Source organism: Vipera ursinii (assembly GCF_947247035.1).
Source record: "Vipera ursinii genome assembly, chromosome: 2".
NCBI lineage: Eukaryota > Metazoa > Chordata > Lepidosauria > Squamata > Viperidae > Vipera > Vipera ursinii.
Window position 1 is genome coordinate 24,562,449 of NC_139513.1, and position 71,068 is coordinate 24,633,516.

The window sequence follows — 71,068 nt, forward strand, 5'->3', positions numbered from 1 at the left end:
TTGTTTAATGACTGCACGATTAACCTAACAACTGCAGTGATTTGTTTAACAACCATGGGGGGAAAGTCATAAAATTGGGCATCAACACCTGCTTTTTAATTGAAATTCTAGTCCCAATTGGGATTGTAAGTAGAGAATTATCTGTATATTGGATTAAGGCTGAATTAGACCGATGACTGTTCCTCAGTGCTGACTTAAAAATGTTCACCAGGCATAAAATATGCTGCACCCCATCAGCCTTGTGGAGGAGGGACGGCTGTCCAAAAGTCAATTGAGGACAGTCACAGTAGCACAACATACTTTTTTCTCTCCCCCAAGATATTGTAAATTTAAAAACAAGTTTTATCCTATCAATCACACGGAAAATAACTTTATTATATATATATCAATAGTTTTTAGTTTACATATATTCTAGTTGTTTTAACATGCAATCTTTTAGTCAATCAATGACCTAATAGATTTTTCAGTTTTAATTTCCTCTAACATTTAGATTTAATGTTTGATATTTATATTCCCAAGATTTTTAATATACTCCCAATTCATCTATCACCATTCCTCACAAAATCTAATATTCAAAATACACATCTTGTCTATTTAACTTCTCATCCTCTATGTCAACAAATTAAGAATACAATATCCTTCCTTTTTGCTAGTTTTTTTTTAAAAAAATAAGTAATCAAAATTTCTTTTTATTTCAGTATTTAATACTTCCTCTCTCCTCTTTGTATCTGCTCTCTTGCTTAAACTAACAACTTTTGTTTTCAATGTTCCATATAGACCTGTTTATTACTTTCATCAATAAGTTTTTAGCTTATCTGCATCCTATTCATCTTTACATGACCTTTATGCACAACTCAATATTCAAATTTAGCTATTAATGACCAAAAAACTTTCTTTATCTCAGTTCATAACAATGTCTTGTGTTCAACATGCACATCTTATCTATTTTAAATATATTCTGTTTTAGATTTTGATAAGATGATTGAAACTCCATTCTTCAGTCTTATTCTAGCTTTTTTCCTTTGCCAAATCGTCTTCCATGTCCTTGTTTTTGGTTCATTAAACCAATCTCCTTGTAACGTCATATATATTAATTGATGTTGGCAAAACCATCCGGTCACCATTTTTTTGAGAGGACTTGTAGATCTAGTGGGTCGTCTCTTTATTCTTCCATATCAACGTAGTTGTTCAGAATTGTTTATCTTCTCATCCAACTGTTCTTCTTCTAGATCCTCTACTTCCTTCTGATTTGTATAGGAAACCTTTTCCTTTTTCCAAGTTGTTGGTATCTTTTCTGGATTTTCAAATGTCAGTATTTGTTGAATAGTTGATTCTTCTGTCATGGTATTTAAATGTTTCATTTTTTCTATTGTATTTTGTATAGATGATTCTTTAGTTGTGGTCAAAGTTTGGGCTTTCATATCTGGGCTGTTTTCTTGTCCCTTTCCATAGCCTCTTAGTTTTTCATTGACTGTGATAAGAGTTTGAATTATTGTTTTCAACATAGAATTTGTTGATCTTCATCCATAAGGAAATTTTGTTCCTGGTCTTCTTCCATATTAGTATTTTAGACTAAAGTCTTTACAATTAGAAAATCCAAAAGAAAGAAAAAGTTTTTTTTCCTGTGTAAGAAACACAAAGCCATGCTGACTCAGGAATTCTGGGAGTTGAAGTCCATGAGTCATAAAAGAGCTGAGGTTGCCTACCCCTGCCCTAGAGAATAACAGATTAAAATACCAAATTTGACCACATGGTGTTTCCTCTACCTTTTAAAATTTCCCTTTGAATCCCAAAGTTATTTTAATCTCTTCAGTTTTTCTTCTTTTTTTTATAAGGAAAAACCCAAATTTTTCAACAGACGTAGATAATGAAAAATTAAAAATTAAAAAGTCTTTCAGTCCACAAGCTTTGAGAAATAAAATTCTAATTGGGATTCAGTTACTCTTTCAATGTTGTTGGTTGCCGCTCTTTCTGGAGGAAAAGCTGAAATCCCCCTTCCCTCACCACAGGGGGGAAAATGCTTAGCAGCTTAAGGAGGTACAGAAAATAATTAGGGTGTAAAAGAGGTAGATCTCACCCAGTCTCTTCTGTGCTGCTTTAAAAGTTACCTGGTGGAAAATGTGACTTCGGCTGTTTGCAGCCTAGGGCCGAGCAGTAATGGCCGGTCCTTTCGTCCACTGGTTTGGAGGGATCGCCAGGTCTAACGGGACAGTTGCAGTTCTCCTGTGATCCAATGAGCGCCCCTCCTTGCTGGTCGCCTTTTCGGGGTGACTTTTGGCGCTTTTCAGGGGCCCCCAGCGATGCGAAACTGGACGGGGGAGAGAGAGCAAGTCTCCCAGCTGTCCATGGCTGCTGCACGGCAAACCGGAAGTCCCCTATATAGTGATCTTCTTTTCACTCTCTTATTGATGTTTCATAGCAAAGTTGTTTGGAAGGAGAAAACAGCCAATCTGACACAGATGTGAAGCATTTTTTATATAATATAGAAGCTAATACAGTGGATGTGTTGCTTCTGCTGGGGTATTGCTACAATAATTTGTACATAATTCCATCTAGAATAGTGGACACTGAAATGATTTTTTCTTCTTAGCTAGACAAGAAGAGGAAAAAAAGAGCATTAGAAAGTGGGTAGAATCTTGAGGATTTATTTCACAGCACCCGAGACCCTGCTGAAGCTGATTATTGCGACTTTTTTTCCTGCAGACTCTGGTACCAATATTTAAGGAGATAAAAATATTTCCTTTATACCAGCTTTCAATAATAGTATCAGTTACTAATGTCTGCAGATGTAATTACCATATGCAATCACACTAAAATGATAACGGGAGAGGGCATAACAAAAATGGAGAACTTAGCCTATGTATCCATTGTTTATATCAGAGGTACATTTGTTTGTGTGGTGTTTTTTTTAATGAAAGCTGAGAAAGCCAGGCAAAATTACTCATGTGCTTGTGACCTCCCGTTTGGACTACTGTAACGCTCTCTACATGGGGCTTCAACATGGGGAAGACCACACGGAGGCTTCAACTGGTGCAGAATGCGGCCGCGCGAGTTGTAATGGGGGTTTCCCGATACTCCCATGTAACACCTCTACTCCGCGAGCTGCATTGGCTTCCGGTTGCCCTCCGGGTGAAATTCAAGGTGCTGGTCATTACCTATAAAGCCCTACATGGCCTGGGTCCGGGTTATTTGAGGGAACACCTGCTGCCGGCATCAAATGCCCTTCACTCAGTGCGCTCCCACAGGGAGGGTCTGCTCAGGGTTCCACCGGTGAGAGATTGCCGGCGGGTGACACCCAGGGATAGGGCCTTCTCAGTGGGAGCGCCTGCCCTCTGGAACCAGCTGCCGGTGGAGCTGAGAACTGCCCCCGACCTCCGATCATTCCGCCGGGGCCTGAAGACCTGGCTCTTTGAGCTCTCGGGCCCAGGCTGAGGAGAAATTTTTAAGTGGGGTTTTAATTGTGTACAGGGTCAATTTAATATTTTTTAATTCGGTTTTAACTTTTGTATGTTGGATTTTTTAATTCCCTGTAAACCGCCCTGAGTCCTCAGGGAAAGGGCGGTATATAAATGCAACTAAATAAAAATACAGGTGGAAACCCTTGAGATGGACTTACTGTCTCCTACTAGTGCCCTTTTATCAGGCTGCTGAGATGATGAGAAACACATTTTGCTCTCTGGGCTACACTCAGAAGCATCATCGGCTGTTCGGTCTTCCAATTTCCTCTTTTTTGCTGGAAAATAAATTGTATTAAGAGAGCTGGAATCTTCCTTCTTCCTGCCAAATGGTAGAATGTCTCGTGGAAACAAAAACAAAATCCAAGAGTACACAGGGGCATGGGATCAATATATCTATATAAGATATATACTGTAATGTACCAAGCCAAAAGGTCTCAAAAGGCTAGAACAGACACGTCAAACTCGCGACGTCACGTGATGTCGTGCGACGTATTGGAGCTTTTTCTCCATTGCCGGCAATGGGGTGGGTGTGGTTTCATCATGACGCGTCTGGTCTGCGGGCCGGCAGTTTGACACCCCTGGGCTAGAGAATTCCTAGAATCCTGGCACTCAGACAAATCCGCAATCAATAGGCACATAGAGACACACAACATCCACATACCATTCAAAAGAGACAGTCAAAAAACCAAAAAGGAAACAAAAAGAGCAAAACACCACCCTGCAAGCAATGAACACCCAGCTGACCAAGATTAACACTCTACCAACAAACAGGAAGTAAATAGCCCAATGAAGAAAGTACCAAGTCAGACAAGCAAGCTAACAGTAAACATCAGCCTAATCAAGGAACTACTCTTTCCACTAACACTGACAAGGTAAGAACCTAGTATATAAGTAGACAGTAATCTCTATTCCCTTCTAGCAATGTAATATATCTAGATCTATATATATTTGTATACGTATGTATGAAATGTTTGTCTATGTCTGTCTGTCTGTCTGTCTGTCTGTCTGTGTCTGTCTGTCTTATCTATCTATCTATCTATCTATCTATCTATCTATCTATCTATCTATCTATCTATCTCCCTTTTTACAACCCAGTAATCCAGGGGTGTCAAACTCAATTTCATTGAGGGCCGCATCAGCATTGCGGTTGCCCTCAGGGGGCCGGGTGGGTATGGCCAGGGTGGGCGTGGCCTACTGGGTGGGTGTGGCTAGAGTGCGTATGGCCTACTGGGTGGGCGTGGCCAGCTCTACATTGTTCGCATCAAGGGTGCCTATGGGGGCCTGGGCAGGAGTGGGACAGATCTGAGGGTCTCTGGGCCAGGGTCAAGGCAGTGGGGGCCGTTCCCTCACTGTTTCCAGGATGGCTTCGCGGGCCACATGAAACCACTTCACGGGCCGGATCCGGCCCCCGGGCCTTGTGTTTGACATGTCTGCAGTAATCCCTTAATTCAGGGTAGAGTCAGGGCGACTGAATGGAGCTGAGCATTTATTGGTCGGATGCCCTTCCTGATGCCATGTGGAGTTTGCATTCTTTCTCTACACTCTCTTCCATCTCTGTCCAATGCAGTTCCTTACCTTCTCCCCCTTCCATTAATCCAGTTACAAATCTAACTATATAGGCATGACTTCCTTTAATTCTGGTTATATCCTTTTCCACACATTGCTGCTCTTCATGCATCTGATAGAGAATGCTATTCTTTGTTTTGATATGTAAATTTGGTTTGCTTGCTAGGGTACCTCTGTGTCTACTCTATAGTACATGCAAACATACATTTTTACTGGCATTCATGGTTTTTATTAAGCTACTCACAAAAACCAAGCCAGCCTGTCCTTCTGATATACAGGTAGTCCTTGACTTACAGCTGTAGTGAAGCCTGCCCACTGTAGTTGTAAGTCATGATGGTTGTAAACCAGGTCACTACATGACCAGACTCATTTTAATATCTTTATGGTGTTATTAAGCAAATGCTCTGGTCATAAGGAAACTGCCACAGTCATTAAGTGACCACTGTGGTCATTAAGCAAATCTATTGTTCACTTGGGAGGTTGTTATTAGTTCCTCCCCAATATAGAACTGTAGTAGAGGGAAAAACTTACCACCACTCTTAGTTTCTTTTCCATAATTTGCTGGAAACTTACAAGGATCTCTCTGTAGTTCAGAAGATAGAGTAGCTACAGAAAAAAATAATCAGTTATGATTTTGCAAAAAAAGTTCTGACATCACAACAATATTAGCTAGGAGACGGGCAGTGCAGTGCTCCTCATCTGAAGGCAAAAATATGCTTTGGAGCACATAAGGGTCACACCTGCAACACCACTTTGCACACATTTCTTCCCCAGGTTATACACCAGCTACAAAAAGTCAATTCCAATCCTGAGAAAAGATGGACTGTGTGTTTTAGTGAGAAACATTAAAACATTTGTAATGTATTGGGCCTTGTTTTACCAAGTGTACCATGTGGGTTTGAATGCTGGAAGGTTGCTTAAGCAAGGAGCTGGCAAATGGCTGCCAGCTCCTCAGACAACCCGTCTCTGGAGCTCCCATTGGCTGCCTATAGGGCGGCAATAGGTTGCTTTAAACCTATTGGCCACCACCTAGAGGCCAGGGTATAAATAGCTGCATTTACAGCCCTGTTTCTCAGTTCAGTTCCTGTTCTCAATGAAAGCATGTTCCTGCCTGAACTCACTTCCCTTGTCTCTTCACTCAAGCAAAGAACCCAGTACACAACAACATTACTGAATTTATATTCTACCTTTGTTATTTTTATAAATAATTCAAGGTGGCTAACATACCTAATACTCTAACTCATATTTTCTCCACAACCCAGTGCAGGAGGCATACTGGCCCAAAGTCAACCAGTCAGCTTTCATACCTAAGGCGGGACTAGAACTCAGTTTCCTGGTTTCTAGCCTGGTGCCCTAACTACTGGACCTTAATAGTCATTATTGGCTGGGTTTTCATGCGTTAAACTACATTGTGGCTTAAAACAATGCATAAACCCAGACAACATTTTCTGCTCCAGTTGAATTGTATTTGTATTGTATTTCTCCAATTGTATTGCTTGAATTGCTGTTATTCACCTTCTCTGTTTCCCATTTTCTGTCTTGCCCTAGCTGCTGTTTTAATGTAGTGCTTCAGGCTGCTTTGAAAGTTCTCATGAGAGGAAGGCAGGACTCACATCTTTCCAAAAATAAATGCTATCTTCAGAAACAGGAACTAGAATATAGCAAAACAAATCAATACTTTTAGAAGCATGAACGTAAGCTTCCTTTCTGTTCCAACTGCATGGAAGGTATCTCTCAATTTAAAAACTTGTTCCTAAATGTATATTTAAATATTATCAGCTAAGCTCGTACCTTTGAATTCCCACAAAGTACGTGTGACAACTTCGTTTTGTCTTGTTTGATAAGCAAGCCATTTTTCCACTTCAGGAAGACCATCTAACTCTTGACATTTCTTTTGCCTAAAATAGGAAGGAAACATTTATATCCAGATCAGGTGGATGATTTTAAGCTGAAAGAGGCCTATATAGACCATTTCTATCATTTTTGCCCTAAAATATATCAGGAAGTCATAAAGTATCAAGGGGTCAACTTGCTGCTTGGTCAAAGATATTATGGAATATTTGGAGAGAGCTGAATGCTAAGTCAGGCCAAAGTACAGATGAGGAGCTGGGTTTTAGGGAAAGTTTAGCAGGCTACACAATTTTTGCCCATGGATTTACGCTCTAGTTTTCATTTAATTTCCCCATCTCAAAATGGTAGCCATCAATGTTGTGCATGCTTGATCACAGGGGCCTTTGTGAACTGTGAAAAGGAGAGTTGTAGACTGCAATCGTTCAGCTGCTTGTGTTAACCATCTCACAACAGAATAAGAGAATATCAGAGTTGGAAGGGACCTTGGAGATCTTCTAGTCCAACCTCCTGCTCAGGCAGGAAACCCTATAACATTTCAGACAAATGATTGACCAGTCTCTTCTTAAAAATTTCCAGTGTTAGAGCATTCACCGGTTCTGGAGGCAGGTTTTTTTTAAAAAAACAATCCCATTTATATCCCGCCCTTCTCCGAAGACTCAGGGTGGCTTACAATGTAAAGCACAAATCAATGTGCTTAGCAATAGCCTTCATTCTATGTATATGCCTGCTTATTAAGGCTTTCACACACACACCCAAGCGGCATTATCACAAAGTCAGCTTATTGCCCCCAACAATCTGGGTCCTCATTTTACCTACCTCGGAAGGATGGAAGGCTGAGTCAACCTTGAGCCTGGTGGGACTCGAACCTGCACTAATTGCAGGCAGCTGGTGTTGCTTAAGGAGGCATTAGCCCACTGCTCCACTGATTAATTGTTCTAATTGTCAGGAAATTTCTCCTTAGTTCTAGGTTGCTTCTCTCCTTGATTAGTTTCAACAACAGGAGAGCAGCTTCTATCTTATTATACTTAAGAAGGAATGGAGCTTTTAAATGAGCTGATGGCACCACTGTTTTCCTCATCACGTTTCATTTTAGTTACTATTTTATGCATGTCTTAGATAATCCAGCACAAATCAGAAGATTTAAAAAGTCACATACCTCACTGATGCAGCCTGCATCTCCTGGGAAAGGAAGATAAGAAGTATTTTAGCATTATGTAATACAGAGTCTACAACAAAATCTCGCCATGTGATTTGGAGCCTCTAGTTCTCTTCCAAGACATTCCATTTTCCCGCAGGACTTGGGTTATTTCTCTTTTAACAGACCTTCAGCACACTGTGGGTTACTGAGCCTGCAAAGTCTCCTTTGAGTTTTTTTTCTCACCTTCCTCTAAGCCAGAGTTTTCAAATTTGACAGATGGATGGACCTCAACTCTTCAATGCTTGCTCGGGGATTATAAAAGTTGAAGCCCACCCACCTTAAAATTGCCAAGGCTGAGAAACACTGCCACTACCTTTTCTGATACTTTTTCTATTATGTGAATGATGCCATTTCAAAGACCAGTGTCTATTTTCATCAGCACACAGCACATTAACTGTCTGGTTTTAGAATAAGTCGTAACAGTGTCAGTCATAATTTTAAAACCACAACCATAAGTCAAAACAATGTGTGAATCCAGCCTTGCCTTAGAAATATGGGAGAGGAAACTGACTTTTTTCTATCATATGAAGATGATGATGATGTTATCTATTTAGTCACGTCTGACTCTTGGCGATTCTACGGGCCAGGTCTCTCTACTTCTTCAGATCTTGTACTACTTCTTTGAGTTGTTCCGGACATATATCACTTTATAAGCCTCTCTCACAGGTATCCCACATGGGAAACAATGACTTTGTTAAACTATTTTTATCTAACTTAGGCTCCCCCAAGTCACCCTCCTGGTCATGCTGCTAGGAATATGCAAAACCCAATAAATCTAGTGGGACCAGTTTGGGAAAGAGAGATCTACCATAAAACAAGGATTGTCTGTTTCTTGGTTCTCTACATTTCAAGAACTATCCTAGAGCTATTCTCCCACCACATCTTTGGTCATTTACCCCAGAAGAAAATAATGTCAACTTTCTAACCTGTAAAAACTCAAGCTCTGGTGTTGGCCATCTTTCTTCTGCCACAGTGATCAGGTTATCCAGGCAAGAAATTTCCTCTGAAATTGTGGCAGTACGAACTTCCCGTTCCTTAACTGCTGTCTGGAGTGACTTCCAACGGTCCAGCAGTATTTGCTTCTGTTCCTCAACAAATTGATAAATCCGCTGAAAGGCCAACGACATTTTCTGCATCTCAGCACTGATTGTATTCTGCAATACATTCCAGCAGGGGAACATGGGTTACTGCTCTGAAAGACAGATTGAGGACAAATTCCCCTCTGCTAGTAGATAAATTGAAGAACCTACCAGGGCTTCTTTGTTCCTCGCTGCATTCATTGCATGAAATTGAAGAAGTTTTTCTCTTTTTTTCTTCAAAGATATTAGTTGGTCCTGGAATTCTTGCTAAATAAAGAACAGTATTTTGACTTAGTATACCTTGTGGCCTCAGATGCCTACAAAAGGAATCTTTTAACAAGCCCCTTACCCTCCCTATGTGGAGCATCTTAATCCAGCTAATTATTCTTGAGCCAAGTCTTCCATTCAGCACCTTTAAGATTAACCCAGTCACTCATGCACTATATCTGCACTCCAGACTTAATCACCCTCAATGTTCAACTTTCAAAAATAATATGGAAACTATAAACTTGTTAAGACATATATCATGACCTTTAACTATGAATAGTCAAGCCTGAAGTTCAGCTCTTGAAATCCATCAGTTTGGATTACCCAATACCTGGGAGATTATTGAAGACCAAAAGCAACTACGGGAAAATTTGGTCTACATTATAGAATCCCCAAGATCATTTGAAGAAACTTTTTCGCAGCAAAAATGATAATAAACCAAAAAAGGGCCTGCTGTAGATCACAAGCACAGGCTTTATTTGCTTGCTTTGGTTTTTTTGAAGATTGTTTACACATAGCATTAAACAGACCCCCCCGCTAATTTTTTAAGTGTCCCATGTGTGAAAAAAACACAGCACAATGTCTTCATCATTGAGTCCCAAGGAGCTCACAGCATCTGGAGCTAAAGTAGATGCCCTGGGTGACAGATGTGGAAGCTGGCCGAGATTGCTGAAGAGCCTGGGCCTTTACTTCAGTCCCAGTTCTGCTGCCGCCTTCAAGAAGTACCACTGTGCAGGGTGACCAAAAGTGCAAGGAAAGATAAGTGGGTGGGGGGAGGGAATTGGTGCATCACTGTGGTCATAAGTGCAGGTGGACTGCCAAGCACCCGAAGTATGATCACATAGGTAAAGGTTCCCCTGCACATGCATGCTAGTCGTTCCCGACTCTAGGGGCCAGAGCTCATCTCCGTTTCAAAGCTGAAGAGCCAGCGCTTGTCCGAGGACGTCTCCATGGTCATGTGGCCGGCATGACTAGATGCCAAAGGCGCACGGAACGCTGTTACCTTCCCACCGGAGTGGTCCCTATTTTTCTACTTGCGTTTTTACCTGCTTTCGAACTGCTAGGTTGGCAGAAGCTGGGACGAGTAACAGGCGCTCACTCTGCTACGCGGCACTCGGGATTCGACCCGCCAAACTGCTGACCATCTGATCGACAAGCTCAGCGTCCTAACCCACTGAGCCACCGCGTCCCTTACATAACCATTACTAATTGCCAACCAAACAGCTTCTATTTTTTTCCCCAATCTGCAGAAAGCCATGAAGCTAGTATACCAAACATGTCAGACAAGAAATGAAGAATGCATGAAAAAGTGGCCTACATTTTAGCTCTCACAGCAAGTAATATGCCACCTAACATTGTGTGATCTTACCTCCACAGGAAACACTGCATGGTCCTTGTGCTCTTTTGATTTGTCACACACCACGCAGATTGCCATTTGATAATTTTTACAGAAAAGTTTCAGTGGTTCCTGGTGCCTCTGGCATATCCTCTCTTTTCTCTTTTCTTTTTCTTTGGTTTTTTCGTCCAGCTTTGGGACAATTCTGGCAATGTTTCCCAGTTCTTGGTTGGGCTTTAGGATTCTTTTCCGGCTGATTGCTCCACACTGAGAACAGTGGAAATACTTTCTGTTAATGGAAACCCAATATTCAGTAATGCAAGCTTGGCAGAAGGTGTGCCCACAGTGTATGGAGACTGGATCATGGAAACTGTCCAAGCAAATGGAGCAGATCAGTTCTTCTTTAAGTCTTCTTATCAATTCCTCTGTGGACATGATGACTGTCTGTGCTAAACACTGTTTCTGTCTGCTGCTGTTGCTAGATATCCCTCTGGGGAAACAGTGCTATGTTCTCACTGCTTTCACTAAAAAAATAAAAGATTCTTTTGTCCTCAAGATTTCCACAAACAAGAACAACATTAACAAAACTTCTGAATTAACCTGACTGCAGAATACATCAGAACTTCACATGGGGAAAAAAAGAGAGAGAAAAGTAGTTAAAAAAGTTAAAATCTGCCATGGACAGTGCAAGCCATGTATTATGGGCTCAAACAACAACCCAAAAAGAAATAATTGAACAGAAATAGCAGGAAGTGCTGGAAAAGGTGTTTCATGTATCAGAAATCACGGTGGGTCCTCCCTATTCTATAAGAGGTTTTGTTGGGGCTGATTGGCAGAACTCCAGATTCCTGGCTAAAGAGGAAATGTGAAAGGATTTAAGCCACTCCTCTAGTAATAACTCCTTTAAGTAAATATTTAGCAAAACTAGAAGCAAATAGACACATCAGAATACTTTCAATATTCTGTTTATGGTTATGCTTCAAGATAAAGTTGGGCAGAGCTTGCTAAAGCTGTGCTTCAACATTTAGTGGCTACAGCACAGCAACTTGGGTCTATTTTAAAACACAGTCTTTTTGTAATTAATTTCTAACTAATCACATTAATAATTTTGTATATTCATGAGGCTTGACTATAAATACACTGCTTTGTGTGTATTTTGCCAATGGAGTATTTGCTTGAATATATCGATGTGCTTGATCTGGCTTTGCAAAGCCTTTATTTATTTATATATTTTTATAAATAACTCAAGGCAGCAAACATACCTTATCACTCTTTCCTCCTATTTTCCCCACAACACTGTGAGGTAGACTGGCCTGAGAGGAAGAGAGTAACTTACTGGCTCAAAATCACCCAATCTATTGTCAAGCCTAGGGCTGGAGTAGAACTCAGTCTCCTGATTCTAGGCCAGCATGTTAACCACTATTCAAGTGTTGGAAGACTGAAGAACTGTAGAACTGAACCCCAACATGGGAAGGGAGAGAAAACCTGTAAGTTGCAAATGGGATGGAACAGAATTCTCCCCCACCACCACCACCACAGATTTTTCTCCAACTATAGACCTCATCATGTCCCCCTATTGGCAATGCTGAGAGCAGTCTCCCCCAGTTGCCCGTCACCTCTGAGGAAGGAATGAAGGAACCTAGAATTAAGGGGAAAAAATTCCTAATAGAATAATTAATCAGTGGAACGGCTTGCCTTCACTTGTAGGTGCTCCATCACTGGAGGCTTCTAGGAACAGACTGGACAGCCAATTGTCCGGAATGGCATAGGGCAGGGGTCTTCAAACTTGGCCCTTTTATGACTTGTGGACTTCAACTCCCAGAATTCCTCAGCCAGCAAAGCTGGCTGAGGAATTCTGGGAGTTGAAGTCCACAAGTCATAAAAGGGCCAAGTTTGAAGACCCCTGGCATAGGGTTTCCTGCTTGTGCAGGGGGGGGTGGACTAGAAGACCTCCAAGGTCCCTTCCAACTCTTATTATTCTGTTCTGTTCTGTTCTAAATGCAATTTGCCAGTCTCTTCACCACCCCATCCCCATTTTCCAGCAGGCAGCCGGGATGGAGGACGGGAACGCGCAGCCGCCTAACTTGAGTAGCCGGCTTGACGTCGACCAAGCTCTTCCTCCGGGGGCTCGAACAGAGGGGTCAGCCCACCCCAGACCTCTGCAGCGCGGCTGCTTCATTGGCGCTGCGAGCCCCTCGCATCGGCCGTGCGGAACTGAGGCGGGTGCAGCGACAGTTTCCGCAAAGAGATGCTTTGCAGGCTTCGGGCCTTGTTCCAGACGCGCCTGACTGAACTCAAGGGGGGGCAACTGCAGCAGCTTGCGCCTTCGGCCACCTGGTGTCCCTCCCGTCCCAAATCCACCCCGATTTTGGAAATCAGGGTAAATAGACGGACTGACCAAGCCAGCCCCCCCCCCCTTCGGCGGCAGCACAGAGAAGGTGACGTTTCTCCGGCGGGCGGAGCGCGCAGATCAGAGAGCCATTCTTTCCATAGTTCTTGTTCATCTGCTAGCTAGACTCTACCGGTACAGTTGATCCGGGGACAAGGAGGGGGAAACCACTCGGTGGCCATGGAGAACCCGGTGGAAAGCCTGCACAAGGAAGCCACTTGCTCCGTGTGCCTGGAGTATTTCCGGGACCCGGTTTCCATCCCTTGCGGCCACAGTTTTTGCCGCGCCTGCATCACCCAGTGCTGGAAGGACCAGAGCACCAACTTCTCCTGCCCGCAATGCCGGGAAATTGCCCTGCATAGGAATTTGAGACCCAACCGAGAGCTGGGAAACGTGGTGGAAATCACCAGGCGGCTGAGCTTGCACGCCTTGCAAGGGGCCGCCGGGCAAGAAGGAGAGGAGGGGAGGCCGCTGTGCGAAAAGCATCAGGAGGCGCTGAAGCTCTTTTGCAGCGAGGAAGAAAGCCTCATTTGTTGTATCTGCAGAGAGGCGCGAGCCCACCGGAGCCACACGGTCTTCCCCATCGAAGAAGCCGCCCAGGACTACAAGGTACCAGGAGGCGCGCGCACGCGCGCCCTCTGCCCCGCACAAGGTTTGCGCGCGCTTGGTCTCCTTCCGGGCATCTCCAGGTCAGGTTGAAAGTCCCTGGAGGCTGGAGGAGAGCAAAATCTTCCTCTGAACCCTGTCCCTATTTCTCCTGCCTGCATCCTGCCTCGATCTTTTGAGCAGGTGTGGAAGCCTGGGAACAACTCTTGGAATATTTTAACAGCTAGGTTTGCCACCTCCAGTGAAAAATACGGATCCCTTTGGTAGTTACAGATAAAAAAAAAATTACAGGTAGTGTTCTGTACCAGCCTGCTACCGGCCCTGCAGAAAAGGCAGGGACAACCCCTTTTACAAGAAGGCAAGAGGCTGGAATTACGCCTGCCAAATTTATTGCTACAAAAACAAACGGAACAAGACAAACCAAGAAACAGGAGCTTTAAGAAACAGGAACTATCCAAGCGGTTGCCTTCAGCAAACCAGCCCTCCCAGACATTCCCCTTAAATACAGTTCAGGGCGTGGCCTCTCTCTGCCTCCTTCCGAGGTGCCCCATTGCCTTCCTCTGTTTACTCCTGATTGACTGCCTCCTGCGTCGGGCGTCCTTGAACAGGGCCAGATGTGGGTCATCTTCATCCACACTGTCAGGCTCACACAGCTGGGTCTCCGTCGTGACCAAGTGGGAGGGGCCCGGCTGAGGGCTCTGTGGAGCCTTAAGGCCATCATCAGCAAGCTCTTCAACACCCCCTGCTTTTTCAGATAACCCCACCTTTTTGCCCTTGCCATTTCTTTCAAGATGCTTCTCGAAGTTTTAGAAATCTTTCCCATGCTCAACCACCTAATTCCTGATGTGATGCAGAATCACAACCCCATCACGAGTGATTATCTGGCGGTCTCTGAGCCACCCATTAACCAAGTTCTACTTTGCATAACATTTTCAGCCAGGTATTGCTAATCTGAGGAGGAAAGGGGACAATTGATTATAACTAAATAATTTAAAACTCAGCTTCTCTTTCTTTAGAAAGAAATTGAATGCCGTCTGCAGAAACTGAAGGAAGAACTAGAGAAACTTCTTCGACTAAAAATGGCTGGAGAGGTTAGACATCAGGAATCTCTGGTTAGTATATAGACTTTGTTGTCAAGATTTCAGGGGCTTGCTGGATGCTTAAATTCTCCCCTCCCCCCTCCCCAAATGCTCTTTCTCTACTCTGCTTCTCCCACCCCAGAAGTTTGCTGTTCTGTTTATGTAACACCAGGTTTCGTTTCCCTTGAATTCTTTATATTTTGGAAACAGTGCAGTTTGATGGAAGCACACTAATTCCCACAATGGAAGAATAACAATAACAGAGTTGGAAGGGACCTTGGAGGCCTTCTAGTCCAACCCCTTGCTCAAGCAGGAAACTCTACTATTTTAGACAAATGGTTGTCCAATCTCTTCTTAAAAACCTCCAGCGTTGGAGTACCCAGAACTTCTGAGTGGATCGAAAGAGCGGATGGAAAAGGTGGCAGAGTTAGCAAATATGATAAAATTGACTTTTTAATTAAAGGAAATAATTTATCTAGTTTTCTTTCTACTCAGAAACCACTTTTGGACTTTTTTTGCTTGAAACTGTAAAACAGTAAAACTTTGATTTTAGGTTTTGATGATTAGAATGATTTTGTAATTAAAGAAATGGCTTGAAATACCGTGAAATATAAAGCAAAAGTTTGAAGTTACATATTTTTGTAATCTCCTGCACCAAAGGAAATTGGAAGTCGTTGTCATTTGCTTCTCTCTGCACTTTTTCCCTTTCCCTCCGTTTTTTTTAACTTTTCTTTCTTCTATATTTTAGCTTACAATGAAACTTAAGAAAACATTTTAAAAGAAAACAGTACAATCAGGGCTTTTTTTGTCATAGAACGCTCAGAATGGAGTTCCGGCACCTTTTTTGGATGGAACCTTGTAGGGTAGGCAAGGCAGGTTGTATGACATGTGTGAGTTCCGGCACCTTTTTCTTTTACAAAAAAAGCACTGAGTACAATTCTTGGAGTTTTGGGCTGTCTCTCATCCTGACTGTGACCTGGCCTGACCAGCTGCTTTGCCCATCTTGACAAGCCGGGTTCAAGGCCCAATAACTCAGATCCTTGCCTCTTATTTTAGGAAATTGCATCCGGGCATCCAGTGACTGCTTATCTTCTGAAAGCCTTTCCCTGCCCTTTTCTCATATGCATCTCTCTATCATACTACAGAATCAAACAGACACCGAGAGGCAAAAGGTGGTGATGGAATTTGAACAAATGCACCACTTTATGGATGAACAAGAGAAGCTTCTGCTGGCCCAGCTGAAGGAGATGGAAAGGGAGATTGTCAAGCATCAGAAAATATATGACACGAAGGTTTCTGATGAAATTGTTGCTCTTACTATCCTGATTGATGAGATAGAAGAGAAGCTGGAGCAGCCAGACAGTGAATTCCTTCAGGTGAGAGGGGTGGCTTCAGAGGGGAACCTTGAAAAGAAGGTGTGCCAGACACATTGTGAGGAAGCCTTACATAGCTGCCCTGTGTGATGGGATGGACCGGGGTAGGCAACCATGGCTCTTTTATGACTCATGGACTTCAACTCCCTGCTGACTCAGGAATTCTGGGAGTTGAAGTCCATGAGTCATAAAAGAGCCGAGGTTGCCTACCCCTGGGATGGACCCTCTTCACTGGAGGTGTTAAAAGAGGCAGGATGGCCATCTGTCAGAGACACTGTAATTGCAGATTCCTGCACTGGGATTGGGGTTTGACTAGATCAGGGGTAGGCAACCTTGGCTCTTTTATGACTCATGGACTTCAACTCCCAGAATTCCTGAGCCAGCCCTGGATCTGGGAGTTGAAGTCCACAAGTCATAAAAGAGCCAAGGTTGCCAACCCCTGGACTAGATGATCTCAAGCTCCCTTTCAATCTATATATTCTGTGATTCTGTTATATAAAGGAGTAAATAGAGAATTCCACTTGAAGGAATGGTTTTGGATATAGGTTATGATTCGATTTGAAGAGGTTATTTCTCAGTTCCTACAGAAAAGTCCACAAAGAGGAATACTTTTGGAAATAAAAAAAAATCTATATTCTAAAAGCACAGACAGAAATAGGCACCTGCGTGACTATCCCGTCTCCTGCCTAACCCACCCAAATCCCTAAGCAACAGAAGTAGAATTTCTTTCTATCTTGATTACCATTTTGTATGCATTGTTTTTTTACCCCTAATCCTCATAAAGCAATTTTTACAAAAAAAATAATCTGCTAATAACCTGAAACCAAAAGCTTTTAATTCTTTGTGTTTGTTTATTATTAGTATATCTGTATTCTTGGAGAGAATTCATTGCTAGTATTTCAGATCAAAAATGGAATTGGGGATTGTTTTGATTTCAAAAATTCCCCTATCTTTACTTAACAATCAATGTCAGTCCATTGCAGATACTCTCTGGCGAAATCTGTTTTTGTGCTGCAGTGGTTTGCATGCACGCTGCTTGGACATTTAAATGTGTAACATCAATAATGTCGAATGAAAAAAGTTAGAACGTGACTGTTGTTGAGACTAACATTTGATTTTTCACCTCATCCTTCCTGACCCGCAAAGCAATATAATGTTTTGTATTGATGTGTTGTTGTATGCATTTAACATTTCATGCCATCTGAGAACATACTATAGAAATAGCGAACAATATTGTTAGATGTATTTTTTGCTAAAATTTGCTCTACAAGTTCCCCCCCCCCCATGATCACCAACCTTAGAACTGTGTATTATCCTATGCTTTCATTCCGATTCATTCATTTTTCCACCGGGGTCCTTTTCCTTATAATGATTAGAGGACAACCTAAAAGCAGTCGCATCAATTTCTCAAATATACTTTCTCTGTTCTTCAGATATAGTGGCTCTAATGAGAATCAACTGTTATATTCATTGTCATGCAGAGTTCCTGTCTTTCTCTCCCCTCCCACACTTCTCTTTCTCTAGGATATCAGAAGCACATTGTGCAGGTATGTGGCTTCACACACACAACTAGAGGCACATTTTCCTCAAAGGTGCCCTTGCTTTTTGGGGGGGCAGATAGTTTGCCTTTGAAAGCTTTTGGCTTCTGCATTAGACGTTGACCTATGCCAGGGCTCTTCAAACTTGGCCCTTTTATGACTTGTAGACTTCAACTCCCAGAATTCATCAGCCAGGCACGCTGGCTGATGAATTCTGGGAGTTGAAGTCCACAAGTCATAAAAGCCAAGTTTGAAGAGCCCTGACCTATACAAAGGCTTTTCTTTACAAGCATGATCGTAGGCATGGTCCTTGACCAGCAGAAATCTAGCCTGGCCAAAATATATATATATATTCTGCCTCAGTGATGTGGTTGGTGGCTGTTTCTGCCTTTAAAGAGTTTTCATGTGGGAAAGTAGTTGGTGAATTGTCCTGGTTTTATTTCCCCTCCCATGGAGCATCCTTAGCCAGCAGGAAAATCAGCCACCATATTCTTAACATGTGATGCGTGGGCTTGGACAGATTCCTGGGATAGAAGTTTTAGCTGCTTTTCAAGCTTCCTGAGTGATATAGGCCATTGCAGTAGATTTTCTCTGCCTATGTATCCTATCACTTTCAGCTATTTCTGGTAGGGCACTAAACCAGTGCCTCCAAAATGGTCTTTCTGATAGGTTGCACATGCACTGCAGGGGAGTGAATTTCCATTTTGCCGTAAACTCCTCCCCTTCCTACATGACCTTATACCCAGGCTATTGCTTGGATAATGGCTTAGCTGTCTTCTAGAAGAGCTCTAGATCCATATTCAAAAGTAACCCCCTAACAGGTCACAGGGCAAACAAAGGGATGTGGGGAACATCAAGAGAGCAGCCTCTCGCTTTGATCTATGCCGTGTGCTGTGCATGCAGCCTGTCTGTCTGTCAGGCAAAGCAGTAAGAAGTGCACAGGGAAGGGAGGTTGGTACCGGATTGTGGCCAGCAGCCCCTGTGTCTGTGACCTGTCGCTCAAGCTGAAGGCAGAAGTCTTTGACAATTTCACCCCACCAGTGTCCCAAGTTAATAAGTGCCACAAAGTGCAGCAAGAGACTGTGTACCATCAGCCCTCTGAAGTAGGCCATGGAACTCTCCCTGCCACACATAGAACAAAACCTGCGTGCAATCCCTTATCAGCAGAAGTAGCAGAAAACCTATAACACGTTCATTTGGAACAAAACCAGCGACAAACAGCTGGTAGAAACCCTTTCCCTTTAAATTAACCAATAGGCTAGTCCTGTGGTGGCGAACCTATGGCACGCGTGCCACAGGTGGCATGCAGAGCCCTCTCTGTGGGCATGGGCACCATCACCTGAGTCCTAGGCCTTCAGCTGGGTTGTAAAACCCTTTTTGCTTTAGGGCTCCGCCATCATGTGCAAAAAAAACCCAGGTTCAATCAATCAATTTCAACTTCTCGCGGGAAAAAAAGATCTTGCAAAGTTGGAATTGATTGATTGAACTTTTTAGTTCCACCCAGTCTGCCATTATCACCACAGCCACACCCACCCAATTGCCACAACCACCCAATTGGCCACAACCGCCCAGTGGGCCATGCCCACCCGGCACCCGACGATACATAAGTGGGTTTTGGGTTGCAGTTTGGGCACTGGGTCTCTAAAAGGTTCGCCATCACTGGGCTAGTCCATTTTTTTAAACACAACTTTAGTACTCTTGCAAAAATAAGTAGTCTTTAAAACGGTCTAGAACTTTTCCAGGGAAACACAGTATTATAATGTAAGAAGTCTCTGTAAAGCCCAGTCAGGCAGTAAGGGAGCAGATACCTCTGTGGCTTCTGCCATCTTCTACACTGTGGCCCAAAGGTCCATGAAGAGCAGTGATGAGAAGTGAGAAGGTATCTCTGCAGCAGACTAGAATGGCCAAGAGGAGCTAGGCAGATACCAGTTCATGAGTCTACCATCACCAACGTTGGACGCTGTTGCTATAGCAAGTCTTATATTGGAAAGAGGAAAACTAAAATGGGAACAGTTAGATAGGATATCAGCTGCCTTCACGGTGGACTGAGATGAGATGGAAGGCAGCATTGTTAGGATATGTTCTGAAAAACGGGTTAGCAAAGCATCTTGCTGCAGAGACACAAAGATTTATTTATTTATTTATTTATTTGTTTGTTTTTATAAACCGCCCTTCTCCCGAGGGACTCGGGGCGGTGTACAGAATAAGGTAGGCATACAGAATGAACAATAGTGAAAACAAACAATAGTAAAATACAAAAAGATGGGTCCTTCTTGTCAGTTCTGACTACTGTAACTAGGTAGAGATTCTGTTGATCAGCCATAAGTGTTTTAAGAGCAGAGTCTAGAGCAGGGGTAGGCAACCTTGGCTCTTTTATGACTCGTGGACTTCAACTCCCAGAATTCCTGAGCCAGCATGGCTGGTTAAGGAATTCTGGGAGTTGAAGTCCACAAGTCATAAAAGAGCCAAGGTTGCCTACCCCTGGTCTAGAATAACCTGGGGGTTTGAGCTTTCAAAGCACGAGTTCTGTCTCTGGAGTCGCCACTTTAGAATTTGCTATTTTGCTTCTTTTCCGGGGTTCACCCAGGTCTGCTAACTCCATTGAAGGAAGCTTTTCTTACAGTAATATGGGGGAAAAACATAATCAGAAACTGGGAGGTAGATAACCAGGATGGCATTTCAGAGAATTCTTGTCAAACATTTCTACAGTAGTTGCTATACAGTACTCAGGCATAGCTGGGCAAATTTTGGAAAGAGGAAAGATTTGCTGGTCATTTTGAGAGCATGTCCACACAGTTCTAATCAATGTCCTAACAATCCTAATTAAGACTACAATTCTACTTCATACTAATAGCAGTGTATATGCCGCCATTTGGACGGAAAGTAAAAATAGGTGAAAAGTAGGACACGCAGGAAACAAGGAAGGACCGCGTGTTGTCCACGTATTCACGAATAAATTTTCTAGGTACAAAATGATGCATTGAGCCATGAAGAAATGATACAATGCCACAGATGAAAGAGACATGAAAAAGGGCACGTTATAGATAAGATAAGATAAGATAATCTTTATTGTCATTTTTTTACTGTGGGCACAATGGCACACATCAAAAATGAAATTTAGTTGCCCGCTCTCAAAGTGAAACACATACATGACACATACCTAAACATACTATACACAACATATGTATATATACATAACGAATATGTTATGTAGATTAACTAAGAAAAACACCAATTCTACCCACAGCAACTATAAACGTCATTTCGATGGATAATCAGAAAGAAGAGTCTCTATTGTTTGGAATATTTTTTTTCCTTTAAGTGCTAGCAATACAGAGACAAAGTCGGCCTCTTTGAAAACATAGTACTGTCATTCTACTTTGTGCAAAAATATAGAAGGAACAGTATAGCATGAGATAGGAAGTTACTAGTTGAAAGACATAGAAATAATTTACTGCTCCTCTTTATGGTGCAATGGTTAAAATGCCAGTCTAGAAACCAGGAGACTGAGAGTTCTAGTCCCGCCGTAGGCATGAAAGTCAGCTGGATGACTTTGGACCAGTCTTTCTTTCTCAGCTCAATCCCCCTCATAGGGATTTTTTTGTGGGGAAAATAAGGAAAAAAGTACTGGGCATGTTCATTGCCTTGAGTTACTTATAAAGTAATAAAGATGGGGTAAAAATCAAGTAAATGAGTAAAGTAAGTAAACAAACAAATAAATAAGCTACAGCCCACACTGGGCAAAGATATGGCACTTTCTTAGGCCTTGGGTGACAGCTCATACTTGCAAACAAACTACTATTGTGCCTGAAGCATTTTTTTCACAGGCAAATAGAAACAGCAGGAAAATGGCATCAACTTGGGGACTGGATCCAAACATCTATTTTGCACCCATATTTATATCAATAGCACCATCACTAGCCATTAATGACCCCACCCACCCCAAAATCAGACCCAGTCACATTATGCCTCAACTTACTATCGCAACAACTTATGACTATAATTCAAGGCTTAATTATGGTTGTAACTTGAGGACGGAGAAGGAGAGTGCAAAACTTGGGTTGAAACTTAACATTAAGAAAACCAAGATCATGGCATCTGGCCCTCTCAATTCCTGGCAAATAGATGGGGAAGAAATGGAGGTAGTGACAGATTTTATTTTCCTGGGCTCCAAGATCACCGCAGATGGGGACTGTAGCCAAGAAATTAAAAGACGCTTGCTCCTGGGGAGGAAAGCCATGGCAAATCTAGACAGCACACTAAAAAGCAGAGACATCACCCTGTCAACAAAAGTGCGTATAGTCAAGGCTATGGTTTTCCCAGTTGCAATGTATGGCAGTGAAAGTTGGACCATAAGAAAGGCTGAGCGCCAAAGAATTGAGGCCTTTGAACTATGGTGCTGGAGAAGACTCCTGCGAGTCCCTTGGACTGCAAGGCGATCAAACCGGTCAGTCCTAGAGGAGATCAATCCTGACTGCTCTTTAGAAGGCCAGATCCTGAAGCTAAAACTCAAATACTTTGGCCACCTAATGAGAAGGAAGGACTCACTGGAGAAGAGCCTCATGCTGGGAAAGATCGAGGGCAATAGAAGAAGGGGACGACAGAGAATGAGGTGGCTGGATGGAGTCACTGAAGCAGTAGGCGTGAGCTTAAATGGACTCCAGAAGATGGTAGAGGACAGGAAGGCCTGGAGGAATGTTGTCCATAGGGTCGCGATGGGTCGGACACGACTTGCAGCTAACAACAACAACTTGAGGACTACCTGTAGTAGTACTTTAACAAATTAGATAGATAGATAGATAGATAGATAGATAGATAGATAGATAGATAGATAGATAGATAGATAGATAGATAAATGCACTGCCTTTACTACTGGGACTCCCATTAACCATGATTAACCCTCCATACCAAGTCAATGTGTCAGAAATCTGGGGTAGGAGGGAAACTGCTTGAAAAAGGTAGCATATAAATCTTTAAATACTCTGGATCCAAGCCAGTGATAGGATAGTAAAAAAAAAGAGAGAGAGAGAGAGCAAACAGTACATTGATATGGGCATCAATTTAATTTATAGTCAATCCAATTCCTTGGATCTAGACTGCTGGTCATCCCCCAAAAAAGTATCGATGATGTTAATTGATGTACAGCATCTGTTAATAAGGTGGGGCAGTTCATTTATTATAACTTGGTTCACAGGTTTGCAGATCTTGTAGGGTTGCAAAAGAAAAGGCTGTCATTAGAATATTAGAATATTAATACTGCTAGTAAAGCAGCTCGACTCACTTCAGAAAAATTTCTCTTTTTCTAAACAAGAGTCATGCCACCTTTACTGACAATATTAACCAACTTAATCTCCACAGACATCAGCACCATGAGGGAAAAATGATCTGATCCTTCTCTTTCTAGGTTTGATAAGGAGCCCTTCCAGGTCCCTGAGGGGATGCCACTCAAAATGGAAAAGAGACTAGAAGAGTTTTCGGAGAAAAATACGGTGCTTGCAGAAATGCTGAAGAATCTCAAAGGTACTAAAAATCTGCTATATGAATTACGATTATACATACATAGGATTCCCCCAACCAGCTGGCTTTACTTTTTTTAGGATTTTCTATGACGTTTCCTCCAGTTTTTCTGCCTTTTCCTCTGATACCTTCAGATAGCTATAGTTAGTGCTTGGCTTACAACCATTTGTTTAGTGACTGTTCAAAGTTACAACAGCATTGAAAAAAGTGACTTATGACTGATTTTTCACATTTACCGTATATACTTGAGTATAAGCCGACTCGAGTATAAGCCGAGACCCCCAATTTTACCCCCCAAAACTGGAAAAAGTTATTGACTCGAGTATAAGCCGAGGCTGAGAAATGCAGCAGCTGGAGGCTGGATCCCCCTGCTGAGATGAGAGAACGGGGTGGCAAGCCGCCGAGAGAATGGGGCGGTGGAGTGCTCCGCCGAGAGAATGGGGCGGCTTGCTGTTCTCTCGGTGCAGCACGGCAGAGGCTGGATCTCGCGAAAGAAGTCTCCGCTGAGCGAGAGAATGAGGCGTCTCGGTGCCCATTTTCTCGGTGAAGACTTCTTTCAGGGGATGCAGCTTCTGCTGCCCCTTTCTCTCAGCTGCCCAGTGGAACAGCTTGCCACCAGAAATCAAGAGTGCTCCATCACTGGAGGTTTTTAAGAAGAGACTGGACATTCACCTGTCTGAGATGGTATCGGTCAGTGGTGGCGAAACTTTTAGAGACCGAGTGCCCAAACCGCAAGCCAAAACCCACTTGTTTATCACAAAGTGCCAAGGCAGCATCGGCATTCTGGTGCCCTCGGGGGAGGGGACAGGGAGGTGCCTCTGAGTGCCGTCTCTGGCACGAAAAAAAAGGGGGAGCAAAAAATGGGCCACCGTACCGCAAGGCACAAAAACGCCAACCGCCGTGCCGCAGGGTGCAGATACAAGGCACCGCATCACGTGAGAACGGGGCTGGGCTAGTGAGTATCACGCAGGCACTAGCCCCGCCCCCTTTGCAGCATGTGCCTGCTCGTGGCCCCGTGCGCGCATGCACGCATGTAAAATGCTTCCCCCTCCCTTTTCTTCCAGTCCACCAACCAACAAGGACCTGCTGCTGGCAGTGGTGGTGGCGCACGTGCCAACAGAGAGGGCTCTGAGTGCCACCTCTGGCAGGCGTGCCATAGGTTCACCACCACTGGTATAGGTCCTCCTGCTTGAGCAAGGGGCTGGACTAGAAGACCTCCAAGGTCCCTTCCAGCTCTATTCTATTCTATTCTATTCTATTCTATTCTATTCTATTCTATTCTATTCTATTCTATTATTCTATTCTATTCTATTCTATTCTATTCTATTCCATTCACTTTCTATATTTCTATTCTATTCTATTCTATTCTATTCTATTCTATTCTATTCTATTCTATTCTATTCTATTCACTTTCTATATTTCTATTCTATTCTATTCTTATTACCATTCTCTATTCTATTCTATTCTATTCTATTCTATTCTATTCTATTCTATTCTATTCTATTCTATTCTATTCTATTCACTTTCTATATTTCTATTCTATTCTATTCTTATTACCATTCTCTATTCTATTCTATTCTATTCTATTCTATTCTATTCTATTCTATTCTATTCTATTCTATTCTATTCTATTCTATTCACTTTCTATATTTCTATTCTATTCTATTCTATTCTATTCTATTCTATTCTATTCACTTTCTATATTTCTATTCTATTCTATTCTATTCTATTCTATTCACTTTCTATATTTCTATTCTATTCTATTCTATTCTATTCCATTCACTTTCTATTCTATTCTATTCTATTCTATTCTATTCTATTCTATTCTATTCTATTCTATTCTATTCTATTCACTTTCTATATTTCTATTCTATTCTATTCTATTCTATTCTATTCTATTCTATTCTATTCACTTTCTATATTTCTATTCTATTCTATTCTATTCCATTCACTTTCTATATTTCTATTCTATTCTATTCTATTCTATTCTATTCTATTCTATTCTATTCTATTCTATTCTATTCTATTCACTTTCTATATTTCTATTCTATTCTATTCTATTCTGTTCTGTTCTGTTCTGTTCTGTTCTGTTCTACGTTCTGTTCCAATCCATTCCATATTTTCTGTTCCATTCTGTTCCACTGTCAGAGCCCATCGGAGGCAACCCAGTCAGCCCAAACAGGAGTTACACTAAGGCTATGCAGCCTCTCCTCTCAACCTGAACCCCTCCTTACCTTTCCTTTTATCTGCATCCTATTTTTAACTGCTGGCTCTGCCCTGCCCTATTTTGTCCTTGAGCACTCGTGAGCTCATCAAGAACAGAAGGTAACCGTGGTTGGAAAGGCAGGGCAAGATCTGCAAGATCCCCATTTGCATTTGACTTTGCCATCCCATCTGGTTCGAGATAAAACACCACACACACACACACACACACACACACACACACACACACACACAGAGAGAGAGAGAGAGAGAGAGAGAAAGAGAGAGAGAGAGAGAGAGAGAGAGAGAGAGAGAGAGAGAGAGAGACGCACACCTCAGCAAAAAAGAAAGAAAGAAAAAGAAGTATTAGAAGAGGCAGAGAGCCCCTGTGGGTAGGAGTGAGGATGGGGAGAAACAGCAAGAAGACCGGGTGGGGTGGGGTGGGTTAATCACTAAACCTTCCAGTGTTTAACCAAAGCAGCTTTTGCATTTGTCAAGCTCTGCTAGCAGGGCACTGGACGGGCCTGGCGGAGCTGCTGAAGGTGAACGGGAGAAGGTGAGTCTTCGCCGAGAAAATCTCAGCGCCCATTTTCTCGGCGAAGACTTCTTTCGGGGGATGCAGCTTCTGCCGCCCCTTTCTCTCAGCTGCCCAGCTAAGAGAAGGGGTGACAGAGGCTGGATCCTCCGAAACAAGTCTCCGTGAGACAAGAGAACAAGGCGTTGGAGCGCTCCGTGAAGTGTGGGGTGGGGAAGCTTGCCGCCCATTCTCTCAGCGACGAAGACTTCTTTCGGGGGATGCAGCTTCTGCCGCCCCTTTCTCTCAGCTGCCCAGCTAAGAGAAGGGGTGACAGAGGCTGGATCCTCCGAAACAAGTCTCCATGAGACAAGAGAACAAGGCGTTGGAGCGCTCCGCGAAGTGTGGGGTGGGGAAGCTTGCCGCCCATTCTCTCAGCGACGAAGACTTCTTTCGGGGGATGCAGCTTCTGCCGCCCCTTTCTCTCAGCTGCCCAGCTAAGAGAAGGGGTGACAGAGGCTAGATCCTCCGAAACAAGTCTCCGTGAGACGAGAGAACAAGGCGTTGAAGCGCTCCGCGAAGTGTGGGGTGGGGAAGCTTGCCGCCCATTCTCTCAGCGACGAAGACTTCTTTCGGGGGATGCAGCTTCTGCCGCCCCTTTCTCTCAGCTGCCCAGCTAAGAGAAGGGGTGACAGAGGCTGGATCCTCCGAAACAAGTCTCCGTGAGACAAGAGAACAAGGCGTTGGAGCGCTCCGCGAAGTGTGGGGTGGGGAAGCTTGCCGCCCATTCTCTCAGCGACAAAGACTTCTTTCGGGGGATGCAGCTTCTGCCGCCCCTTTCTCTCAGCTGCCCAGCTAAGAGAAGGGGTGACAGAGGCTGGATCCTCCGAAACAAGTCTCCGTGAGACAAGAGAACAAGGCGTTGGAGCGCTCCGCGAAGTGTGGGGTGGGGAAGCTTGCCGCCCATTCTCTCAGCGACGAAGACTTCTTTCGGGGGATGCAGCTTCTGCCGCCCCTTTCTCTCAGCTGCCCAGCTAAGAGAAGGGGTGACAGAGGCTGGATCCTCCGAAACAAGTCTCCATGAGACGAGAGAACAAGGCATTGGAGCGCTCCGCGAAGTGTGGGGTGGGGAAGCTTGCCGCCCATTCTCTCAGCGACGAAGACTTCTTTCGGGGGATGCAGCTTCTGCCGCCCCTTTCTCTCAGCTGCCCAGCTAAGAGAAGGGGTGACAGAGGCTGGATCCTCCGAAACAAGTCTCCGTGAGACGAGAGAACAAGGCGTTGGAGCGCTCCGCGAAGTGTGGGGTGGGGAAGCTTGCCGCCCATTCTCTCAGCGACGAAGACTTCTTTCGGGGGATGCAGCTTCTGCCACCCCTTTCTCTCAGCTGCCCAGCTAAGAGAAGGGGTGACAGAGGCTGGATCCTCCGAAACAAGTCTCCATGAGACGAGAGAACAAGGCGTTGGAGCGCTCCGCGAAGTGTGGGGTGGGGAAGCTTGCCGCCCATTCTCTCAGCGACGAAGACTTCTTTCGGGGGATGCAGCTTCTGCCGCCCATTTCTCTCAGCTGCCCAGCTAAGAGAAGGGGTGACAGAGGCTGGATCCTCCGAAACAAGTCTCCGTGAGACGAGAGAACAAGGCGTTGGAGCGCTCCGCGAAGTGTGGGGTGGGGAAGCTTGCCGCCCATTCTCTCAGCGACGAAGACTTCTTTCGGGGGATGCAGCTTCTGCCGCCCCTTTCTCTCAGCTGCCCAGCTAAGAGAAGGGGTGACAGAGGCTGGATCCTCCGAAACAAGTCTCCGTGAGACGAGAGAACAAGGCGTTGGAGCGCTCCGCGAAGTGTGGGGTGGGGAAGCTTGCCGCCCATTCTCTCAGCGACGAAGACTTCTTTCGGGGGATGCAGCTTCTGCCGCCCCTTTCTCTCAGCTGCCCAGCTAAGAGAAGGGGTGACAGAGGCTGGATCCTCCGAAACAAGTCTCTGTGAGACAAGAGAACAAGGCGTTGGAGCGCTCCGCGAAGTGTGGGGTGGGGAAGCTTGCCGCCCATTCTCTCAGCGACGAAGACTTCTTTCGGGGGATGCAGCTTCTGCTGCCCCTTTCTCTCAGCTGCCCAGCTAAGAGAAGGGGTGACAGAGGCTGGATCCTCCGAAACAAGTCTCCGTGAGACGAGAGAACAAGGCGTTGGAGCGCTCCGCGAAGTGTGGGGTGGGGAAGCTTGCCACCCATTCTCTCAGCGACGAAGACTTCTTTCGGGGGATGCAGCTTCTGCCGCCCCTTTCTCTCAGCTGCCCAGCTAAGAGAAGGGGTGACAGAGGCTGGATCCTCCGAAACAAGTCTCCGTGAGACAAGAGAACAAGGCGTTGGAGTGCTCCGCGAAGTGTGGGGTGGGGAAGCTTGCCGCCCATTCTCTCAGCGACGAAGACTTCTTTCGGGGGATGCAGCTTCTGCTGCCCCTTTCTCTCAGCTGCCCAGCTGAGAGAAGGGGGTGACAGAGGCTGGATCCCCCGAAACAAGTCTTCGCTGAGAAAATGGGTGGCAAGCTTCCACCGCCCCATTCTCTTAGCGGAGGCTTGCAGAGGTGGCGGCGGAGCTGCGCGCGCAGCTCTCCAAACCGCCGCAGCCCGTTTGGAGAGCTGCTGCCTTCGTCCATGTTTGATGAAAGCAGCAGCTCTCCAAACGGGGGTAGAAGTTCTTTTTTGTTGTTGTTGTTGACTGGAGTATAAGCCGAAGTGGAGTTTTTCAGCCCAAAAAGTGGGCTGAAAAATTCGGCTTATACTCAAGTATATACGGTAACAACCGTTGCAGCATCCCCATGGTCACACGATCAAAATCTGGATGCTTGGCAACTGATTCATAGTTACGACGGTTGCAGTGTGTCCTGGGATCATACGATCCCCTTTTGCGACCTTCTGACAAGCAAAGTCAGTGGGGAAGCCAGATTCATTTAGCAACCATGTTACTAACTTAACAACTGTGACAAGAAAGGTCATAAAATGGGGCAAATCTCACTTAACAACTGTCTCCCTTTGGAACAGAAATGTTGGGCTCAATTGTGGTCATAAGTCAAGGACTTCATGTAAGTAGGCATTCAGAGTTCTCTCGTCAAACGCTGACTTCACTGGGTTGCTCTAATACCATAGTATATTTCTTGAAACCTTGGAGGTCCCTTTTTTGCAGTCATATCCTGACTACAATCTAGTTAGCGCTCACTAGCTGTATTTTGTGGTTTCTATTGGACAGAAAGGGACGCGGTGGCTCAGTGGGTTAGGACGCTGAGCTTGTCGATCAGAAGGTCGGCAGTTTGGCGGGTCAAATCCTGAGTGCCGCGTAGCAGAGTGAGCGCCTGTTACTCGTCCCAGCTTCTGCCAACCTAGCAGTTCGAAAGCACGTAAAAATGCAAGTAGAAAAATAGGGACCACTACGGTGGGAAGGTAACAGCGTTCCGTGTGCCTTTGGCGTCTAGTCATGCTGGTCACATGAACACGGAGACGTCCTCGGACAAGCACTGGCTCTTCGGCTTTGAAACGGAGATGAGCACCGGCCCCTAGAGTCGGAAACGACTAGCACACATGTGCGGGGGAACCTTTACCTTTACCTTATTGGACAGAACAACAGGGGGAAAATAATCGAGCTTAAAACTTCTTTTAAAAGTATTACAAAATGCTCAAACAGAACAGTATATTTATTTTTCTCTAGAGCTTCCTGGTGAATGATAATAAGAATCTATGACATATTTGGATTTTATTCATTTCTTTCCATGAAATTTCCTGGTATTACTGCTAATTTCTTTCTGGTTAGAAATGACCTTGTATGTGTAATTTCTATTTATAAACCTTTTAGGTTTCTACAGTGATTTATATATATTTTTTCTTTTGACTTATTATCCTGGAAATTAGTCTTCTAGAAGCACTCTAAAAATCCGTGATTTTAATCTGAATAAATATTATAAATGTGTTTAATGTTAAATCAATATTGCCACTTGCAAAATAGATGTATTGGTTAAGTCAACTAAAAAAATAATTTAATATTTTTTTAAAATACCACCATTATCACAAATTACCCAAATCTCTGAACAGTATTTTTTGGAATATATAGTTTCCCTCAAATCAAGCTCATCACAGAGTGATAGATTTGTTTGTTTTCTTGGTAAAAATATGGAAGTGGTTTAGCACTGCCTTTTTCTCTAGAATATCTTTTTCAACTTCCTGGCATAGTCTATAATCTGGCATTTCTGATAGTCTTATGTTGACATACTGCCCCTGTTTAAAGATCAGCCAAAGTCAACTAAGTTTTAATACAATAAAACAGTATAGGCTTTTTTCCTGGAAAAATTTGCTCTTCAACACAACCAAAATGGAATGTCTTCAGTCATTCATTGCAAGCACATCACATTCTAACAGTTTATTCATTTTTAAAATTAACAGCTTCTTCAAAATGAAATGCCCTTTTTATCTTTTTTTTAGACACTCTGCCCTCAGAACTAGGAACCGAATGGGGTAAGTATGTGACAGTTGAAATAAAGTTTGTTCATGTTTCTTTGGCTCTGCAAGGAAATGATAGCTATTGGTTACAGAAAGATTCGACATGTTAGCTACTTTAATGCAGCAGATTAAGCTTGATGCTTTTACTTTTGATTTTAAATTCTCAACATTCTGTCCGGGTGAATATTGGATGAACTTGGATGTGCTGTAGGTTTACCTTCAATACAGGGAATCCAAGATCAGTCGCAGGTGTTTATCTGCTGTTACCTAACAGGATTATTTACATTATTATTGTTTTGATAAAACAAGTGCTTTCATTTCAATGGTTTCATTCATCCTTTCCCTCTTTCTCCCTGCAGTTAACATAACCCTTGACAAAGACACGGCAAACCCCCAAGTCATAATTTCTGAGGATCGAAAAAGTGCAAGATGGGATGTGACTCGGACTGATGTGCCACATAACCCTAAGCGATTCAAGTCCTCTTGTTGTGTGCTGGGTTGTGAAGGATTCACATCTGGGAGACACTATTGGGAAGTCAATGTGGAAGATGGAGGCATCTGGGCGATAGGAGTAGCCAGGGGGTCTGTGAGGAGGAAGATAGAACTTAAACTCACCCCAGAGGAAGGGATTTGGGCCTTGCAAGGAGATTTTGGCCAATACCAGGCTCTCACCTCACCGGTTACTGCTCTGCCGCTCCTTTGTACTCCCAGGAGAATCAGAGTATTTCTGGACTATGAAAGGGGACAAGTAGAATTCTTCAATGCTGACACAAAAGATTCCATCTTCCTTTTCTCCTCAGCATCATTTGCTGGCGAGAGGATTTTCCCCTTTTTTAAGGTGTTGCTTGCCCAGCTGACTCTGGATGGCTGAAGAGTTTCCTTTGAGGAAGATGCACCCGCATTATATCAAATCTGAATTTAAGAGGAGTTTAAAAGGAGAATTATGCATGTTGAATGGAGTTCTGGTCTGCATTAATAGTTGCAAGTACTAAAAAGCGGAAGTGGTTCTCCAGATGTAGTTAGCGTAGATCAGTGAGATGACTTATTGTGTATATGACACTGAACGTGGATGATGTCTGCACTGTAATGTAGGAAGTGGATTAGAATAACTGATTTTAATTATATGGTAGCCTGTAAAGTTGTGCAGTCTTGTCCCTTCATCAGTTCCTTGTTGTAATAGGTCTTTATCATTTTGTCAAAGAAGATGGCATAAACATTATCTAATGCCTTTCGACCCTATGGACTGAAAAACAAGGTGAAAATAATAAATGGAGTCAAATCAAATGACAGAAGAATAAGTGCTCTACACAAGGCTTCAACATACTTGACTTTGTCTGATTCTAATGATAGAAACTCACGTTGTTTATTCTGATGGATGACGTTTTATAAATTGCCTTCTGCTAATTACTGATTTTATTTTATTAATATCAATGTAAAATTATTTTTATATGTTAGTACTAATCTAATTTGAAAATTCTTGTTCAGTTTCACATGGCTTTTAAATATCTTTTTTATTCCATTTCTTTTGTTTTCTGATTGTTTTTTTACATAAATGTTAAAATAAAATAAACATTAAAAAGCAGGTGCTTCAATACTCGTAATCCTGTATTAGATTTGGTGTCTTGTGAAAAATTTGGAGGAATAAACTACAAATGTCTTTTCTGTGGCAAAGCAAGACTTCCTTTGTGAATTTTTCACTGACTTTTTTTTCCTTGACTTTCACTAATACAAAATTTGTATATATTTTTTTTTTGTATTTTATTGGATTTCTATACCGCCCTTCTCCCTAGGGACTCAGGGCGGTTCACAGGGCATATATAAATAGGTATACAAAAATTAAAAGAAAATTAAACCATGCCCAATTAAAATACAGCAAAAGTAAGATAATAAAACCAATTAAAAACCCATATTCCCCTTCAGGCCAGACCAGCTAACTCGAACAAGTGGGTCTTCAACCCGCAACGGAAGGATCGGAGGTCCAATGCCATCCGGAGCTCAACCGGCAGTTGGTTCCATAGTGCCGGGGCACCCACAGAGAAGGCCCTCCCCCTGGGGGCCACCAGTCGACATTCCCTGACTGGAGGCACCCTGAGGAGGCCCTCTCTGTGGGCACGCACAGGGCAGAGGGGAGTTGACGCCGGCAGCAGGTGGTCCTCGAGGTATCCCGGACCCATGCCATGTAAGGACTTAAAGATCATAACCAAGACCTTGAACCTCACCCGGAAGACAACTGGTAACCAATGCAGCTCGTGGAGCAAAGGTGTAACATGGGAGTACCGGGAAACTACCAAGACAACTCTCGCGGCCGCATTCTGTACCAGTTGGAGCCTCCGAGTGGTCTTCAAGGGAAGCCCCATGTAGAGAGCATTACAATAGTCTAGGCGAGAGGTCACGAGCGCATGAGTGACCGTACACAGGGCATCCCGGTCCAGATAGGGCCGCAACTGGTGCACCAGGCGAACCTGGGCGAAAGCCCCCCTAGTCACAGCTACTATATGGTCTTCCAGGGTAAGTCGTGAGTCTAGGAGGACTCCCAAGTTGCGAGCCCTATCCACGGGGGGGTAAGAGCTCACCCCCCATAGAAAGGGATGGAACATTTTGAATGTCCCGGGATGCCGGAATGTACAGCCACTCAGTCTTGTCAGGGTTGAGTTGAAGTCTGTTCCTCCCCATCCAGACCCGTACCGCCTCCAGGCAACGGGACATCACAGTGAGGGCATCACTGGGGTGGTTTGGGGTCGAAATGAAAAGTTGGGTATCATCAGCATATTGATGATACCCAACTCCAAAACCACGAATGATCTCACCCAGCGGTTTCATGTAGATGTTGAACAGGAGAGGCGAGAGAACCGACCCCTGAGGAACTCCACAAACGAGAGACCTAGGGGCCGATCTCTGCCCCCCTGCCAACACCGACTGCGAGCGTCCCAGGAGATAGGAGGAGAACCACTGAAGAACTGTGCCTCCCACTCCCAATCCCCTGAGACGCCGCAGCAAGATACCATGGTCGATGGTATCGAAAGCCGCCGAGAGGTCTAATAGGACTAGGACAGAGGAATATCCCCTATCCCGAGCCCTCCAGAGATCATTCACCAGAGCGACCAATGCCATCTCCGTGCTGTACCCGGGCCTGAAACCCGATTGGTAGGGGTCCAAATAATCCGCTTCATCCAGGACCAGAGGGAGCTGATGCGCCACCACACTCTCAACAACCTTCGCAAGAAAGCGAAGGTTGGAGACTGGACGAAAGTTGTTCAATACAGCTGGGTCCAGGGCAGGCTTCTTGAGGAGAGGTCTCACCACTGCCTCCTTCAAGACGGTGGGGAAATAACCCTCACTCAAAGAAGCAGATATGACCGCCTGGAGCCAGCCTCGTTTCCTCTCCCTAGCTGCATAAACCAGCCAGGAAGGGCACGGATCCAATAAACATGTGGTGAAGCTCAGCCTCCCCATAATCCTGTCCACTTCATCAGGGGTCACAGGCCCCAGAAACGACCTGTCAGTTGTTAAGTACCCAGAGCGTCCAGAGCATGCCGCCATTGCCGTCGCCGCCAGACTCGGGCTGCTGCCGCCGCCGTCAAGCGCGGCCCGAAAATCCATCACACGGGCCGCAACCCGCGCCGAAGCCGACGCCCACGCCGTCGCCGCCATCATCGCCGCCACCCGGACAGCCTCACGGGCATCCTCCTCGCCGACGGGCGTCCTCCTCGCCGACCAGAGCCAGCCCGAGAACGCCAAAGCGGCCCAGACGGCCCGAAACAGCAGGGAACGCTGACGCCGGACACGAGCAGCCACGGACAGTCGGGGAAGGGTGAGCAGCGAGAACACGTCCGCCATCTTGGGCATGCGGAAGTATACATATACATATACATATACATCATATACATATACATATACATACATATACATATACATATACATATACATCATATACATCACTTGCATTATCCACTATTGGAGCAGGGAACATATTTACAAACATGCAGACATATGTGCCTAAATAAACACGTTATATAGGCAATAAAAAATGAAACCTTGTTTTTTTTTTTATTGAAAAGTTTTAAAAATACAGTTTTCCTTTAAAAAACCCCCTTCCCCCTCCCTCCTCCCCTCCCTACCTCCCCCCTTCCCCCCCTCCCCCCCTCACTCCTCCCCCCCACCTCCCCCCAACCCCCCTCCCCCCCCGGACTTCCCAGAGCTAAATACAAGGTATTTATATATAAAAAAGCAATCATAAACAACCATATACTAACAACTATAAATTCTAAAATCCATCACTCTCTAACTTATATAGGATCAAACAAAACTTAGCATTATTAAATATATATAGAAGACAAAATAAAAAAAAGAAAAAAGAAAACGAAAGAAGACTTATTCAAATGCTAGATAAAACTTCTTGACCCTATACTTATTCTGGATAAACTCAATCCATTTTCTCCATTCCATAATATAATGTTCTTGCGAGTAATCTTTCAAATAGGCCGAAATCTTCGCCATCTCTGCCAAGTCGGAAACCTTTAAAATCCACTCTTGTATAGTCGGCAGTTCCTCTTTCTTCCAATATTGACCTATCAAAAGTCTTGCTGCCGTAACTAAATTCAACATCAACTTAGAGTCCACAACTGTAGCGTCAACAATTATTCCCAACAAAAAAAATTGCGGACAAAACTTTATCCTCTGTTTAAAAATCTTCTGCATGTTCCACCAGACTTTTATCCAAAAAGCCTTGACCTTTTTACATGTCCACCATATGTGAAAATATGTTGCCTCTTCATCACCACACCTCCAACATTTAGGCTGATAATTCGGATACATACTTGCAAGCTTTTTAGGATCTAGATGCCATCTATAAAACATTTTGTAAAAGTTCTCTCTTAGACTTTGAGCTTGAGTGAATTTTACATTCCTCACCCAGATCTTTTCCCACGTGTCCATTGTAATAACTTCCTGAATGTTTTGGGCCCATTTTATCATACAATCCTTAACAAGCTCTGTTTCTGAATCGATCTCTATCAATGCAAGATATATCCGTTTAATATGTGCTGGTCCTTGATTTCTAATTTGCTTTATCAAATTTTCATCAGTCGTTGCAAATCCATTTTTTTGGTCTTCTTTCCACCTGGCCTGTAACTGAATATATTGAAACCAAGTCTGAACAACCTTCTCTTCTCGCAAGAAACTATATGATTTCAAGCACCAAATATTCCTTTCCAAACTTAAATTTTCCTTGTAAGTAGTCTCATCATGTTTGAAACCAGCATGTATATTTTCTATTGCGTGTTTTGGGATTGCCCACAATGGTATCTTGCTGCTTAACTTATGTCTATACTTCTTCCAAACTCTCAGCAATGCCTGTCTTAAAATATGCATCCTAAACACAGTATCTACCTTCTTATCATACAACAAATATGCATGCCAGCCAAACAACAGATCATGGCCCTCAAGATTTAATAACCTCGATTGTGTCAAATTAATCCAATCACTTATTCCTACTAGTGCAGCAGCTTCATAATATAATTTAAAATTAGGCATTTTAAGGCCACCTCTCTCACGAGTATCCTGCATAATCTTAAGTTTAACTCGTGGCTTTTTCCCTGCCCACACAAATTTATTGATACCACGCTGCCATTCCTCCAAGTTAGAGTCTTTCTTAAGAATCGGTATCATTTGAAATAAGAATAAAAATTTGGGCAGGACATTCATTTTCACTGCTGCAATCCGTCCCAACAAGGACAATTGCAATTTTTCCCAACTCTCCAGTTCTTTTTGAATTTTCCCCCATAACTTTTCATAATTATTTTTATATAGCTTTGTATTAGAGGGCGACAAAATCACCCCCAAATATTTAACCCTTTTAACAATCTCAAATCCAGTTAATCCTTCTAGGAGAAAAATGAAACCTTGTTTTAAAGGACCATTTGGAAAAGAAGGTTTTTACATAAAATGGCAGTTAATACTGTATGTATGGTGGCCTATTTTATATTGTTTATGCGCCATCTGGTCATTTTCATATGCTAATAACCACATCGATTTCTCCATGACAATATTTTCTATCTATATGGTTTTCTTGGTAAAAATACAGGAATGGTTTAGCATCACCTTTCACACTTCATGAATTGATGACTTTGTCACTGTCACCACGTGTGGTTGCCTGTGCGCTGCTGCCCAGTTATAGCCACCCTGCTTGCTTCACACCTTGAGTGACCCTGCTGAGGAGAAAGACTCTTAGCATGTATTGAACTTCACTCATCACTCCCAGGAACGCTTCCTATTCCAGCCACAATGAGGCAGCACACCAGAATTTGTGTGGCGATTATATTATGACTGGGGAAAAATGAAAGTAAATGTGCTTCCCCTTTGTCCAAACTATTCTGGATGCGTGCTGCAGTTCTCTAAATATTCTCCCTTGTTTCTGCAGAGTTGGATTGATGGTGATAGTGTATGGAAAATCTTATAAATGGAACACATTTCTTCTATAGTACTGTCCACTCGTGTAAAAAATAATGCTTTCTTCTCAGCGTTGCAACAGACCGACCGGCACCTCTCTTCCTCCTCGGGAATCTGGTCTTTTCTAATGGGGAAGGAACCCCACGAGTCTTCGCCCAGACAGAGGCTTTCTGGCGTGCAGATCAAGTATCCCCAAAGCCCAGGGGAGAAGTCCACCCTGACACTGGGAGCATTTTGCGCAGGAACGGAGCCGCGCGCACTGCAGCCTCAGAGCCAACCAAGCTCAGGCAAGAAAACGCGGTGAAGGAGGCCAGTGCAACCAGCATCCCTACCTCTCTTCCCTTTCCAGCCACGGCTACCGAGAGTTCCCTGGAAACTCTGCAGAGGGCTATCAGTTGCTCCATCTGCCTGACTACTCTCAAGGAGCCATTTTCCATCAATTGCAGGCATTAATTTCTACCAGTCGGGCATCATCCAGTGCTGGGGTCGCTCGGAAAGCGAGAACCCCTCCTGACCCCTGTGCTGCTGGTGGTCTCGCAAGAGGAGCTTGAAGCCCAACTGGGAGCTGGGCAATGTCGTGGAAGTGACCCAAGCGGCTCCGACTGTAGAAGGCCATCGCCTCGCTGGCTGGTTTTGCAAGAAACACCAGGAGCCACTGAAAATCTTCTGCGAGGAGGACGAGATGCCCGTCCGTGTCATCTGCAGGGAGTCCCGAGTGCATAAAATTGACCCCATGCTCCCCATCAAAGAGGCGGCCCAAGATTGCAAGCTAAAGGGATGTGTCGGCTGGGGGAGCCCCACTCTTCATCCAAGCAGATGGTCTTTCCCAGCTTCATCTCGAAAAGGGGGTCCAAGACTCAGAGCGTTGTTTGGCAACTGTGGCAACTTAATGGGTGAACCTGAAGTCCCTCAGTCCTAGCACTGGTCTAGTGGTTAACAGACTTGGCCCTTTTCTGTATGTAGAAGGGAAGTGAGACTGAATTTGCATAGGGACCTATTGTAAGATTGGTGGGGATCTCCTTCAAAATGTCTGCCCTTTGAGGTAACCCAGACCGAAAGCTAAAGTTGTAAATGCTAATCATGCTAATCACACAGTCTTACTAGTCTGAATGTGCCTCTCCAGTCTTTGCCTTCACCTTTAAGAGAACAAGGGAGAGTAAAGTCTCAGATATTTTCTCAGATTCCATTCTTGCTTTTGACTCTGCTTTTTCTTTTTGACAGTTCTTTTGAATTTTGATTACTTTTGGTTACGTTAATTTCTAGTGTGCTGTTTTACTTCATTTGCTTACTTCCCTCACCCCCCCCACACATTTATAAACACTCCACCTAAGAGCATATAAACAGCACAACCCCCCACCCCCAGAAGGACAGCACTTAGTAAGTCGCATGTCAGTTGGCTAATGGTTGACACCACAAACTGATACATTACTTTTATAATGAAGATACTGTTATCAGTACAATTTCCCAAATAAGAGGTAATAAAAACCTTATGTTATTCTGTTGAAATTTTTCAGCTCTGATCAAGGCACCCTTTTATGAATGTCAATATTGCTGAACTCAGTGTGTTCAGTAATGTGTGGTGTTCTAGACTGAGACATCATATAGAAATTGCAAGCTGCCTTTGCAAAAACATCTAAGAGCATCCTAAACAAATATTTTCTCTCTGTTCAGAAAAAGCTTGCCATCCACATGAAAGCTCAGAAGGAAAAGAAGAGAAAAACTAAAATAATCCAAAGAAGATTTGGAGAGCAAGGGCCAGGCTGACGAGGTTGAACTTTTACTACTCAGTTCTTGGCAGCTAAAACTTTTTGACGTTTATTTTAGATACATACTGCACTAAATCATGCTTGCTTAATCATGATGATGATAAGGAAGAAGGGAAGAAAATGAGGTTGTTGCTGTAGGTGGATGGGTTCACACAACATGCTAAGCCAAAGCAAAACTGATTAAATGGTAAGTTATTGGGACTTCTAATTAGAAAGGAGTCAGAGAGCAGTATTCCATTATTTATTTTATGGTACTTGGCAAGAAGCAGCATTTGTTGTGAGTTGCCTAGCACTGTGTTTCATAAGATGGCTGAACATATAAATCTTTTAAATAAAAACTTTGTAGAATGTCATATAATCAGCTAAACATTCTGCAGCATCTAGACAGTTTGTATTTATGCAATTGCTGTTGATAAGCTATGCCAGGGGTGTCAAACTGGCCGCCCGTGGGCCAGATGTGTCATGTGCAGGCCACGCCCATCCCAGCTCCATAAAGGCAAAAAACACTGTGATGAGTCATGATACATATTGTGATGCAGTCGAGTTTGACACCCATGAGCTATGCAGTCGTAAAGTGCAATGTCATGTCACCACATCACTTAGGGACAGCAATCCTGGCGGTCTCAGTTGCTGTTATAGCCCCAGGACCTTTATTCAGCCTCTTGAGGTGGCAGAGCTCCCAGGCAGCCATTTTATCTTCCCTTCTCCTTGCCTGCTGCTCAGTGATGCTGTTTAATTGGCAGCTGGGTCATCCTGACAAGGGAGGAGGTCAAGAAGGGAGGGGAGGGTGCATATAAGGACTTTTAATCTGCTCAGGCATCAGTCCTGCCACAACCTGTGCTTAGATTTCTGTTGAAAGAAGGAACTTTCTCTTTCTGTTGCCTGCAAAACAATTCCGCTGGTAACTGGTGGCCATGGAAAAAAGTAATTTTCCCAAGAACTCCTAGGCAGCACTGGATTAAATGACCATTAGTCTTGATTAAGGCTAGTCAGTTTCCAGCAGCAAGGGCAGCTAGTGGGAGGGTTGTAATAAACTAATTAAGGTCACAGGGTTGAGCTTGTTGACCTGTTGTGCTGCAGAGAAAAGCAGCTCTGGAAAAAAGCTTGTTTAAGCAATCTGCCTGCAAGGGGCAAAAAAGAGAAAATCGTATAAGGCATAGGACACTAGAAAAGAGAACTTTAGCTGAACGAGAGGGTGGCAGCCAGCAATCTTTGCAGCCTCTCAGTCATATATGTTCACTTAGCAACCATTTTGCTTAACAACCAAGTTGTCAGAACTAATTAATCACTAAACAAGGATCATCTGCATTTGCTACTTACTGGGTAAATTTCTATTACCGTAGTTCTATTATATAAATCCAGCCAATTAATTCAGTAAATCATGTTCAAGCAAACCATGGTTTAAATGTATGAACCCATTCTTTATGTACTTTGTATACTGGCCAGTCAAGATTAAAATAGGCCTAATAGTATTTTCTCTTACTGTATTTTTTTTTATTTGTGCTAGGCCTATTCCAGTCTCCATTTGAATTTTCCTGATGTGTTGGCGCTTGGTTGTGATAGTGTGAGGAATAAAAAAATTCAACTCCAAGGATGTTGGAAAACAAAACAAGTTTTATTAAAGCTTTTGCAAAAGCAGTGGAACTCTTGTAATGGCAAATCCCAGAGTCCACACCTGAAGCAATTTTTGTATAGATTGTTATACCCTGTCCTGTACATCACGCCACATCCTTCCAAAGTGAGTCCAGTTGATAGGCCCACCTGGTCACATGCTTTCTGACTTCCTAGCTCATGTTGTACTTTGACAATAAAGGTTTATTATTATTATTATTATTATTATTATTATTATTATTATTATTATTATTAATTACAATTACCAAACCCTCCAATTATTAGATCAAATGCCCTTTTGCTTCTATCTTATCTTCACTCCCTTTTCTGTAACATCCTGCTAACTTGGGGTATAGCTTTATCTACAAGGTGAACTGTTACCCAAGCTGGATAATTGCAATTATAAAAGATTTATGTCTTCCCTTGTTTTTCTATAAGAATGCCTGCTTTGTCTCTAGAAGCTATGTGTGTAACAGAGTTCATGCTTCGGTTAAACATGGCTGCACTTTGGTTCTTAATTATACTTTAAAATACTAACTCTAAGCAGTTTTTATAAAGAATAAGCCTTATATAAAATGAATTCATAAGCTATATGTTATTCTACAATAGTGTGCACTATTCTAAAAGTATCCTTTAAGTCAGTATGTATATTTCTCTATTTCTTCATCTTATTATATGTCCTTTCCTAAATGTATCTTAGGTAAGTGCCTCTATATGCCTATTCCTTTAACAGAATTGGAAAATTACAACATGTACATTTCTCACAATAGTACTTTTAATACATGTTTTTCTGTCCCTTCATCAAGCTTACTCTGGACCCCAGGGCAATTAACCCTCTCTTTGTGATAAGCAAGGATAAAAAAAATTGTGAAACGTGGAGACGTGCCAACAATTCAGACAACTCAGCCACTGGTCAACAATCTGGAGAAATTTGATGCCACTTTTATTCTGTTCGGCTGTGAGAAATTTACCTTGGGAGGTGGAAGTTGAGGATGGGCAAAATTGGGCTCTTGGCATTGCCAAGGAGTCTGTAAAATAGAAGGGACCTGTGCTTCATTGCCCTAATTAAGGGATATGGATTTGGGGGCTCTGGAAATGAGTACAAGGCTTTTACTTCCAAGATTCACCTAAGATTAAACAAGGCTCCAGAGAAAATCCAAGTACTTCTGCATTACGAAAAGGGTTGGATAGCATTTTTTTGATGCTGATTATATGTACCTCATTTTTATTTTCTGTTAGCTAATTTCTGTGGGAAGAAAACCTGTCCTTTCTTTATATTGTGCGATCTAAATACAGAACTGAAAATGTGTTAGTGAAATGCTGCCCGCAATATGGTTAGCATATGCAATACCATTCATACGTCCTTTTGGACGTTAGTTTTGAAATGAAGCAGAATTTCAATTTTCAGAGAAGAATGATCAGGCTAGGATCTGATCTTTTTGCTTTGCTTTTAGAATTAACTTCTGTTTGAACAAAGAAAGTTGTGTGTATAGAAAAGGTTTTCTATGATTTTGGTTCTTCTTGTGAGTGAAAGTTTCACAGAGATAAAAATTAAGAGCCAAGCCAAAGATTTCAGCTTTGAAAATAAGTAAAGAAGCAAATACCTTCTCTTAGGTTTTTTTTAAACTTTCTATACACACACACTCCTTGATGATGGTTCAAAGTTACGACCGTCCCCCCCAAAAAAACTACATACAGCCGTTTCAAACTTATGACAGATGCAGTGCCCCTGTGGTCATTCGCCCTTAGGAGGATGCTGCAGCACTCCACATCTCTTCACCCGCATCCCACTCCGACAGGACCCCAGTTAGAGAAAAAACATTAATCTCCAAATTTTGTGCAACAAAATCGAGAATGCTGTGTGCAAGCTTTAGTTGTCCATCTGATTGCCTGTAGTGTAGAGGACAGTCTACAGACTAGCCTTTAAGTCTTAGCTAAGCTCTACAGTCTGTCAGTTGGATAGCTAAAGCTTGCAACGAGCCCAGCATTTATTTTATTGCACAAGTCTCTACAGTAATTGGCTAACTTTTGGAGATGAAGTGGGGTTCCCCCCGCCCCCCAGGTCAAGAGAAAAAGTTGCAGGAAGATTTTCTTTCCTTCTTGCTTCTTTCCTCTATTCTTCAGCCTGGAGTGAAGGTAAAGTTTTTAAAAGGGATGAGAGACTGGAGAGCAGAGGTGAAGATTTTAATTTTAGCACTTGATTGGAGGGGGGAGATCAACAAGTCCCTCCCTCCCAGCTTTCCCTGTTGAAAATGTGGCTTTAGGAGGGAGGGAGGACAATAACAAGGGGAAGGTTTGGGGAAGTTTGTCCTGAAGCTGCTGCCTTTTATGTAGGGCCTGGGTCCCCAAAGCCTAGGGCAGGGGTAGGCAACCTCAGCTCTTTTATGACTCATGGACTTCAATTCCCAGAATTCCTGAGTCAGCTGCTTGCACATAGATGATTACAAAGTATCACTACTAATATCAATATTACTAACATCAACCTTAAGCATAATAAAATCCCTTCACTGCCTTTTTTTTTAAATATCCCCCAAAATACTTCCTTCTCTGGGGGCAGGCGTGGGGGTGTGTGCTGACTTCCTACAACACTAAAGTAAACTATGACAGGGCAAGCCACTGGGTTGCAAAGTGAGAGCAACCACCACTCCCTACTAGCAGCAATGACGTTACCCAAGTTTGGATAATGAAACGTTTGCAAGCGGAGAGAACACCAAGAATCCCTCATTTCAACTCTGAGCTCAATATTGCCCTACTAAAAGTCTTGCTGCCGTAATTAAATTCAACATCAACTTAGTGTCCACAACAGTAGTGTCAATAGTAATGCCCAGTAAAAACAATTGCGGACAAAACTTTAACCTTTTCTTAAATATCTTCTGCATATTCCACCAAATTTTAATCCAAAATGCTTTAACCTTTTTACAGGTCCACCATATATGAATGTACGTTGCATCTTCACCACACCTCCAACATTTAGACTGGCAGTTCGGATACATACTTGCTAGTTTTTTAGGATCTAAATGCCACCTATAAAACATTTTATAAAAGTTCTCTTTTATAAGAACTGCCGACTATAGAAGAATGGACTTTAAGTTTCCAACCTGGTGGAAATGGCAAAGATTTCAGCGTATTTGAAAGACCATTCGCAACAGAGATATATTGTGGAGTGGAAAAAATGGATTGACTACATCCAGAATAAATATGGGACTAAAAAGTTTCATTTAGCATTTGATTAAGTGCTGATGTGATATTTATATTGTTTGTAGTTATTTTATAAGAGTTAAAGTGCGATAGATTTAATAGTCTATTGTTGTTTGCATACGGTAGATTATGATTGTTTCTATTTTTATACCTTGTATTTAGCTCTGGGAAGTCGGGGAGGGAGGAGGGGGAGGGAGGGAGGTGTTGGGAAGGGTTGGGAAGAGGGGAGGGGGTTGGGAGGGGTTTTGTTTTGTTGTGGTAAAAATAAAATGTACTGTAAAACTCTTTAATAAAAAACAACTCTGAGCTCCAAATGTTCCCCTTTATTGAAACTAATTCGTTTGCGATTCAAATAAGCGGACAATCGCCTCGTTAGTTTGGGGGGGGGGGGAAACGCAATTTCCGGTAGCTCCAGCCGGCGCGACTTGAACGTAACAGGAAATGAAATTCCAGCAAGAGGGAACTTCCTGTTCTCTTGCTCTCCCTTTCCGGCGCGAGGAAGCGTTACCGCCCTAACGTCTCCCGTCGTCGACCTCGACGTCGCGTCAGCCGCGCTTCTTCCGCGAGGCAGAGCGGCCAATCGGGGCCTCCCGCCGGAAGGGCCTCGCGCCGTCTTCGCCAGCGGAGCGCATCGTGCGCTGGTCGGCCGGCACCATGAGCGGAGGCCTGGGCGGGATGACGGCGGAGCAGCTCTTGCAGCAGAGGCTCCTGCGGAGCCGCCTGCGAGGCGCGCAGCACCCGGGCTTGTCGGTCGGCGGCCCTCTCCCACCGCCGCTGCTGCAGCCCGGCCCGCCTTGCCTGCTCTCTCCTCCTTCGCCGCCCGACTCGCCCCCGCCCGGCACGACGCCCGCCGAGATCCCCGCCGGCCCGCGCTACCCCAGCGAGACCTGGTGCTCCTTGTGCCGCGTCTACTGCCCGGATCCGGTGTGCCTGCCTTGCGGGCACAACTTCTGCACCGGCTGCATCGGGCAGCGCTTGGGCGAGCCGAAGATCAACATCTCCTGCCTGGAGTGCGGCGCCAGCGCCCGCAAGAGGAACCTCCGGCCCATCAAGCCGCCGCCGCTGCTGGCCAACCTGGTGGTGGAGAGGCCCAAGCGGCAGAGGCTCGATTCTTTGCCCGGAGCCGCGGCGGCCGTAGCCACGGTAGTCGCCCCGCCGAGCGCAGCAGTAGCACCCGCAGCGCCGTCGCCGGTGGTGACTCCCCCGACCATCGTCCCGCCGGCGCCCGTCGTTGCAACGCCCGCCACCCCGCCGCCTCGGGCCCCAACGCCGCCGACCCCTCCGCTGCTCCCTGCTCCCTCGCCGACCCCGACGTCCCCGGCCGCCCCGTCCACGCCGCCCCCGGCCCCTCTCCCCGTTGCCTCTCCAACAGGGAAAAGGGCGCCCGTCGCCCTCGGAGGGGCGGGAGATGGGAGCGGAGAGAGGCTGTGCGAGATCCACCAGGACGTGCTGCAGTTCTTCTGCGAGGAAGACCAAACGCCCATCTGCGCGCGCTGCGACCGATCCCAGGAGCACCGCGCTCACACCATCTTCCACGTCGAGAGGGCAGCCCGGGATTACAGGGTAAGGGCGAGCCAGGGGGCCCTCCGTCTAAACCAGCGTTTCCCAACCTTAGGAACTTGAAGATGCGTGGACTTCAACTCCCAGAATTCCCCAGCCAGCTATGCTGGCTGGGGAATTCTGGGAGTTGAAGTCCACGCATCTTCAAGTTCCTAAGGTTGGGAAACGCTGGTCTAAACCACCCTCTCTTCGTTGTTTTTTTTTTTTTTAAATAATTTGTTCTTTTTGGGTGCTGTGAAAAATTACATATTGAGCATGCCAAACAGAAGCATTCCAGTTTACAATATGTTTTCAGTTTACAATATTTATTTATTTATTTATTTTATTACATTTATATACCGCCCTTTCCCTGAGGACTCAGGGCGGTTTACAGGGCGTTAAAAATCAGCCATACAAAAGTTTAAAAAAAACCAATTTAAAAAAGATTAAACTAACCCTGGGCAATTAAAAAAACCCCAATTAAAATAAATTGCTTTCCCAATATGCTTTCCCAAAATAATATGATGATGTTTTAAAATAGAGCCACCATTCCAGTGGACTCGGCAGCTTACAAACCTAATGATAAATTAAAAATGGTTAAAAATCAAATGAAACAAGACAAGCTAGACCAGACATGTCAAACACAAGGCCCCCGGGGGCCGGATCCAGCCCGCAAAGTGGTTTCATGCGGCCCGCAAAGCCATCCTGGAAACAGTGAGGGAACGGCCCCCACTGCCTGGGCCCTGGCCTAGAGACCCTCCTTCTGCCAGAGACCCTCAGATCTGTCCCACTCCTGCCCAGGCCCCCCCATAGGTACCCTTGATGCGAACGATGTAGAGCTGGCCATGCCCACCCAGTAGGCCATATGCACTTTAGCCACGCCCACCCATTAGGCCATGCCCACCTAGGCCACACCCACCCAGGCCACACCCACCCGGCCCCTTGAGGGCAACCGCAATGCTGATGCGGCCCTCAATGAAATTGACTTTGACACCCCTGACCTAGACTAAAAACAACTATGAAAACAGCATTACCCCTATATATCAACCCCAAGCCTAGGACCAAAGCCAGGTTTTAAGGGCTTTTTAGAATCCCAGTCTGTTCCATTTGTATCTTTAGGAGAAGCTATCTAAAATAGTTATTGACCATGATAGTAAATTCACCTTTCTTAGGTGCCATAAAATGACAACATTTAATAGAAGGTACCAGGTAATGCACAACTCAAAGGTACCAGCCAGCCAGAAACAATAGGAGAAGAATGATCCCTCAGGAAACTTGGTCTTATGCCACACAAGTGAGAACCAGCACCTTGAATAGTGTTCAAAAGCCAACTGCCAGGTAATGCAGCTCACTAGCAGTACTGACAAGAACGCCCCATTACTGTTCAGATCACTGTGTTTTGAACCAGCTGAAGTTTCTGGATGGTCTTTAAGGGCATTCACATCTAAAGCACATTGCAGTAATCCAAATATGAAGTGACCAGGATTTGAATGAATTGTAAATTGATAATATGGTCATTTAAGTGTTAATTTGACTGAGCTATCTGCTGTGTTGACAACAGGGTTATTAGTAAGGGTACCCAGCAATCTCAGAAGTGCTAAACACATGTTTGTGAAATGATCTGGGAGACATGACACTATAAGTAGTCCTCAAATTCTAACCACAATTGAGCCCAAAGTTTCTGTTGCTAAGTAAGACGGTAGTTAAGTGAGTTTTGCCCCATTTTATAACCTTTCTTAGCACAGTTCTTAAATGAATCACTGCAGTTGTTAATTTAGTATGGTTGTTAAAACGAATCTGGCTTTCCCATTGACTTTGTTTGTCAAAAGGTTGCAAAAGGTGACTGGGACACTGCAACCATCCTAAATATGAGCTTGTTGCCAACATCTGAATGTTGATCACATGACCATGGAGGTGCTGCAACAGTAAGTCTGGAAAATGGTCATGAGTCACATTTTTCAGTGCCATTGTAACTTTAAACAGTCACTGAATGAATGGTTGTAAGTTGATGACTACTTGTATTGCTATTTATCTTTTTTTTTTACCTGCTTGTTTATTATGTTCATCAAAGGATCTACCTTTTGGGCCAAGTAAACATTTCAGATTATTATTATTATTATTATTATTATTATTATTATTATTATTATTATTATTATTATTATTATTATTATTATTATTATTATTATTCCTATGTTTCTTTGACAAGACTAGGTTCAGAAGAGAAATTCTTGCTTTATTTTATTTATTTATGTTTTGCTGCACTATGTGTTCTTACAGGTTAGCATCTGACTGACTATCTGATCATGAAAAGGCTAAGTAGCATTAGAGCCTAGTACCTAGCTGAAAGACTGTCAGAGAAACCCAGAACTGTACACTAGGTTTTGAAAGGTTAAAAAAACCTCAAAAAACTATTTTTGCTTCACAAATCCATTCAAGTATTTGAAAATTCAACTGTCACCAACATTAGGCTCTAAAACAGGGGCGTCAAACTCGCCACATGACATGTCGCGGCATATCGTGACTTTTTCCCCATTGCTGGAGCTGGGCTGGGCACAGTTTCAGCATGACCCATCTGGCCCGCGGGCCGGCAGTTTGACACCCCCCTGCTCTAAAAGATTATTTGCACTAGGACCTTCTCTATTTTTAGCTGTAATGAAATAAAATCAGCAGCTGAATGAAGCATTGTGATCTCTGGTGTCCAATATCAAGATTTTGTTTATTGTATGATGCGGTGGCTCAGTGGGTTAGGACACTGAGCTTGTCGATCAGAAGGTCGGCAGTTTGGCGGGTCGAATCCCGAGTGCCCCGTAACAGAGTGAGCGCCTGTTACTCGTCCCAGCTTCTGCCAACCTAGCAGTTCGAAAGCACGTAAAAATGCAAGTAGAAAAATAGGGACCACTATGGTGGGAAGGTAACAGCGTTCCGTGCGCCTTTGGCGTCTAGTCATGCTGGCCACATGACCATGGAGATGTCCTTGGACAAGTGCTGGCTCTTCGGTTTGAAATGGAGATGAGCACCGGCCCCGAGAGTTGGAAACGACTAGCACGCATGTGCGGGGGAACCTTTACCTTTACCTTTATGACTTTGGTAATCTGTGGGACTGTGGGGTTAGGTACAGATAGAATCAGTGCCCAAGACTCTTGAATTTTGTTTAAGAAGCAGGACTTAGCTTTATGGCCGTCACCAGTTATGAAGCCTAAAAAAACCCCCAAGAACATTCAAACTGGATTGCCAGTAGCATTGGGAAGACATCATAATTCTACTTTGTATACATATCTCTTTTGAACAGGCATTATGACACTGTTTGTCGTGAATCAGAAATATTGGCCCAACAACATTCTAACCTATATTGCAATTATCCACTATAGTATTCCTCAACCTTTTTATTCTGAAGGACCCTTGAAATAACGTTTAGGTCTCAGGTTTCCCTGAATACAAATTATTATATACATGTTACCCAGAGTCACTCAATGAGGGAGATGGGCAGTTTTTAAATTTGACATATAAATACAATAAATATCTACAGCTAGCATCGTGTGGCTTGCAAAAGTCAGTTGCAACCTCTTGTTGAACCCCTAGCAAATTCTCAGGGAGCCCAGTTGAGAAAGGCTAATGTAGTTTGGATGCAGTGCAGTTTGGTTCATTTACGGGTTAGTTTGTTGTGTGAACTAGCCAAGCAAGGTAATGTACTTAGCCAAAGATTAGCATATTAGGTGAACGCAGGCTGCCTGTGCTGTAATTTCCAAGATCCTACTGCCTCTAATTTTCTCCCCCCTATCTCAAGCCATTTTTATTTATTCAGGAGCGGGTTCAGGCACAATTAGAATCCCTGAAGCAGGAAAAGAATGATCTGTGGAGTCAGAAGCTGATAGGCGAAAAGAAAATCCAAGAATACACGGTAGGTGCCATTACACATCACAAGCAGAGAAGCAGGGCTTGATTTTTCTGAATTCCTCTCCCCCTCACGTCTCAAAAAATTCTCCTTGTCTGTTTTGACTCTCCCTTTTTTCAAAGTGTTCTATGGCCATTTCTTCTGTGTCTGCACTGTCTCTTATGCAACACCTACAAGAAGTCCTCAGTTGGGACCAGAATTTCCTTGCTAAGCAAGCTGTTGTTAAGTGAGTTGTGCCCGATTTTTATGACCTGGTTGTTGAATGAATCACTGCAGTTGTTAAGTGAAGCACATGGTCATTAAGTGAATCCCTCTAATCCCCCGTTAATCTTCCTTGTTGGAAGCTGGCTAGGAAAGCTGCAAATGGTGATCCCACGATTCCCAAAATGCTGCCTAAAACACATCAGTTTTGCATTCTGCCCCTGTAATGATCTTCCGGTTATGTTCCTCCTTGGGATGGGTTCACTCCTTTCTCATCCTACCCGTTTACAGGAAAAAGTTCAAACTGAAAGGAAGGACATTGTCACCGAATTTGAACAGCTACATCAGTTCCTGAAAAAGCAAGAGGAACGCCTGCTGAGCCAGCTGGAAGAGCTAGATAAAGACATAGAGAAGCAGAAAGACGACATGATGACCCAAATCTCAGAGGAGCTTTCTCGTCTTGGTGATGTCATCACTGAGATGGAGGTGAAGTGCAGGCAGCCGGCGAGTGAGTTTTTGCAGGTGAGACTTTGCGATCTCAAAGGTCTCTTCTTTCTGGCTTGGAGGTGAGCTTAGCAATGAGTCAGAAGCCCTGGCATTGGGCTCCCCAAGGTTTTGGATGTGAGGTTTGTGAATTCCTGGCCCTTTAGATACAGTTGGTCAAACATGAACTTGGATGTGATCCCTGTTGGAACCAGCACAAGGATTCAACTGTTTATTCCTCATGGGGAAAAAAAAATCTACATATTGGTGACAGTGGGGGACAGGCCATAGACAGGTAATGGGGGCTTCTCTGAAAAGTGTACCCCCTTCCTTTCCTACTCTGCACAGGTGCTGGCATTGGCCTTTCTGGTTGATGTGGCTGTTTGTGATGAAGCCAGATGAATTCAGTGCTGTGGGTGGGAGTATTTTCCACCCTTGCAGAGTGTTGACCTTTCATGGGAAGACGAAGGGGGACCTTACTAGTCTGGTCTGTGCTCTCGTGGAATGGTGCCCTTGGACTTTTACAAGGAAGAGTTGGAGCTCTGGAGCTCCTCCCATTGCAGAATGCTATGACATCATAGCATTCTGCTGTTGGCAGATGTACTTCCAGGTCCCTCAGCCTGACCTGAAGGCTGTTGAGAAGCTGGCCTGGATGACCCCATTCCTTCAGGTTCATGTCGGGACCCATCGGGTATGGCTGCCATGCAGACCTCTAGTACGTACTGTCCTGTTAATATGGGTTCTCTCAAGGGTGTTTGGGTTCTCGGGCTGCAGCCACTGCAGTGACGGGATGGGATTCGATGTTGCTCCTAACCATTTGGCCGATGGATGAGTGCATGCCTTCAAAGAGACAAGGGGCGGGGGGAAGTAACTTTGGGTGTAGAGAGAACAAGTGGGGTTTCTTGTGTGGAGAAGAACAAGAGGGTGTTGTGCCGTATGTGTGCCTGCAAAAAAGCCTGCATTTTCTGGGATCTCCTTAGGGTCTTCCTGTGGTCCACTCCGTGGCGAACATCATATGTAGCTATTCCAAGGATGTGAGGCTGGTTTATTTTAAAAATCGAGCAGCACCTCCTGCGCACTTGATCTCTTGGCACAGAATCCTTTTTTTTTTGTTTTGTTTTGTTTTTTAATTATTTTTGCAACCAGCTTTCTGATCACAAGCAACAAGGACAAGATTTTTAGGTAACCTGTGACGTGCAGAGAATCTCTCTGAGGCACAACGGGTGATGGTGAAGAGGCACCGTGATCCTGGGATGGGGCATTGCGGGGCGGGGGCCCTTTGGGGTCCTTCCTTCTGGGCCTGGCCTTGTCAAAGCAAGGCACAGTTGCCTCGGTTGGGCTGAAACAAGCCGTGCCCTCCTCTTCCATTAGGTGTGCCTACCAGACAGCCCACTTAGAGGTCATGTGGGTGGTAAAGCAAGGTGTAGCTGGTGGGCAGGCCTCGGAGGGGGCGCAAAGCCAACCTGCTCACTGGCAGAAAGGGCGGGCGGACAGTTCGGGGAGGAGAAGGCTGCTGAAAGAATTAGGGCAGCCCTTCTCCTCAGAGAACCAGTTACAGCACCAGGGAGAGCAACGTGGCCCGAAGGCTCCCGTGTGTAACCGGAGCATCCCCCACCTCTTGTCTTGAAGCAAACATCCGATGTTCCACCTCAGGGATCACAGGTAAGAGCCTGAGGGTGACTGGGGGGGCAGGCTACTTCCCCCTGCCTTGTAAGCACCAGAGGCTAGAACAAAGCTTCCACCTGTCATGGCTTGGACAGCGCTCACGGAGTCCTCTGCAGCCCGAGACAAGGGTGCTGAGGCATGCTCCCCATTAGCCAGCGATAGACTGCAGGGGTAGAGCATTGCGATGCTTAGTGCTTTTTTTTCCTCTTTTTTCTCTTTTTGTCTTCTAGGACATTAAAAAAAACATGGCCAGGTACGTACGATTCTCCTCCTTTCCTTTTTCCACGGGGTTTTCCATTCTAAAGCGCCAACCTTGGGTTTGTAGACAAAGGAAGGACACGCTCGGGGCTCTTATATTCTCTGCCAAAATTGGGGCGATCGAGGTGCTTTCAGAGCGGGGGTGGGGTGGTCACATTAGTGGGACTAGCTGTAATCTTGCAGGGAAAGCGGGTACAAGTGCTTAGCTGCCATAAGAAGAGAAAAATGGTAACTGACAAAGCCAGAAGAATTATTTTTAGAATAGTGGAGCTGCCACGCTAAATGCTAATTTACGGAGCGTAATGTATTATTAATTCTCCAGGGTGTATATTGTCAAAACAGATGTTGGAGTTTTGCAGAAAATGCCCAGTAGTTTCTATTACTGGTGTCATTTGCCAACACTCAAAAATCTGCCATCCGAAGCAATTATGTCAGCTTGCATGCTTGAAGTAGGAGTTAGCATTTCTGGAGCAAGAAAGGCCAAATATATAAAACGTGAGATGCTAGAATCGGGTATGCATTAATGCTTCATTCCTTGGATTAGGATATTAGGCTAGTATGTTCTTCTCAGTGTAGTTCTTAAGAAATACACAAAGAAAAAATGCAGAACGTGACAAATTGAACTTTTTCATAAGTTGTATAAATGTGCTCTTTTAAAAAATTCAGATGCAACGCAGAACAGTTCCCGTCAGCTGAGGAAGCGACATTCAAGCTGGGAGAGCGCCTGGAGCTGTTGTCACGAAAAGGGGTGGCTCTGAAGAAAACTATGAATAGATTTCAAGGTACGCAAAAGTGATTAAATGATCAGTAGTCTCTAATTAGGGACATGGTGGCTCAGTGGGTTAGGACGCTGAGCTTGTTGATCAGAAGATCAGCAGTTTGGCGGGTCGAATCCCGAGTGCTGCGTTAACAGAGTGAGCGCCTGTTACTCTTCCCAGCTTCTGCCAACCTAGCAGTTCGAAAGCACGTAAAAATGCAAGTAGAAAAATAGGGACCACTACGGTGGGAAGGTAACAGCGTTCCGTGCGCCTTTGGCATCTAGTCATGCCGGCCACATGACCACGGAGACGTCCTCGGACAAGCGCTGGCTCTTCAGCTTTGAAATGGAGATGAGCACCGGCCCCTAGAGTCGGAAACGACTAGCACGCATGTGCGGGGGAACCTTTACCTTTACCTTTTAATCTCTAATTGCTAACCCAGGATACTGTGGGTCTGGCTAATTTTTAAAGACTATACTCACCCTAAGACATTTTGTGTGCTATTTATTTATAAATAGGCTGGTCTTTAAAAATCTTGACTTAATGTGTTGAGTGGCAGCTTAGATGGGAGGAGACCCTGTTTTACTTCTAAAATTATGTGATAAGCAATGAGGGCAAGGGAAAATAGGATAATATATAAGTAGGCTAATATATACATACAATATATTAAAATGACATGGCCAATGGAAGCATTGAGTTGAAGGATTAAGTCAGAATATGATGCAGGCAGAAGCTGCTGTAGGAAAAGAATAACATCATATGGTTCTCTGCGATGAAAGTGCTGAGAAAATAAATATGGAGGGAATATAAAATTCAGTTATTAGAAGCCATTCAATGGACAGCTGGAGTGAGGGAATCAAGTTATCAGATCTACTCTGCTAAAAGCAAGCTGTGTCAAGTATACTTTCTTTGGAAGATAAAATAATGCCGTACTAAACAGATTGACCATACATTGATGGAGGCAAACCAATGATTTATTTAGTGTATGGCATATAGTGTCAGGCAAATCTACACACGCTAGGTACACAGTGCAGTCCTGACAGCCTAGATTGCTAGTTCATTCTGTTTGGTGCTTGCACATCTATTCTTGGTGCATTATGGGTGAGGGAGAGGGAAACTTGGCTTTATACTAATTAACTAGTTGCACTCGGGTTGCTGGCTCTCATGGGCTCCGCCAGGAAGCCTGGTCCCATGTCAGTGTCAGATCTGCCGTCGTACCTCCTCAGCCTTGCTTCACTTTGATGGCATCCTGCCATAAAAAGGGGGAATGGTGAATGGGGATATGTAGGGAAGGGGGAATGACAGGATCCAGAATGTGACAGCAGGTGAAAGATCCAAGGACACAGGCATGAGAACGGAATGCAAACGCCCGTCAAAAAGGTGCCAAACTTTAGAATTGTTACCAAAACACCTAGTTTTGAATATCGTTGGACATTTTACAAAATGACCAAGGGGGCCTGGGAGAAGGGAAAATCACTGGGTTTATGCGGTAATATTCAGATCTGGCTTTACTTACGCTGTGCTACGAATGGAGTCAAGGCTGTTTCTTTCTAAATGCCCAAACTGGGACAGGGCTGGCAGCTGGCTTCCACTTTCAGGATACATGAACACAGTTAAGTTTTTCCCAGTGAGGTGGCTAGGTTTTTCCCATTGAAGTCCTATTTATCTACTCGCAGTATTGCATGTTTTCGACCTGCTAGGTGGGCAGGAACTAGGGATTGAGTGAGGGGAGCTCAGTCTGTCTCACAGAGGTGGGCTTGAACCGTTAAGAGAAAGAGGGGGGGGACCATTTCTATCTGGCAGTTCCAGCACCATTAAGCCTCTACACCACCATGTCCCTCTGGTTTTACTGGTTAATCAGTAAACTCATTTTTCTCTACATTTGAGGAGCTAAATTTCGATAAATACCTGCTTTCTCTAGATAATGTGACATATGCCATCGAGAGAACAGAAACTGTGAGATCACTGAATGATAAAGGTGAGTTTTGGGGAAACATCTGTTGGATTTGTAAGTGTTTTCTGTGTTTTTACTTTGTTTCCACGGAAAGCTGCTTCAGTTACTGAGGATATATTGCTGATGCAGAGTGGGAGCATGGCTTGCTTTTATTCCAGTACTGTGTGTAACCTAATGCAAACTCTTAGCGAGTTATTCATTTTGCATTCACAATTATTTTGTAGAGTATTTTGCCAAAAAGGGCTAATGATTGCAACTTTATTAAGGAAAGAAAATCAAAACTGTAAATCCAAGGATTAGAAACAGTCCGAAGCTGGAGATTATAAAAAACAAACAAACTCTGAATTCTTTTAAAGTATTGTGTAGAACTTTTTTTTTTACTTTTTAGTCATCAGCAGATTGGCCCCTTGATTTCCCCCCCCCTCTTAACTCTGTGAATGAGACAATTAAAAAAAACTCTGCAAGATTGCATATCTGAGACATAAGGCAGATATGTGAGTGAAAAGTACTTTTTGGAGATTTTATTTCCTTGATCTGTGAGGTAGCTGTTCTTTAATTGTATGGCTCTTGGGCATAACAAGCCCTTTGAACTGGACTTGAAGGTCCTTGTCCTTTGCTTTAACCTATTGATCCATCTAATTGCATCTGATGGCTCTCTTACGATCTTGGCAGAGAGCTCTCACAACCCTCAAACCATCTTAACTCGAGATGCAAGGGTTCTGTGGCTCAGTAGATAATAGTTTTACTTGTTTTTATTTATTTATTCATATTTTTGAACCACCTGGGGGATTTATGCAGGTAACCTGCTGATTACATGCTGATGTGATTTCTGGGGAATCCCAGTCTAGGGTAGAGTTGCAGTCTACGTGAATTTTGGGGAAGTTGCCAGGAATAGCTACAAATGATAACAAGAGAGATGTAGTGATAACAGCCAGAAGCAAGCCTCAGTACTGGAAGGAAAGCAAGGCGCTGACAAAGTTTGCTTCTTTCTGCTCACAGGAATTTCAACTTTTGACCCGGATTTCTCAAGTGCTCTTCTGCCCCTGGACCAAAGAAATGCAGGAGACGGAGAATCTCAGCACAGGCTGCCTGCCTTACATTATGTCCCTAACACTCCCCAAAGATTGGATTCCAGGGCTCTGGTTCTGGGCTGTGATGGGTTCACCTCTGGGAGATACTTTTGGGAATTGGAAGTGGGCGATGGGGAATTCTGGGCAGTGGGAGTCACCCGAGATCCTTCCAAGAAGAAGGGGATGATGGACTTCAGCCCAGAGGAGGGGATCTGGGCTGTGGGGCTGTGGAAGGGCCAACATTGGGCCCTCACGTCCCCTGTTACGGCCTTGTCCCTGAGCAAACACCCCCAAAGAATCCGAGTGTCCTTGGACTACGTGGGGGAATGTGTGACTTTTACTGATGCAGACACCGAGGACCCCATCTTCACGTTCCCGCCAGCTTCTTTTAATGGGACACGTGCCCATCCTTTGCTGTGGGTAGTAGGTTTTCCAGCTCAGACTGTGTTTCTGAGGCGTATGGGTGTAAAATACCCAGTTGGAGTCCACGAAATGGATATAATGAGTCCATAATGTTTAGTATCCATATATCCAGAGAAAAATTACAGATCTCTAAACCTGCCAGATCAGAGCAGGGCGTTGAGCCATTTTGATTTAATGAAATTGGAAAGATTGTTTGTTTTATCTCTGCCTTGTGTACTGCAGAATGCGATACGGAAGCAGAACGGCTCTCCTTGTGCACCAAGGCCTTAAGACTGTTGCCCTGGGGAATGATGGAAGAATTGAAAAAAAGTAGACTGGCTTGGCCTTTCTGGCATAATATCCCTTTTAGGACATCCTCTTTTACCAAGGGATCAAGATGATCCCTTTCTAGCACTAGGCTCGAACTTTTTCATTTTGAAAAATAAAAATTAGCTATTAAATTTTGCATTTTTTTTAGCTCCTCTTCAGTCAGTTCACATTTTGCATTTTCATGATTTTACTTTAAAAATGAGTGCATGTGTTTCGGCTGCAATATCTAGCAGCATGTTTTCCTTTGAAAGAAAAGGCTTTAACTCTTGTCCTTTGTGATGAAAAATGTTTTTGAGTGCCCTACATAAATTTGGCCATCCCTGGGTCAGAGATCCTAAATTAAAGCACTGAGTTTTGGCATCTATGGCAGTTTTGACTGGACCGTCCTTCCTCTACACTGTAGGTCCTTGTCTTCTCCATTGCTGCCATTCTCTGAAACTTGATAATAATCTTCCCTGTCTTCAGTCTGATCCTGGATATGCGATGGACAGATGTTTGTGTCCTAATGATAATCTGGATGCTCTGATTTTAAAGATGAAATGTAATGTCTGAAAGATATGTAAAAGGAACCCTGGGGTTAGGGTTGATGCCTACCGAATATACAAATCATAATAAAGACTGTTAGTATGTTCTTTGGTATATTTCATATTCTGTTTTTTGTAGCCTCTCCTTTTCTGTATCCACATTTTTTGTAAAATTTTGCCATGTCTGCTCGTTGAGCGCAGCATGTTTCTGTAAGAAGGAGCAAGTACCCAAAATAAAGCTGTGGGTTTTAAAAATCATAATTTTGAGAAAATAAAGGCCCAATTTTAATAACACTCTCTTTCAATCCTATGCTTAGCTTAGTTCCGCCTAACACCAGGCAATGATTTTGGTTGACTGCAGTGGCTTCTGCTTCAGTGAAATGGAACTTTAAAAGTTGAAAAGACCCTGGTGCATATCAAATATATTTCCTCACTTTTGAGAGTGGCTTACAACTCCCAGCTGACCTAGTCGATCTCAGAAAAAGCCAAGCATGATTTGGGATGGAAGAATCACCAGGAAGTGATCTGGCTAAACTGGGAAGTGAAAAGAAAATTCAAACGTTCAGTGGCAAGCTATCTCGATATGTTTGCCAAGGCAATTAGTGTATTAGATAAAAAGCTGAGTTGAATTTGAGACGAGAGTCAGTTTCCCTTTTAATTGTGAAGAAAACAGGGGAATCTAAACAAGGCATGAAACTTGGCTGTAGTCTGTCAGTTGAAGCAGGCTTCCCCAGCCTTGTACATCTGGATGTGTTAGAATGGACTCCATTCTTCCATGGTAGCGGAGGATGGGAATTGGAGTCCAGGTTACCTGTAAAGCATTAGTTGGCAAACTGCATTAAGCCATGGGCCTTTTGGCTGATATTTATGAGATACGGCTTTTCTCACTTCAAGCCTGCGAGTCGTTTGTTTTATTTCTTGCTCATGCAGTCATGAGACTGAAATACGCTGATGGCATGAAGGCTACTGCTAAGCTTGTAAGCCGCCCTGAGTCTTCAGAGAAGGGCGGGATATAAATGGAACTAAAATAAATAAATAAAATAAATCTCAGATACATATTATGGGATGGACCAGGAATCAGATTTTTGCTTGGGAGTGGAAGAAAAATGTCAACAAATGACTTGCTTTCTGCGTGCTGAGCTCAGTCTGGCTAGTGCTGTTTCTACCAGGGGAGCCAAAGTAAAAAAATACCGATGGCAATATTAATGGGTGTTTCAGAGATATTGCCATTTAACTGTAGTTATCATTCCTTCCCATTCTGTTATTCTGTTAGCTATAGTCTCAACATATTTCATTAGGGGGGATCAAAAAAACATACCACCACAATAAACCAACACAAACCCATCCATGCTGAGAGCGATGAAGACATTTTGAATATTTCTGAGGTTAGAAACATCATTGCTGGAATCTTTGCGATCTTAAAAATTTAATCAGTCTACTATTGGATGTGCTGCTGAATTTCTCATTTCCAGGAAATTTTCTTGATTATGTACCATCGAGTTGTTTTTGACACCTAAAGACTTTCTCTGTGAATTTTATTTACAGAGACCTTTTCTCTCTCTCCAACTAAGATAGAAAAGTAGATAGACATCAGATGGAGATGAGCTAATTATTGGTTTGCAGGGTGAACACAAACTGATGCCTATTAAAACTCGCTACTGCGAAGTACTGTAAGTCCAAGATCCTGGAGTTCCAGTGCCCCCTGCTGGTTGTATTGGGAATATTGGCCTATAGATTCGTAAAAAAAATTGGGAGATGAGTTGATTTACCAAATACACTCTGCAAATAAAAAATAATTATCTTAAAAAAGGGAAATGTGCATAACAAGATATGAAAACAAAATGTCAATAAAACTGAAAAATTATATAAGATGTTGAGATACTAGAAAGTGCAGAGAAGAGTGACAAAGATGATCAGGGGAATGGAGGCTAAAACATGAGGAATGGTTGCAGGAATTGGGTATGTCTAGTCTAATGAAGAGAAGGATGAGGGAGGACATGATAGCCGTGTTCCAATATCTCAGGGGCTGCCATAAAGAAGAGGGAGTCAATATATTCTCCAAAGCACCTGAAGGTAGAACAAGAAGCAACGGATACTTGTCAGGGAAAGATCCAACCTAGAACTTAGGAGAAATTTCCTGTCAGTGAGAACAATCAGTGGAATTACTGGCCTTCAGAAGTGGTGGGTGCTCCATCACTGGAGGCTTTCAAGAAGAGTTTGGACAGCCATTTGACTGAAATGGTATAAGGTTTCCTGCCTGAGCAGGGGGTTGGACTAGAAGAGCTCCAAGGTCCCTTTCCAACTCTGCATTCTAAATATCAATAATGAACAGTAACATATTTTGTGCTTTTGAGGCAGCCTTGGCTCCTGGCAACTGCCTGAGTAAGTCTCTGCAATTTTCTTGGCAAGTTTTCACAAGTGGTTTGCCCTTATCTTCTTCCTAGGGCTGAGGGAGGGTGACCAGCCCAAGGCTATGCAGCTGGCTGTGTGCCTACATCTCCCAGTTTCTCCCTGGCGCCTTACCCACTACACCAAACTATTTGGGCAAATAGTAATTGGGGGGGAAATGGCAGCAGGGAAAGGGCACCACTCAGCAAAAGAGAAGAATGAGAACATTTGTAGGTTCAAAAGAAATGTTGTCCCAGGAGACAGTGTTTTCATTTATGCCTGGCATGTAAAACCAATCAAGCACACAAGTTGGAAAAACCTTTTTAATTGCTTTATTCTGTACAGAACAAAAGGCACTTGGTTCTAACATTTCCACAGGAAGCACAGGGATTTGATCACAGTGAGTTTTAAATGTTCACAATCAGAAAAATTGTGACAGTGGTGAACACCATTTCATTTTCAAACATGGTTAAAACACATGCAAAAGATGGACATGAATAGTGGGCACTTTTGTTACAAAGGAAAACTGAGCCGCCTGCTGGCTGGGAGATTCTGGGAATTGAAAACCCCATAGCTTAAAACTGCTGAGGTTGAGAAACATTGGTATAAGCAGTCTAGTCAATGTATCAGAATCTAATTGATTTTCTACTAATTGTCATACTTCCAGTTTACACAATTGTTAGACCCAGTTCTTGAATTTAAAGAATTAGAAACTGGTGCATCTGAGGATGTGCAGAATGTTTTTTGACACTTTAGAACATTGTCATAGCCATGCGCAAGCTTCGCTATTAATAGGGGACAGTGAACATTGTTGCATGAACGAGGACATCCATCTTCAGAGTTTTTCCTACTGCTTTGCCTAGACTTGTATTGCAATTATCTTAAAATGTCATAAATTTAAAATCAGTGCAAAATCAGGTTGTTTGGTGGCTATGGTGATTTTTTTCCCCTGGATCTTCCCCAACTGCTGGTTATTTAAAATGAAGTCTATTCAAGTGGGTTAGCAGGATCAGTTTCTAGGTCAAAAGGAATGACTTTACTAGCCAACTGAAGCTTCTCAGCACTAATGTTAAAAATTAACCTCTGCTCTCATCCTGGACTGAAAAACAATATGAGTCACGAGGAATCTGGAAACATCCCTTCTGTCTCTCCAAACCTAATGAAGCCAAATGAAAACTCCTGCTCTGGTTTTCCTTCTCCTTTAAACTCTGAAGATCCCTTAGCGTTGCCCATCTTGTCCAGGAGCTGACTCATTGCCAAGTAAGAAACCAGAAGCTTCAGAGATGACCTTGCAACACCAGCTGGCTTCTGGCACAGAAACCCCTGCCCTGGGTTTTGTGCCCAGCATTCGTGCTCTGTATGCTGCAGTGAAAGCAGGAAGAGAAGAAGGAGAAGGGGATATCGGTGGAGCCATGGCTGCCGTCCTCCTCCCAGGGAACCTTCAAGATGAAGCCACTTGCTCGGTTTGCCTGGAATATTTCAAAGACCCTGTGTCCATCCAATGCGGGCACAACTTCTGCCGGGTTTGTATCACCAAGAGCTGGAAAAGCCTGGAGGTGGACTTCCCTTGCCCCCAGTGCAGGGAAGTATTCAAGGAGAAAAGCCTCAGGCCCAACCGACAATTGGCCAACATGTCTGAGATCATCAGCCAGTTCATCCTGCATGGTGGGAGAGGCCTTGAGGAGGACAAGATCTGTGAGAAGCATAAGGAAGCCCTGAAGCTCTACTGCAAAGATGACCAGAAGACCATTTGTGTGGTGTGTGACCGGTCTCGGGACCACCGACCTCATGCAGTGGTGCCTGTAGAAGAGGCAGCCCAGGAATACAAGGTATGCACCTACCTGTGTGTTGTACAGATATTCTTCTCAGTTTTACAAATGTCTCAAGTCTACCTGTCTCAAAAGCCTTTCCACATTGTACCTGTTCTTTGCTGAAAACTACCAAGGGGCTGGGCATGAGCTTCCATGGAGAAGGTCCTTATTCAGTTCCAGGGATCTCCAAGCCCATCGCTATAACCTTGAGGAGCTATTGAATGTCTGAGTCAACAATAGCATGCTGAGAGTTGACTCAGCAGCTACCGTAGGTTCAGACATCATGCTAAACCCCTAAACCTGCTATATTCCCAGTACATGTTCTGGTTTAATGGGATGGATGGCCTGTTTGATCCAACATGTAGCCAAGCTAATGGCTAGCTTCTTACATCTGAGTGAACCAGAAAGTCCTATTTTAGTCTATGTTATGCAAACGTCAACAGTCTATGTTCCTTAACTTTTCCAGAAAAAAGCAATCCAGTAGAAGGGAAGCAATCTTGAGAAAAAAATAATGGTATGCAAAAACCATCCAATTATTACCTATAAAAATCATTACTAACCTTTCTATATTTCCTTTTGATTTCTTCCATTAATATCCCTCCTTTCCTCTAAAAGCTTAAGGGAGGATTTTGTTCTGTTCCAGCCTACGACCGGCCCTGTTTGTGTGTCAGGGACAACCCCTTTTTCCTTTTTACAGTCAATAGGCTGGAAAAACCCAACCCAAATTTATTTACAGTTCAAACCAAAAAAGCAACAGAATATTTCCTTCAATAAATAAATCAAAATATCAAACAAGAGTCAACAAACAAGAGTTAAACAGAAGTAGCAAGAACAGACCAGGATTCTCTCAGAATGTCTCCAAATGGTTGCCTTCAGCAACCAGCCCCGCCCACACCTTCCCCTTTTATTATCAGTCCCAAGGCCTGGCTTCTCACTGCCTTCTCCTCCTCTCACTGAGTTGCCTCATTGATTTTCTCTGTTCTGCTCTGCTGGATTGCCTTCTGCTTCTAGCGTCTCTGAACAGATTCAGCTGTGACTCTTTTGAGTCCAACACTTCATACTCACGCAGCTGAGCCTCATGACAAACATGACTGGAGGGGCCAGGCTGAGAGTCCTGCAGTGCATCAGAGCCTCCCTCTGACACCAAAGGCTCTCCAAAACCCTCCTCCTCAGATTCATCGGACTCAGCTGCTGGGAGCACAGGATGATACTTGAATCATAACAGATATATGGGGATTTGACTCGAAAGCAGCAACCTAGAATGGTGGCCTGAAATACAATAATGGCTGGAAAAGTTACTGTGGTTGTAGTTGGGATTTAGATCATCTTGGCAGTTCCTTTCTAAAAGTTCAACCACTGTACTCCTATGATGGGAAAACCAAGAAGATTTCAAATGGAGGATAGATTCACTTGGATCCCCTGTAAAACTCTATACATGAGGCCTCTGTGGGTGGGCAGGGGTTATGCAGTATGATTCCCACCTGGAATTAAGTTCCATAGCTGTCCTTAGGTTTCGTTCCAAATTAAGCCAGGTTCAATCACGTCTATTGAAAAGTAATGGAATTGTTTTAGTCTTCAGCACTGGGCAAAATGATGGCCCCTGGATCATTCTCTTCCAAGGACTGAACCTCACAGGAGGTGTGTGGCTGGTTCCTGCCCATATATTTCCCTTTATAGGGTTAAAAGTTGCAGAGGGTGGTGGAGAGAAGAGGTCAGCAAAGCCCACCAAAACCCCTGAGGGTCAGAAGAGCTGAGGCTACTTAGTCTGCTAGCTGGGTCAAGCAGAGGTTCTGTCGTCCGGTTGGACAGGAAAACCTTGCAGGACACCAGGTCCTGGATATTGTGAGTTGGGATTTTCAGGGGGAGGAGCAGGTTTAGCTCACTGGATATCCTCATACTGAATGGGCAGGACTTTTCCTCAACCCTTTTTAGTTAGGGGACAAAGAGAGGAGCTGATTGCACCTTAAAGCACAAAGATTAGGTATGTTTTCCATTCAAAATTTTATTTACGGTTGAAGACCAAACCCAGTTTTCCATTTTTCATTTTCCACAGTTTTCCATTTCCATTTTTTGTGCTCTCCAATGGTAAACAAAATAATAACAAAAATAACACTTTGCAAACATTTGCTCCCAGAGAGATAACCCTTTTACTCCCTTGCATTAAAATCAGGGTAGATACTTATACAGTCTCAAAGTTTCACACATATATTATTCCATATGGACTGTGGTCCATGAAATCTTGCACAGTAGTACATTTGTTCACCTCAAAAATATAACAAGGTTCTTCCCTACAGTAGCAATGACTACCTTGTATTGTCAATATACTCATTCCTTACTTCAGTGGTTCTCAACCTGTGGTCCATGGACGCCTGGCTGGGGCATGATGTCATCACAGGGATCTGCAAAAGCTTCAAGGAATCTTATAATTTAAATGTTGGTGGTCCGTGGCCACAAATGGTATTTAAAGGGGTCCATGGTAATGAAAAAATTGAGAACTACTGCCTTACTCCATTTAGCAGCATTACTAAAATCACCTGAAAACACTCAAATTGGCTTGTAAGAGTTAAAGTCAGAAAAACGTCCTGTTTTGACCCAATGGCTATAATCACAGGAAGGAAGGAAGGAAGGAAGGAAGGAAGGAAGGAAGGAAGGAAGGAAGGAAGGAAGGAAAGAAGGAAGGAAGGAAGGCCACCAGGATAAATAAAGCTGTGCCATGGTTCTGCCTTTCTCATCCCCCAATTCTTTAATAGTTATTGAAAGTAATACATTTTTAAATAGTGTAGAGAAAGTAAGTTAGTAACAAAAGATGAAGCCTGCAATTTTAATATATAAACTTCTAAAGCTGCCTACAGATGAGTTCTAATCTCCATTTGGAGTAAATGGTTTTGGAATAACAAAATAGGAATTGCCAGATGCGCTGATTGCATACCTGTAGTCATTGGGACAGTCCATGCCAGGCAAGAAATGGTTAAGCGAAGAACCAAATTCCTGATCTATTTCTGGAAGGAAACCTTCCCAAAGTGGGCACAGGATCTCAGACTGACGCTGATTCTCTGGAGGGCAGGAGCCAGGCATGTTCTTTGTGGCCCTGGTCCAAATATCCAGTTAAAAATAGAAACCGCAGCTGATGAGATGACAAGAGCAGATGAGCTGAGGCACTCCTCAGAAGAATTGAGAAACTAATTTCATACATAAGCTTGAGGGCCTTCACATTACATTCTGCAATCTTTCTTTTTCTACAAATGTCGTATGAAGAAATGTATAGGTAGTCCTGGACTTGTGGCCACAACTGAGCCGAGACAGTAGTTAAGTGAGTTTTGCCCACTTTATGACTTTTCTTGCCACAGTTGTTAAGTGAATGACTGCAGTTGTTAAGTTAGTAACATGGTTGTTAAGTGAATCTGGCTCGCCCATTGACTTTGCTGCTGAGAGGGTGGCAAAAGGTGGTCACATGACCCTGGGATACTGCAACTGTCGTAAGTACATGCCAGTTGCCTAGCATCTGAATTTTGATCACATGATCATGGGGATACTGCAACGGTTGTAAGCCACCTGCTTCAGTGATGTTGTAACTTTCAATGGTCATTAAACAAACTGTTGTAAGTTGAGGACTATTTGCACTTTGCAGAAAGTCTGTTTAGCAAGATTCATTGAGAAGAAAGAGATGGTTTCCATAATTTGGGCAGCTCAACTATTTCTCACTTAGAATCTATCTATACGTGGGGAGTCCTTAATTTTGTTTCTAAGAGTCTTCCTGGGATCTGGCAAGGAGGAGGATCTTTTCACTCTAATAGAGACTCTTGCAGCTGGCTACCTACATCACGCTTTCAGGAATAGTTATTCCTCTGGGAGCAAACTTGTGTACCTCCTCTGTCTTCTTCCATTTCAAAACCCAGGGAATCCCTTCCCCATTCCTCTCTCTAGCGAGAAAGCACCAATTGAATCACCACAGTAAGAAAGATCAGCCAACTGGATCACCTCCTATTTTTACTTTTACTTTTACTTTTTGGTTTAAATCAGCCTTCCCCATTTGGGTGCCTTCCAGATCACCAAGCTATAAAAACCTTTCTTTCTCTTGGGTTTGATGGTCTTGGGTTTGATGGGGATTGTGATCAAACAGACTAGGTTTTGAAGCTTGTGTGATGCAGAATTTTCACTAGGAATTTATTTAAGCATACTGGGCACACACAACCTATATTATTTTTGATGTCTGGGTCCAAACCCAGTTCAGGTCTTTTTCACTGTAAAGTGTCCTATAGCAACTCAACTCTACCAAAGTTTGTGTGCAACTGTCTTATGCCAAGTCAGACTAGAGGCCCATCTTAGACAAACCTATTCATTACACTTCTTATTGTGGCTCTTGTGTTTTGCCTGCACAAATATTTTCCTTGGAAATCACTAAGATTGCACTTGAGCTCTTCTATAGGTAAAACAATAGCTCTATTTATATATTAAAGCAGTGGTCCCCAACCTTTACAGCTTGGCGGCCTGGTGGCAGGAGAGGAATAGGGGATCGGCCATACAAATGTTGGGCCATGCTGGCCCTCTGCTCATGCAAGTTGAGTTGCGCATGCATGCATGCTAGCCCACTGCTCATGCAAGTCAAATTGCATGTACGCCTGTGTGATGGCCAGCTACTTGTAGGGCCTAGTTCTGGACAGGCCACGGCCTGATAGTGGGCCTCAGCCCAGGAGTTGGGGATCCCTGTATTACAATATCCAAGAGGATTTGACTTCATGACCACTGTGAATTGTTTCACTACAAGTCATTTAGAATATGAATTCTATAGAAATTATATTTATATTTCCATACAGCAAAGACGCCTTCCTTCCTTCCTTCCTTCCTTCCTTCCTTCCTTCCTTCCTTCCTTCCTTCCTTCCTTCCTTCCTTCCTTCCTTCCCTCCACTCATAGCAGCTTTCCACAATACACTGAAATAATAGTAAAATATTACACAACAAATAAGAGTATGCCAGAATATGCTATTTAATAGTTGATGTAATGGCATAAATAATTATAGCTAGGGGCTTCATAACATTCATTGTTCACAGACTCATATTTTTCCCTGTGGATGCATGCAATCTTCTCAGCAGAACAAATCTTGATTACCTCAAAATTGTTAAAGCATTTTTAAAAACCTAACTGTATACTTTGGACCTTAGGAACAAATACAGACTCGCTTGGATTTCTTGAAGAAAGAGAGACAAGAACTCCTGGAATTCAAAACTCAGGATGACAAGAAGAGCCAAGAATTGCTGGTAGGTACTTATTGGCAAGCTTGTGCAGCATTGTTCAATCGGATGCAGATATGTGACTCAATAAGATTTTTGAAGAAAATCTTCAAGAAGGATATTATGTTTATTAATGTCTATGGAGATTCTCAGTCATCTCTGACTTTTTTTAAAAAAGAAAACCATAGAAACCGAGAATCAAAAGGTCCTCTCTGAATTTAAAGGGCTAAAACGCTTTTGAGTTTATTAATGTCACAACCACAAATCAGGTGTGAAACTGCCATGCTCAGAAGCACTGTGTCTCTATTTCCCTATACGGAGGTGGAATAATAAAACATGCCACTGTATGTTATCTGCTCCTAGCAGTTCTTTGAAAAGCAGGATGTAAATAGGATAATATATCAACATCTTGTAGGAGAGCTTCCCCTCAGGATCTGTTGTGATTCAGGGTCAGCCTGTGGGTTCGGCAGTTGGGTCGGACGACTCAGAGGAGGAGGAGGGGGGTGTTGAAGACCTTGCTGAGGGGGTTGAAGATCTTGCTGATGATAGCCCTCAGCCAGACCCCTCCCACTTGGTCACCACGGAGACCCAGCTGTGTGAGCCTGACAGTGTGGATGAAGATGACCCACAGCTGGCCCTGTTCAAGGACGCCCGACGCAGGAGGCAGTCAATTAGGAGTAAACAGAGGAAGGCAATGGGGCTTCTCGGAAGGAGGCAGAGAGAAGCCACGCCCTGAACTCTATATAAGGAGAATGTCTGGGAGGGCTGGTTTGCTGAAGGCAACCGCTCGGATGGTTCATGCTTCTTAAAGCTCCGGTTTCTTGGTTCGTGTCTTGTTTGTTTTTGTAGCTATAAATTTGGCAGGCGTAGTTCCAGCCTCTTGCCGTTTGTGGAGGGGTTGTCCCTGCCTTTTCTGCAGGGCCGGTAGCAGGCTGGTACAGAACAGGATCAGACTGGAGACTTCTCTGAGAAACATTTATTTACAGAATTCAATTTATATCTTGGTTTTCTACCTATAGGGCATTCATATACTGTATTACAGGCAGGGCTTTTTTTCTCATAGAATGCTCAGAACGGAGTTCCGGCACCTTTTTTGGATGGAACCTTGTAGGGTAGGCAAGGCGGGTTATATGACATGTGTGAGTTCCGGCACCTTTTTCTTTTACAAAAAAAGCACTGATTACAGATAGTCCTTGATTTATGACTGACTTTATTATTAAGTAATAAAGAGGTTGATTATAAAAGAAATAAAGTACTGAAGTCTAGAGCTGATGTCTGAATTTCTAAAGATAAGTTCTACAGCTCAGCACACAACTCATAATTTTTCAAAAGAATCCTTCACAGGGGCTCAGCTATAGTATATCCTGATTATATAGCGCTGCAACCTGGGCATTGTGAGCCTAGCCAGAAGGCAAATCTCTTACATTCAGATGAGCAAAAGAGGAAATTTGCATGGGGCCAATTTTTGTCACCCCATTTGTATCCCAAGGATGAACTTATACCAGCCCTATTTTCTTCCTTAATCAAGAAGTTTTTCCTTGTCATCTATCTCACAGTCTAGCATCAGTGGGAAATACAGATAGTCCTCGACTTACAATAGTTCATTTAATGACCGTTCAAAGTTACAACCACACTGGAAAAAGTGATTTATGACCGTTTTTCACACTTATGACCATTTCAGCATACCCATGGTCATGTGATCAAAATTCAGACATTTGGTAACTGACTCATATTTATGATGCTTGCAGTGTCCTGGGGTCATATGATCATCTTTTACGAACTTCTGACAAGCAAAATCAATGGGGAAGCCAGATTTCACTTAACAACTATGTTACTAACTTAACAACTGCAGGGATCTACTTAACAACGGTGGAAAGAAACATCGTAAAATGGGGCAAAAGTCACTTAACAAATGTCTCTTATCAATAGAAATTTTTGGCTCAGTTGTGGTCCTAAGTCGAGGACTGATATATTCTGGTTTTAGGCTAGTTTCACTGAAACTGATGTTCATCAGCTGTATTGATAGATAGAGCTGAGGTGGTGCAGTAGTCAGAATGCAGCATCGCAGGCTAATTCTACCGACTGCCAGCAGTTCGATCCTGACCAGCTCAAGGTTGACTCAGCCTTCCATCCTTCCTAGGTCAGTAAAATTAGGACCTAGATCGTTGGGGACAATATGCTGATTCTGTAAACTGCTTAGAGAGGGCTGTAAAGCACTGTGAAGCAGTATATGTGCTATTGTTATTAATTCTCAAAGCATGGTGGGTGATTAAATTGGGAAGTTTATTCCAGTGATAATTCCTGAAGGATAATTGTCTTATTCTTCCTCACCTTCTCTCTTTGACCTTTTAAAAAGAAAACCATAGAAACTGAGAGGCAGAAGGTCCTCTCTGAATTTGAAGGGCTACGCCAGTTTCTTCATGAACAAGAACAGGTTCTCCTTGGACAGCTGGACAAGATGGAGAAAGGCATCGTGAAAAGACAGAATGAAAACATCACAGAGCTGTCCAAGGAAATTTCCCTCCTCAACAAATTCATTGCTGATCTGGAGGACAAAATCCAAGAACCATTGCTTGATTTCCTCAAGGTAAAACTCAACAACAGATAAACGTAGAAATTTTGTGTAACATCAGGTCTTTTTGTTTTAGCACATATCACTAGGTGTTGAGCAAACTTAGCTATGGTTTACTCAACCACATTAACAATGCGGCAATTTAGTGACTAGCTAAATAGTCTGTGGCTGAATCTAATAGGGCTTAGTTTCAATAATGAAGGAGATTACTAGTTGGATTTACTAATATGTCATCCGAAGTCTTTTCAACTGGACATGTTTGGGGCAAATTATATTCATGTTGCTTTCTACCTAAATATTTTAAATTTTACAGAAATTACATCAGCAGCATAATAGAGCTGAACAGGTTAAAAAATACACAATTCTAGGAGAGTATCATAGAATCCTACTGATCAAGGAAACGGCATTTATGTACTTGCATGCATCAGTAAACAGGGATCAAATATTATATAAAAGAGAAACTGTCTGCTTACTTACTTGGGTAATGTTTTAGGAAGAGGGAAAATTGCTTGTATTTTCTAATTTATTTAAACCAGTGTTTTTCAACCTTGGCAACTTTAAGATGAGTGGACTTCAACTCCCAGAATTCCCAGCCAGCATGTCCACTCATCTTAAAGTTGTCAGGATTGAAAAACACTGATCTAAATGAATTAAGTGTTTTATTTGTCCATGAACTAGGGGCAGTTTTCCCCCCAATGTTTTAACAGTTCTGGGCTGGAGACTTTAATTCAACAGCTTTCTCAAATATAGGTCAGGGGTTGTTTGTATTTATACTGATTAAACACTTCTATCTTTGCTGCTTGAAATTTGGAAAAAAAAAGTAGTTCTCCCTGGCCTTAGGTTTTTGCCACGAGCACTACTCTCATGTTACACCTGATGTTTCCATACTATAGAGTTTCTTATGACTATTTAAAGACTGCCACATTCTTTTCTGGAGATGGTTGCTCTGGAGAAATTAAGGTTAAGGTCCCCTTAAGTGTGCATGGTATCTATTAATAGCTTACTGTACTTAAGGATGGTGGTGGAAAGTGCAGTGGGAGGTATATTGAATATTCTGCAGCTTTTCCCTTGGAAAGATTCAATGTCCATCTGATTTTGTGACAACTCAGAGAAAGCTGAATTGGTTCTACTTTATCAGGAATGTTATAGGAAGCTTTTCATGATTAGTTGTCTAAGCCACATGTCCTCCTCAAAGCACATACCAAAAAGCAACAAGATGAGTAGAAGAGAAGGGAGAAATAAGGCAAATTTATCATTTATTTATTTTTCAAATTGCCTGCAGCAGTTTACAGAACTAAATAAAATCAACCTTTTAGTGAAAATGAATTAGGTCTAGAAGTCAGTAATAATAAAGGCTGGCTATCAAAATATTAAAAATACATCGCTACATAATGTAAAAAGTACTTGAGGAAAGAAATGCCAGCTTATAAAAATACAATTTTTATAATAATTTTCAGACTACATTTAAAAGTAATGACTGCTAAAATCATAGAGGTAGGCCTTGTTTAACAGCTGTTCACACTTGGGGCTGATGAAAAAGTAAATTTATGATTTTCACAGTTCTGTAAAGCAAAGGAAAGCTGAAGTAAGATCATAAGCACTGTTGCAGTTTCACTTAGCGATTGCTTTGCTTAATGACTGAGTTGTGGGTTCCAATTGTAGTCACTAAATGAAGACTACTTATACTTCAGTGAGGATGGAATTCCACAGCATGTGGGGCCAATTCAAAGAAGGCTGAGATCTCAGTTAATTGCAGTTGTTTCCTTTCTTGGTGGCCCCATAAAAAGACTCTTAGTATATAAATCTAATAAGTAAGTAAGTAAGTAAGTAAGTAAGTAAGTAAGTGGAATTCCCAGGTAGTAGTACAATAAGTAACGACATCTCTTTCCCTAACCCTCTGTTCTTTTTTCTCTCTTTCTCTTGTAGGATGTGACAATTACTATTGCCAGGTAGGAAGCTGCATTTCCACCATCTCTTTCCCTTTGTGTATGAACAAATGAAAAAGTCAGTGACAGCTGTTTAGAAAAATATGGATCTCAAAGACATGCTGTGGCCCATTCCCCTTGAATCAGGGTTAATAATCCTAAACGGTTGATGTCTTATTTGTATGGAAATAAGATACTCTTCTGCTCTGCAAGTCTTAAGTTTCCTTCATCTATATATGCAGTGGAGCTAGCAGGAGCCAGATTGAAATATGGGGATGTGAAGAGTGACTTCTATGTATTCAGAGAGTTTGACTTTGCTCCAGTTTACAACTTTTTCTTTGACCAAGGTTGCCCAACTTGTCTTAGCTCCACAAGCAACAGCAATAGCAATAGCACTTACTTAGACTTATATACTGCTTCACAAAGCTTTACCGCTTTACCTCTTTAAGCGGATTACAGAGTCAGCCTATTGCCCCCCAACAATCTGGGTCCTGATTTTACCAACCTCAGAAGGATGGAAGGCTGAGTCAACCTTGAGCTGGTCAGAATTGAACAGCTGGCAGTCAACAGAATTAGCCTGCAATACTGCATTCTAAC

At 43.4% G+C, this 71,068-nt stretch overlaps 3 protein-coding genes and 1 pseudogene across 7 annotated transcripts in view; all 4 read left to right on the forward strand.

The window, feature by feature from the left end:
* Positions 1-13,258: 13,258 nt before the first annotated feature.
* On the forward strand, positions 13,259-32,138 carry LOC310636309 (zinc finger protein RFP-like). Its single transcript, XM_083356036.1, has 7 exons — positions 13,259-13,753; positions 14,767-14,862; positions 15,975-16,205; positions 17,727-17,749; positions 23,145-23,260; positions 30,431-30,463; positions 30,808-32,138. Exons 1-7 carry the CDS (start codon positions 13,325-13,327, stop codon positions 31,317-31,319), a joined length of 1,440 nt encoding a protein of 479 aa, XP_083212162.1. The 5' UTR covers positions 13,259-13,324; the 3' UTR covers positions 31,320-32,138.
* A 4,592-nt stretch (positions 32,139-36,730) lies between these two features.
* LOC310634793 (E3 ubiquitin-protein ligase TRIM39-like) lies at positions 36,731-41,585 on the forward strand (annotated as a pseudogene). The gene is made up of 3 exons: positions 36,731-36,752; positions 37,342-37,676; positions 41,252-41,585. The product of its transcript is annotated as an E3 ubiquitin-protein ligase TRIM39-like (transcript).
* A 2,392-nt stretch (positions 41,586-43,977) lies between these two features.
* On the forward strand, positions 43,978-56,653 carry LOC310636287 (E3 ubiquitin-protein ligase TRIM15-like). Of its 4 annotated transcripts, none has more exons than XM_083355984.1 (9): positions 43,978-45,033; positions 48,794-48,907; positions 49,394-49,624; positions 50,184-50,300; positions 51,215-51,247; positions 51,481-51,503; positions 52,175-52,290; positions 54,188-54,244; positions 55,220-56,653. In XM_083355984.1, exons 1-9 carry the CDS (start codon positions 44,125-44,127, stop codon positions 55,801-55,803), a joined length of 2,184 nt encoding a protein of 727 aa, XP_083212110.1. In that variant the 5' UTR covers positions 43,978-44,124; the 3' UTR covers positions 55,804-56,653. The 4 variants fall into 4 exon arrangements, with proteins under 4 accessions (XP_083212110.1, XP_083212111.1, XP_083212112.1 ...); XM_083355985.1 differs by having other exon boundaries at positions 48,812-48,907; XM_083355986.1 differs by lacking the exon at positions 50,184-50,300 and having other exon boundaries at positions 43,979-45,033.
* A 3,564-nt stretch (positions 56,654-60,217) lies between these two features.
* Positions 60,218-71,068, forward strand: part of LOC310636301 (E3 ubiquitin-protein ligase TRIM7-like) — a gene marked incomplete at its 5' end in the record, with an annotated part of 16,805 nt that continues 5,954 nt past the window's right edge. The window contains 4 exons of the mRNA XM_083356021.1: positions 60,218-60,763; positions 65,906-66,001; positions 68,331-68,561; positions 70,473-70,495. Coding sequence (XP_083212147.1) covers positions 60,218-60,763; positions 65,906-66,001; positions 68,331-68,561; positions 70,473-70,495 — 896 coding nt within the window. The remainder of the gene's footprint in view (positions 60,764-65,905; positions 66,002-68,330; positions 68,562-70,472; positions 70,496-71,068) is intronic.

What these genes read in the sequence shown, in the direction of transcription:
- LOC310636309 (XM_083356036.1), top strand. Translation starts at nt 13,325, where the DNA reads ATGGAGAACCCGGTGGAAAGCCTGCACAAGGAAGCCACTTGCTCCGTG. An exon ending in TTAGACATCAGGAATCTCTG is followed by an intron (nt 14,863 to 15,974) that starts GTTAGTATATAG and finishes ATCATACTACAG; the next exon opens with AATCAAACAGACACCGAGAG. An exon ending in AATGCTGAAGAATCTCAAAG is followed by an intron (nt 23,261 to 30,430) that starts GTACTAAAAATC and finishes TCTTTTTTTTAG; the next exon opens with ACACTCTGCCCTCAGAACTA.
- LOC310636287 (XM_083355984.1), top strand. Translation starts at nt 44,125, where the DNA reads ATGAGCGGAGGCCTGGGCGGGATGACGGCGGAGCAGCTCTTGCAGCAG. An exon ending in AACTATGAATAGATTTCAAG is followed by an intron (nt 52,291 to 54,187) that starts GTACGCAAAAGT and finishes TGCTTTCTCTAG; the next exon opens with ATAATGTGACATATGCCATC. An exon ending in GAGATCACTGAATGATAAAG is followed by an intron (nt 54,245 to 55,219) that starts GTGAGTTTTGGG and finishes TTCTGCTCACAG; the next exon opens with GAATTTCAACTTTTGACCCG.